Genomic DNA, 72,089 nt, shown 5'->3' with positions numbered 1-72,089 from the left:
ATACCAAGAAAAAATTGCTTGATTGGTGGTTGCACCAAATCGAAGCGACCCCGCTCTGATACCAATTGTTGGATCGAAAGCGCTAGGTGGGGGAGGGGGGGTGAATAGCGCTCGTGGCTTTCACTTATTTTACTTTTTTTTTTACTTAGTTTGGAGCCTAGGGTGACTCCTACTCCAAGGTCCGCGATCGTTGATCGCTTACTGTGGGCAACAACTATATCGCGCAAAATGTTTACAAATATGTATTACAATAAGTGCAATAATAAAACTTTATACCAACAACAATAATCGGAATCTCGGAGCTTCGGGTCGTCGGGGACTTGCAATAGCACTTCTGGGCGTATTTTGGAGCAGCACGTTGATGAAAGATCGTGTTTTTTTCTGATTGTTCAAGGAGCTGCTCGAAGTCCTCTTTTATACAGTGTTGGAGGCGCCTCCAATACCATCCAAGGCACCTCCAGGCCTCCGAGTCAACCGCGTGGATCACTGCTGAACTCGTCTCACCTTATCAGCTTGAAGGCGCCTCCATGGCTGTCCAAGGTGCCTCCAATCCCTGGTCCAAGGCGCCTTCAGTCCCCATGAAGGCGCCTCTAGCTCCTCTGGACAGCTGGCTTCAGCTTGCACCCGAGGCGCCTCCAAGCTCCATGGAGGCGCCTCGGACACTGTTCATCCGAGGTATAAGTTGCTTTTTTGTTCCTGCAAAATGTGTTAGTCCCAAACACATACCCTGCAAAACAAAGTTAGCACAAAATAGATATACTAAATGAAATATCGACAGTCAACGGGTTGTCTGGGTTTGACTTCGGATTTCCAACCGGAAACCCTAGGTCGACCCGACGCCTACTGTTCCCTCTATGGGGAACGCATCCTCACCTACTCCCCTAAGGAGAGATTACCTGGTGCCAGTCTGGTCCTCCAGACCGACTGGACTTTCTGTCTAGGGTTACCACCCCCTAGGACCTAGGGTTACCGCCCCCTAGGACCTAAGGTTACCGCCCCTTAGGATTTTCCTACCACCTAGGGTTACCACCCCTTAGGACCTAGGGTTACCATCCCCTAGGGGTTTTCACCTGTCTAACCGTAGTTAGGACTTTTCTACAATCTCATATAAGAATATTAGATAACAAGGAATCTTTACTTTGGATATCTTTGTCATTATCAAAACTTAGGTTCGATCGTCGGATGCTTCCCGCACCAACAATATCTGCATGAAAAAGAAAGGAAAAAATACATTACAAATACAACTTTAGATTAAAAAATTTATAACTCTGGAAAATTTATCGTTTTCTCCAAAGAGCCAATCTCTGTTGGGGTTGCAAGGTTGCAAACATAGTCCCATATTGGAAACACATGGGAAAGATCATGAGTTTATAAGAGAAAAGATATCTCCATTGGCATGAGGCCTTTTGGGGAGAGCCCAAGAGCAAAACCATGAGGGCTTAGGCCCAAAGTGGACAATATCATGCAATTGTGGAGATATCTAAATTCTTTTCGGTCCTAACAATTGGTATCAGAGCCCGGACTGCCAGAATGTTTAACCGCCGACTGTGCACAAGAGCTATGGTCTGATTGAGCCATGTGGGTACAATATTGACCTCGAACAAAGAAAATGGGGGCTCCTATGTCTGGATCAAGAGGACTAGACACCAGGCAGGAAGTCCTAGTTGCGACTAGGCAAGGAAGTCCTAGTAGGTCGGGTGGACCGAGGGGCAGGAAGACCTGGTGGGTCGAGGATTGGACATGGAAAGCCTATGGTCCTTTGTTTGAGGGGGGGATTGTTGGGGTTGCAAGGTTGCAAACATAGTCCCATATTGGAAACACATGGGAAAGATCATGGGTTTATAAAAGAAAAGATATCTCTATTGGCATGAGGCCTTTTGGGGAGAGCCCAAGAGCAAAACCATGAGGGCTTAGGCCCAAAGTGGACAATATCATGCAATTATGGAGATATCTAAATTCTTTTCGATTCTAGGGCTTTGAGCTCCTAGAATCATGTCTAAGTATTTTGAGCTTGAAGTAAATTTTACTAGAGCACATCTAAGATCATCAACTTGTGATTTCAATGATACATTTTCTTTTTCAAGATCATCAACATCATTTTTGTCATTTTCATGAAGCATGCAACTTTCACATGGCACAATTTCATTTTTGAGTGATTTCAATTCATTTTGCAATCTTTTGACCTTCCCTTTTGATTTAGCTAGTGCATTGGTTAAGCATGCAATGGTGGCATACATCTTATCAAGCTTGGGAGAAATTACCTCATCATCACTAGAAGATGACTCACTTGAAGACTCCACATCTTCTTCATGACTATCTTCATCTTCACTATCTTCTACATGACTTAAGGCCATGAGAGCCATGTGCTTTGAGCTCTTCCTTTCATCTTCTTCCGATGAGCTTGATGATGAGTCATCCCATGTGGCTTTCAACGCCTTCTTCTTTTTCTTGATCTTTTCCTCTTGCTTCTTCAACTTTGGACACTCCGTTTTGTAGTGCCCCTTTTTCTTACATTCATAGCAAATTACATCAGTTTTATTCTTAGAATCCACAAAAGATTTACCTTTTCTTTTCATCATTGAAAATATTCTTAACATCCTTTTTGTCAAACTTCCTTGAATTTCTCATCATTCTTCGAACAAAGTTCACCATTTCACTAGAAGATAGCTCTTCATCACTATCACTATCACTATCTTGCAAAGATTCTGAAGATGACTCCTTCTTCTCTTTTTCTTTTCCTTGTGCTTCTTTTTGCTCTTTTCACCTGCAATCAAGACTATACCTTTCTCTTTGTGGCTTGTGTTAGCTTGCTCATGCAATTCAAGTTCACAAAATAATTCATCCAACTTTACTATTGACAAATCCCTTGATACCTTATAGGCATCCACCATGGATGACCATAATGAGTTTCTTGGGAAAGATTTCAGGGCATACCTTATGAGATCTCGGTTCTCTACACTCTCTCCAATTGAATGAAGACCATTTAGGAGTTCCTTGAATCTCCCATGTAGTGAGCTTACCGTTTCTCCATCCTTCATGGTGAAGTTTTGAAGTTGATTTATCAACAAATCCCTCTTTGCAATTCTTGAATCCTTGGTGCCTTCATTTAGTTCAATAAGCTTATCCCACAAATCCTTGGCACTCTTAAAGGGTCCAACTTTGTTGAGTTGTTCCGAGCTTAATCCACATTGAAGAGTCACAATCGCCTTTGCATTTGCTTGAGCCTTCATTTTTTGTTCAACAGTCCACTTGGATGACTCAAACATTTTTCCATTTTCAGTTGGCGCCATGAATCCCTCCGTGATTGAGAACCACATATCAATTTCGGTCATGAGATAGTGTTCCATGCGGCTCTTCCAATAAGCAAAATTGCTGCCTTCATAGAATGGTGGTCGTGAAGTACTATGCCCCTCCTTCATTGACATCTTGTAGCTCTTTAACTTGTGCTTTCTTGACGATGAATCCTCAAAAGCAAACCAATGCTACTCATAAAGGTAAAAATGTTGTAAGTACTTCAAATGCTTTAGAGCTCATTCACATGGATTTATTTGATAGTAGCAAATATATTTCTTTAAACGGTAGTAGATATTGCTTTGTAATTGTGGATGATTACACTAGATATACATGGGTGTTTTTCTTGAAACATAAGGATCAAACTCTAGATACCTTGATTGCTTTTTGTAATAGAGTAGAAAATGAAAAGTCTCATAAGATAAACAAAATAAGAAGTGATTATGGAGGTGAGTTTGAAAATGATAGATTCACAAGTTTTTGTATGGAAAAAGGCTACAAACATGAGTTTTCAACCCCTAGAACACCTCAACAAAATGGAGTTGTTGAGAGGAAAAATAGGGTGTTACAAGAGGTCGCTAGGAGCATGCTAAATGAATATTCACTACATAGTTTCCTATGGGCCGAAGCAATCAATACGGCTTGTTATGTCCAAAATCGAACTTTAATACATAGGTTTCTAGGAAAAACACCTCATGAATTGTGGTTTGGTAAACAACCTACAATTAAGCATCTTAGAGTATTTGGGTGTAAGGTCTATATTCTAAACACCAAGGATCACTTGGGAAAGTTTTCCGCTAAGGCGGATGAGGGGATTCTTGTAGGATACTCAAGTCATAGCAAGGCATACCGAATTTACAACAAAAGATCAAAACTAGTTGAAGAATCACTAAATGTTGTATTTGAAGAAAATCCCTCTTTAAACGCTATAAGAACAAACAATGAAGAATTACAATTTGAGTTAGAGAAACTAACACTAAATGAGGTAAATCATCAAGGAGAAGAAAATCAAGAAAGTGATGGTGAGAAAAATGAACCTTTGCCACTTGAACCCGAAATTATAACAAATCAAGACTCAAGACCTATTAGGACTCATGTAAATCATCCCTTAGATCAAGTAGTAGGAGACATTACTCAAGGAGTGAGAACTCGATCTTACTTTAGAAATGAAGGAAGTCAAGTTGCCTTAATATCTCAAATAGAACCAAAAACCATTGATGATGCCTTGTTTGATCCGGATTGGATTTTAGCAATGCAAGATGAATTATCTCAATTTGAGAGAAGTCAAGTTTGGGATTTAGTTCCTAGGCCTAACAACAAATCAATTATTGATACAAAATGGGTTTTTAGGAACAAACTTGATGATAAAGGGATAGTGGTGAGAAACAAAGCTAGATTGGTCGCTAGGGGTTTCAATCAAGTAGAAGGGTTGGACTATGATGAAACTTATGCACCCGTAGCAAGATTGGAGTCAATTAGAATGATGTTGGCCTTTGCCGCCCACAAGGGCTTCAAATTGTACCAAATGGATGTAAAATCAGCATTTTTAAATGGTGTAATAAAAGAAGAAGTATATGTTGAGCAACCACCGGGATTTGAAAATTTGGAGTGTCCAACCCATGTATATAAACTTAAAAAGGCCTTATATGGACTAAAACAAGCTCCTCGGGCTTGGTATGAACGATTGTCAACATTTCTAGTATCAAAAGGGTTTCATAGAGGAAAAATTGATCCTACTTTATTCTTGAAAAATAATGGTAATGATTTGTTTGTGGCCCAAGTATATGTAGATGACATTATTTGTGGTTCCACAAATAAAGACTTTTTAAATGAATTCATTAATCACATGGAGAGTGAATTCGAAATGAGTTTGGTTGGTGAGTTGACATTTTTCCTAGGATTACAAATTAAGCAAACAAAAGAGGGCATTTACATTCATCAATCCAAATATGTCAAAGAGCTATTTAAGAAATTTGGAATGGAAAATGCAAAGGAAATATCTACCCCCATGGCCACAAATACTAAGTTGGATAAAGACATTGAGGGGAAAGAAGTTGACTCCAAAGTGTATCGTAGTGCTATAGGAAGTCTTCTCTATCTCACGGCTAGTAGACCGGATATACTTTTCGCCGTAGGTATATGTGCTAGGTATCAATCTTGTGCCAAGGAGTCACATTTGAGTGCCGTTAAGCGAATTCTTCGTTATCTCAAGGGGACTCAAAATGTTGGTCTTTGGTATCCTAGAACCGAAACTTTTGACCTAGTGGGCTATACCGATTCCGATTATGCCGGATGCAAGTTGGATCGCAAAAGCACTAGTGGCAGTTGTCAATTTCTAGGGTCCTCTTTAGTAAGTTGGTCAAGTAGAAAACAACATTGTGTAGCTCTCTCCACAACCGAAGCGGAATATATTGCCATGGGAGAGTGTGTATCGCAATTATTGTGGATGACTCATACTCTAGAAGACTATAAACTTACCTATAACAATGTTCAAGTACTTTGTGATAATGTGAGTACAATCAACTTAACAAAAAATCCCGTTCATCATTCAAGAACGAAACACATAGAGGTTAAACATCATTTTATCCGTGATCATGTAACTCGAGGTGATATCATTTTAAATTATGTTGGATCAAAATCTAACTTAGCCGATATCTTCACCAAACCTCTTCCCGAAGTTGAATTTAGCTTTCTTAGAAGAGAATTGGGAATGTGTTGTATTGATTAAATCAAATCCTCCATGATCACTTTATAGGTAGAGCCTTTGGGTTCTTCACCTTAATTTTTGCCTCTCACAAACACATAGGGTTATCTTCTTTGCGTGATTTAGATGGGAGTGAGAGGTTAGGAACATTTATCTTGGTCATAATGCTTGTTATGATGCATTAAGTTGGCCAAGAAAAATGATTTTCACATGAAACATTCATTTGTCCAATCATAGGGAAAGCAAGTGTACAACTCATGTGCCCGTTGCCCTACGATTATGATTGGAAATTTCCAATTGATCATGTCACAACTTACTTCTGAAACATTGGTTGAAGTGTGTTATTGGATGGGGATTATTATGAAAAAGATAGATACAAACTTCCTCATATCTTTGAAGTTTTCAATAATTTGTGGTTTTGTGTAAGTTTTCATTAAGACGAGTTTATTTTTATTAAACTTTATTTTTTCCTTGATAATATGGGACATATATAGTGTCTATGCAAAATTTCATGATTTTTGGAGTAGTGTACAATTAGTTGTGTTTTTCCAAATCTTGGTTCTGGAAGTTTTTCAGACATGCAGAACTATCAGGCTTCCCAATCGATTGGTCAATCGATTGGGAGGCTCGCACTTGGCCACAGAAGGCGCCTGAATCGATCAATGGATCGATTCAGCGTACCTCGATCGATCAATGGATCGATTGAGATGCTCGTCGGTTTTCCACAAAAGGCATCTGAATCGATCAATGGTTCGATTCAGAGAACCTCAATCGATCAATGGATCGATTGAGACACCCTTTCGTTTTTCCACAGAAGGCGTCTGAATCGATCCATGGATCGATTCGGCCTTTTGTTCGACTTTCACAGAAGCATTGTGAATCGATCGACCGATCGATTAAATTACTCTCAATCGATCGGTCGATCGATCGAAGCCCTAAAACCCGTCTTAAACCCGTGGATCTGAATCGATCCCTTAATTTTTTTCTTTTCTCTTTCTCTCTCTCGACGCGGCTTTTGCCCTAGGCGACTTCCCAGGCGACGGTTCTGCCTGTCTCAATCGTCACTCCGGCGTTCTTCTCCGGCGAAGAGGAGCTATTCCACTTCTCTTCCAGTTCTCTCTCGACACACTGGGCAGCTCCTTTCCTCTTCTCCGCGTCCTCACACAAAATGCGGACTCAAAACCCTAAACCTAGGTAAAACTCGTTGCTCTACTCCTTGTCTGCTCTTTTTGCTCCTATTTTTGCCCTAATCTGTATTTTTTTTTGTGTCTTTATGCATTGCATTATCCCTCATGCATTGCATTACTTGCATTACCCTTGAATCTTTGCATTACTTGCATTCCTTCCCGTTCACTGTCAACCCTGGGCATGTCGTGCATTTGTTTTCTATCCCACAGAAAGAAACAAAAGGTCCGTGAATCGGGCGAAGGGTCGTCTGTCCCTTCCTCACATCCTCAACCTCCCACTGATCCTAGGTTTCCAAATGCTGCAATGCAACAAGCTTTCACCAAAAATGCTTTCAAACTTATTCCCCCTAGATCAGTGAACTTGCAATATTATAGATCCTCTTGTTTTGATACCTATAATAGGTTCAAACATTATAAACTTGACTCCTTGTTGACTTGTGAGAGGGATATCAATATAGGTCTAGTCTCCAAATTTTATAATAATTTACACACTACAGATGATGTACATTATCGTACTCGTGTAGCAAAACGGAGCCTAGACTTCTCCTATGAGATTCTTCAATCTTATCTTAAATGTCTACCTTCAGATAATGATTTTGTCTTTTATCCCACTCTTCCCGATGAGCTCCCTCCACCTTTTGAGCGTATTAGCATCGCATCCATGCATCAATTTCTCTTTGGTCGTCCGCGTCCGGATGGGCCAGATGCTCATGTCACCAAATTCTCTTCTCTTGAGTTATCGGCTGAAAATGCCGCTTTGTTTAAAGTGATCATCAACTGTCTTTTCCCCATTGCCTCTCGTGCCCTAGCTACTCTACGACCGCCTCATATGTTTGCTCTCTACGCCATTCGTCATTCCCTTGACATCAACATCACTCTGAATATCTTTCATTGCATCATCCATTTCACCCAGCCCGTACAGCAGACGATACATATGCCTTTCGGGCATCTTATCACAGATTGGCTGGCATCCCAGAAGGTTGATGTCTCCAGGGGACGTTTGGAGCACATGACCGTGGCTTATTCTCGGATTTCTTCACGCTCTTTCAAGAAGTCGGGTCTGATTGGTGGTCCAGCTGGAGTTAGATGGATCGATGGCCGTGCTTTTGGGGAGGGACCCCGAGCTCGCCACAGGGGGGAGGCACAGGCCTTGGCTCCTGCGGAGGATGAGGCTGAGGAGGAGTTTCATGGGCCAGCTTCTCCGAGTTTTGAGGAGACGGTTTCCACTCGCCTTGAGGAGCTGACCCTGGAGGTAGCCAGCCTGCGTACCACGATGGATACCGTGGTCCAGCAGCAGACTTCGATGCAGCGGACTCTGGATACACTAGTGGACTTAGTGGGCTCGTGGGTGACGGTTCACCCGTCTCAGTCTGGTCCATCCACCGCCCCTGTTCCTCCTGCTGAGGATGCCCCTGATCCTGACTCTGCGGTGGTTCCTGCTCCGGCTACTACGTCCGCTCCAGCTGCTGATCCTGATCCCACCCCTCCTGGAGACGAGCTTATCGAGTTTTACGTTCCTATATGATGTATTTTTATCTTGTTGTATGGATGGTTGTTCTGGGGTCCTTTTTGTGAACTCTCTTTTATTTTGAATGTATGATATACTTTTATGCTACGCTCTCCTTTTGATTCTACATTTCAGTGTTGTTCTGTTCTGTTGATATATGTGTGTTTTAGGGGGAGCATTCCTTGGATTTATCGTATTTGCTTTGTGCACTTATTGAGGGGGAGTTATTTGCTTTTGATTTTTGACAAAGGGGGAGATCTATGTTGAAGTTTATGCTTATTGCTTATGACTATCTTAGTAAATTAAAATCAAGCTTACTACAATTATGCAATTATTATTTCAGCAAGATACAATCATTATTTATCATTGTATTGGAAATTAGCCTAAACTTAAATAGATTGTCAAACATCAAAAAGGGGGAGATTGTTGGTGCAATCATGCCCTGGAAGTTTCAATGTGTTGACAATTATTTAAGTTTAGGATAATACGGTGGAACTAACATACATTGTGAGTTTGCAGGAGGAGTTTCTTGCAGGTCAGAAGACCAGATGCAAGAGAAGACCAAGAAGGTCGAGGACTGGATTCTTGGCAAAAAGAGTTCTTGTAGATCAGAAGACCAGATGCAAGGCAAGAGAAGTCCAAGAAGGTCGGGGACCGGATTCTTGGCAAGAGAAGCTCCTGCAAGTCACAAGATTATGTGTGTGATAGGCTCACTGTCAGAGATCGAATGGAAAATCGATTCAGACATGGCTGTGACGCAAATTGCCTCTGAATCGATCAGCCGATCGATTGAAGGTAAGGCAATCGATTTGCTGATCGATTGGTAAAGTTCTGCGCAACACAGAATGCGTCTGGATCGATCAGCCGATCGATTCAAGGTACTGAATCGATCGGCCGATCGATCCGTGAACATTCTGTGCGAAGCACAGAATCATTCTGAATCGATCAGTCGATCGATTCAAGGGTCGATCGATCCGTGAACATTCGTGCGAAGCACAGAATCACTCTGAATCGATCGGCCGATCGATTCAAGCAGCTGCGATTTCATAAGCAAGCGGCTGAATCGATTCAAACGCTGCCTCCAATCGATCCAAGTCAAATAAAAGAATCTGCACCGTCGATCTTGACACGATGGCTTCCAACGGATAGTTGTGAATCGATTGGAATATAACCTCAATCGATCCACGGCGACGGCGGCGTGAGAAACGGCTAGTTTTCTCAACGTATAAAACACGGGAAAAAACTGGAAAACAAATACAACGAAACATATACTGTTCCATTGCTCTCCAAGCCTTTTGAAAGCTCTCAAGTGATAAAGATTCAAAGCAAAGGGTTCAAGCTCCTCTCTACTACGTACTGAAATCTCACCTGCAAAGAAGAAGCTGGTTAAATCTTGTAATCCTTCTCTACTTCTTCTTTGTAGCGTTTGTGATATTTATTTTGAAGAAAAGGGAGAGGTGTATTTCTGTTAAGGTTTCTCCACCTTCGGTGTGATTCCGAGAAGGAGGGTTTTCGATAGTGAAAGAGTGTGAGTGGTGTGGATCCTTAGATTAGTCACCTCCTTGAGGAGGTGGATACCAAGTAAATACCAGTGTTAGCATTGCCTTCAGATTTTCGCTGTGCAAAACAAAGTTGGTCAGCAAAAGAAGTGAGCCATTCACCCCCCCTCTAGCTCAACCGATCCTAACAATCTCTACTGCATATTAAGGCTTCAACAACTTGTGGAGACATTGAACTACGATATTGGTCAAGAATTCTACCACCAAGATTAAAAGTCGATTCAGATGCAACCGTTGAAACTGGAACAACAAGAACATCCCTAGCTAATTTAGCTAACTCTGGATATATGAATTGTTGAGATCTCCAAAACTCAAGTACATTAATTGAAGATGTTCTTTTACTTCTTGGTTCATCTAAATACATCTCCAATTGACTTTTTTGAGCACCGACAGCAAACTCAAAATCCTCAAATTCCTAGCATATCAAGATAAAAAAATATTATATTTGATAAAAATAATTCAAAATGATCAAAATGTTCATCATTCTAAAATTACTATTAACATTAACAACTTAATATCATACCTTGAAAACATTTGAAGATTCTTTACTAATATCATCCTGAAATGTGAGAGCATTGACCTCTTTGCTTCCTTGAGAATGCGAAGATGATGCTGGACTAGTATTTGAATCTTTCATATACTCACCAAAAATACCAAAAAGTGTTTCTCTAACTTTCATTAATTCCCGAGATCCAGAACCATAAAGCTTTCCATAACTAAATTCAACAAACTAAAACTTGTACAGAGGATCAAATTTCACAGCAATGACAAATAAAACATTGAATTCACACTAATATTTGTTGAATTTAACAAACATTTGATCAACTATCTTCTTCATATACAAATCCTGACTAGATGACTCTTCATGTAACTTCAACTAAATTACAAAGACATGAGGAAAGTACAAGTTTGATGTTGGATAACGAGATCCAGAAAAGCCCACAGTTGCATTATGAAAAACTTCAAGAAATTCACATATTTTTTTTTAACTCTATCCCACTCTTTTGCAGTTGGACAACTTTGAAAATTAGAATCACTCAATTGAAGATGGCAAAAAACAAGATGATAGTAAAGAGCACTAGAAAGCATCCTATATGTAGAATTCCATCTAGTCGGAACATCTTGCATTAATGGTCATTTAGAATCTAGAGAAGTTTGGGAAACATAATTCTTGAACTTTTCCTTTCTTCCTTGAGAACCCTTAACATATTTCATAGATTCTCTAATCTTATCCGCGACAATGTCAATCTCTTTCAAACCATCTTGTACAATCAAATTGAGAATATGTGCACAACATCGAACATGAAACAAAGTGTCATCGAAGATCAAAGCATTCTTTAACCGAAGCTGAGTTTTAAGTATTTCAACACAAACATCATTCGCACTAACATTATCCAAAGTGATAGAAAACAACTTCTTTTCAATACCCCAATCACAAGCCAAACTATAAATCTTTTCAACCAAAGCAACCCCTATATATAGAGGAGGAATATAGGAAAAATTCAAAATTCTTTTTTTGCAACACCCAATTCTTGTTTACATAATGTGCAGTCAAACTCAAGTACTCATCAGTCACAATAGAAGTCCATGCATCAGAGGTTAAATATATTCTACCAGGGCATGCAAGTAATTCAGTACGCAGTCTACCAAATTCAACACCATAAATCTTCTTAATGCCAGACTTTACCGTGTTTCTGGAGAAATGACAAACTCTTGATTCCAAGTACTTAAAGATATTCCACATTCCTTCATATTCAACAAAAGAAAACGGCAAATCATATCTCAAAATTGCATGCACCACTAACTCCCTAAATTTATCTTGATTAAAGATTGTTCTTATGGTTAAGCACAAACCTTCATCCGTAGCAATTATGTACTGCCCAATTTCTTTTGTAGTCATTCTCACACATTTTTTAATATGACGGTGTAAATTACCTGTACCACTTTTGCTATCAACTACATACTTAGCCCCACACTTGTTGCATTTGCATTCGAGTTTCCCATCTGAATTTCGAGGAAGCATACTAAAGTGCGACCAAACTCCAGATGAAAGTCTTCTCTTTTTTTGTTGACGGTTGAACTTTTTTCGCTTTATCTTTATGGCAAGAAGATTGCGAGCCTTGTGGTATTTCTTGAATTGAATCCTCACTGCTATCTTTAATATCCATTAAAATTTCATCTTCTTCGTTCCTTTCTATATTTTACCTACAAAATAATTTTCAATAAAAAAAAATATTAGTAATAAAAACAAACTATCTAGTATCTAACAGAGAATACACAGAAGACATTTAAGTCAAAAGAGAAATGGGGGTGAATCGTGATGATACCTTTCTCGTTCGGTGGTCGCGACGATATCTAGGGCTTATCTTGGACGTCGTCACGTCGTGGCTTCGACATCGATGGTCAACGTGTTGGATCGTTAACGTCGAGGGTGTCGAGGCATCTGGGGGTCAACGTTTAGAACTCTAGGGTTGTCGTGTTGGGGACTCGGGGATAGGTCATTGCGGCGTTGGAGCATCGGGCATCGGTGTGCAGTTCTCTGAGGAAGGGTGAAGAACTGAAGAAGAATCAAAGATTAGAAGATGAAAACTGAAAAGATTAAAGGAGTTCGGCTGTTGCGTCGCAGCGTCGCCCGCTGAAGAAGAATAGAAGATGTGTCAGAACGGGTAGGGTTTTTACTTCTTAACTTTTTTAGTTTTTTTATTTGTAATTTTAGTTTAAATTTATAATTATTTATAAACGGGTTCACAAGTTGTAATGGGCCATTTTAGATTGACCCGAACCCGACCTATTTATTAATTGGGTCAATTGGATCGACCCGAACCTGAAACTACCCGACCCTAACTTGATTTTTTCGTGTTTGGTTCGGGTCATGTTTTCATGTCGGGTCAAAAATTGCCACCCCTAGCTTCAACTACTGTAAGAGGCTTCTCCGCCTGAAGGAGATTTTTAGTGAGTTTTATTTGCCTTGAATTAACAACCACCTAGATTGTAACCAAGTAAATGATCTACCGCTTTCTTTCTTTAATTAAGTTTCTTTTTATTCCAGTGTTTCTTAATTAAGCTTGAAAAGACGAGAAAGATTTTGTTTTTATTTCAAACTATTCACCCCCCCCTCTAGTCGGTCGTCAAGGGACCAATAGTTATCGGCCATGACCATCGATCGCTGCCCTCTTGATGCAATTGTTCGGGTCTCCGGCAACGGAAGGCAATCGCCAACCATCTGACGTGGTAGCCGACCCCCTAGGTGCGTGGAATTGTGAGATGTGGCTGCGACCATCTCTACCATGACGAATGTGATATTTGGCTTGTGGATCGGCCGTTGGCCTATGACAGTCCCGATGACGGAGATGAAAGGGCGCTGCCGCTGCTCAACTCTGCAAGACGCTTTATCTTCCAGTGTTTGTGAGTTCCTGGCAGCCACGTAAAAATCACGATACCATCGTGATTTCCCAGCTACTATTGAAATCACGACTTCACTATGCCGTCAGCTTAGGGAAAAACTATTGTGACGCAGTCACCGACACTTATCGACTTTGATACCATTGTTGACAATAAGAAGTTCATACAAAATAATAAACTTATAGTGTTTTACTCTTGGAGAAGAAATCAGAGAAGAACTTTCCGAGCGATTACCACCAAATCGAAAATCTCAAAAATCTTTTCAAGGTTCCACGAACCAAATCCCTCACATTGCTCTTGATGCTCTTTTTTGATCACAAACACACACCTTTTGTATCATTTATACAAAAGGCAAGCGACGGTAACATCACTAATTAAAGAGGACGTTGAAGGGGAAGAGACACCCTTTCACCTTCTTAACTCCAACAAAAGCTACTCCAACATGGAGCATCAAAACTACTACAACGATGAGGAGCTCAAGGATAAATTTTGAAATGAGGCAAAACTACAATTGGATCTTACATCTCCCTATAATCCAATGAACATAATGAAATGTTTCAACTTCACTATAAATCAGTCTATAACGAGGAATAGTTTTGCATAAGATGCTACATTTTATAAAACAATAAAGGTCACAAACATTTAAGATGAATGAAGGTTTAGGTTGTTAATGTATTGATTTCACATATTCTTCTAAATCCTAGATCAATAAACAAATATTTGAATAACTTTTCATTTGAAATCTTGGAAGGCGGAAGAGATTGTAAGAATTCGATGAAGCAAGAGAGATGATGACCAGTGAAAATGACTTAAGATGGAAAACAAGAGTTTAAGCACTTTCAAAGTAGCTCAGTACAAATGACCTAAATTGAATTGTGATTTTTTTAATATTTTGAAAAAAAAAACAATTGCAGTTAGGTGATGACCGGTTGAGTTATTAAGTTGATAATTCATAGACATATAGTCGAATAGACTGAGAGTAAAAGTAAAATAATAATAATTAAAAAATAGATTGAGAATAATAGGTTTTTTTTTAAAAAATCATTATTTACACCAAAGACAGAGTCCGTATCCAATTTCACACGTGAGCCGCTTCCTTTCCTTTTTCTCTCCATTCCTTTCCTGTTCCAATTACACCAAATGACCCCACCCAACATCCTCACGCGTCTCCTCTTTCTTTTTAACGCGGTGTTCATACGCTCGACGACTCCACGTTTTCTCTGTTCTCTGTTCTCTGTTCTTTCTTCTGTCGTCCTTCCACCATCCTCCTCGCTCTTCCTTCCGCGATCTTCCTCGCTCCCTCCCATATCCCCACGCTCCGGAGAAATTAAATCGTAATCCTACCTCTTGCTGCGAGGTATCCGATACCAGGTACGGTTTCTTTTATCCTTCGTCAGATACGTCGATGTAATTCTCAATTGATCGGAAGCATCAAATCTCCACGTTTAAAGCATTTTTTTTGAGTATTTTGTTTTTTTTTTTCTGATGCGAGCTTTTAACGATATTTCGTGTCTCGACTCCCTATCAATTTTAGTATCTTTTTCTTTGCCCTTTTCGAGGTTTCTTAGCTCTCAGCGAGGAACGTTTTAGTTTTTTCATTTCCTCTTTGGTCTGATCTTGTTTTGTTCAATTGGTTGGTTTTGTTGCCTTTGGCTGGAGAATGCGGTAGAGCTTTTTCTGTTGGTTGCTGGAATTCGCTAGAAGGCGTCATGGTGTATAAGTACCTTGGAAGTCATTGTTAGCGAAAATACTATTTCGATTTTTGTGTTTCATCAGCAGTTGAAGACTTCTGCATGATGGAGGTACATGTCGAGATTCACAAAGAAAACGACGAGGCTTTGTTACCATATAAATTCTTGTTAGTGTTAGCACTATTAGGCAACGACCAACCGTGCTTGGGGGATCTGGCAGGATGGCTTGTTTCAATTATCTCCACAATAAACTATGATGGCCTTTTTAAAAACTATCTTAATTGCCTAAAGGCCTTACCTTTCCTCTAATTAACCTAAGATCACTTAGATTTTTCTTCATCAAATGGCGATGCATTTCTTAATTTTTTAGTTTTCCCCCATCAGATTGAGATGCATTTCCCAGCATTTTATTAACTTCTCACTGTGAGAAGATTGTTGTGTTCTTCATCCTGTTTCAAATAAAGCATTCTGTTTGTTAGAAGGGAAAATATGTGATTTCTTCTATAATATGTGGTACTGTACTATTATCTTTACCTGATGATCTGTTTGTTGCATCAGGGTACGCGTGTAACATAAAAGAGATAGCAGAAAATGAGTAAAGTTCGGCATTGGTTTTGTTGTTCTTTTCAGGTGAATGTGTCTCATGATGCCCATGAGGATGAATACAAGAAGAACCCGACAAATAATGCAAGTGGTAGGTTGTTTGTGGTGACTTTCACCTTTATAATTGATTTTTAAAATTCTGTATCTTTTAAATGTAATTGTATATCTAAATGTCTGGATGTTTTGATTATGTCTAAAATAGCAATTTGGAATAATTTCTTCTTGTGTGCTTAGCTCCATTCCTTAGTTTTAAATAAATTGTTTTTTTAGATGAAAAAATAAAAGTTATTGAGCATAAATGTGCTTCAGATATTTGCTTCACACCTCTGAGATAGATAAAGTGGGATATAAATAATCCAACAAACATACCATTTTCTTAAATTTTGATAGTTTCTTATTGAGTTCTACAATAGGAAATTCTGAATAGATAGTAAGAGCAGCCTGCGTGATCTTTCTGTACCTACCTTATTATTGTTTTTCCCCCAAGGCTTGATTTTCTTTTTGTTTCTATTTGTCTTATTTTTTTTTAAAAACTGTGTTTTCTTTGTTCCCTCTTTGTTGTTATGGTTACTTTTTCTCTCTTCAAGTTAGCAACATCATAGTCACTTGTCTAATAGTGCAGATTTAATGTCAAGGATAAGTCATTCTCTTGATTTAATACCCATTTATATCTTAATGGAATAGAATCATTCTCTTGCTATTTTCAGCTTCATATTCCACTAAATTTACCATTAGCAACAAAGGAGTAGGTGGTTTACATATGTAATTGATAGTTCTGCTGGAACATGTTAGATTATTGGCATTTGTTAGCTAAATGTTTCTTGTGACATTGAGAAGTCTTATAATACTTTTTGGCTAATGACCATCCATCCTATCATTACATACTAGAAATTACTTGGATGATTTGGGTCAATAACTCAATTCTTATGATAGATAGCAAGAAGCAACTGAAAAAGAGTAGTTTGACCTGGAGTTAATGTCCGTTACTATCCTTTTTTAAATATCAGACAAGAGAGCCACTGGAGATAGTTGATATCTTGATCCACTGGACACAGATATCTAGAACATAAAGAAGCAATAGAAGATGGAGACAATCAAACCCTTTCTTTCTTTTCAATCTCAGAGTATAATTTTTTTTTCATTATACTTCAGTAATTCATCAAGTCGATATTCCAAACTGTTTTGTCTTCTGAATAACTTAGCAGAAGGTTTGATTTCATAAAATATTGCAACGAGATTACATCATTGCGAATTGTATTGACAGAGAGTGTCAAAGATATAATGCGCCAACTTTTACAATGCTAGTAACCTGTCCCAAAACCTCCAAAATATCATGGTCTTTTGCATATGTCATCACCACGTTTGAGTGGAGATAATATTGTTATGAAGCTATCAACAAATCTATGAAAAAACACGTGCTTTAGAGGGGCTAGTGGAGATATAATGAACATGGAGGGATAGATGAAGGAAAGTAAGATGTTGGCTCGAAGGGGAAATTGACAACAGGTCTAGGTGTAGAACTAGCAGAAAGCACAAAGGAGGCTAGGCAACAAGCTTGGAAGAGGAGGTGAGCTATGCATATGATGCTAGTAGGAGGAAGAAGACAGTGAAATTATGACAAATGAAGTAGATTGTGTCTGGAGAGGTGGAAGAGTTGTTACCTTAGTTCTTGGGAAGGGTCATTGAAGGGGCCCACAGAGTGCATAAGGGAAGGGTTGTTGCAATTAATGGGAAGAAAGAAGAAAAGAAAGAAGGATCAATAGAACCAATTTAAGGTTTTAGATGCCCTACTACAACTGTGCTCGATGACTCCACAATGGCTGTTACATAAGCCTTAAAGCTATTGTGACAACATAAGGCTGTCGAAATGGTTGTTATAGAAGACCACAATTTGCTACATTTGTAAACTTATATAATAATCAGTCACTGTTCATGAAGCCTGGCTTATGTAACAGTAATATCATAATTAGCCGACAAGATCTCTTCTTCATTTCCCCCCTTCCAACTACATTTGTATTTTATCTCAAACAACATTGATCAGTTGCTGAATTTTACAACTTGCCTTGGATTTGCAATTAGTATTTTTTTCACATGGTGTTAATTATAACTGCATTAATACAAAAAAGAATTTGTGAATTATGATAGAAAGTAGCCATTTGGGTTTTGCATCAGAGTTGTGCCTCTTTTCTAAAAGTTTGATAAAATAATCTGCAGTTCTAACAGATTCAGCAGAAAAAGAGCAGTGGCTGCAAACAAATGATAAATAAAGAAAAGACAGAATGATGAAGACATAGGATTCTATCGCATAGAAACAATAGTCCTATTCAGTTTTACCTCTTTTATTTATTGTTTTCCGTTATGTGCAATATCACAATGAAATTGCATTTGGGATGAATTCCTAACCTGTACTTTTCTGAACTTGAGTGATTAGTTACTGATTCTTTTCTTGCTTGTACCTCAAATAGATTTATACTGGATGTTTATTATGGCATGGGATAGAATATGAGGATACGAGTTACTACAAATTCAAAAAAATATCATCTTTGCATGATCCTGATGCGGGTTCAAGAAAATATTATTAACTAACCAAACTATTTATTCATGTATTTGCATTAGATTAATAGCTCTAGTGTTCACTCTCATTTACAAAAGAAACAACCTAACCTGTGGACAACCAAACTAATCAAATTAGATAATTGCTTGTTGCCAATGTTGGCAGAACCATTAGATCATCTTTGCAACTAGTACTAACATTTTTGTTTTCATATTTCAACTATATGCAGATCACATTTAATCCATGGGAAAAACTCAGATGATATTAATAATACTATTATAATTTTCTTAGCATATGTGTTGTTCTACTGCAAGTGGACGGTTAAGTCGTCAAGCAATAATAATATCGATCCACAAGGAATGTTGATTAAGCACTAGTCGAGTTCGCAAAGCAAGTTATTTAGATGATCAAAAATTGTGAGAACGCTTGAAAACCAGAGATTGAGAGAGAGAGTTGAGAAGGAGAGAAAGTGAGCACAAGTGAGTGAAGAAAGAAGTTGGATTTAGGGATGATTCTAGGAATTCAGTTTCACTATGACGTTAATTAATGTCCCTATGCATTGTTTATCTCCTTATCTCAATGCTTACATGGATTCTAACCAAATTACCTGTACGACCTAGTGAAGATCGCATTGAAGAGTTTACACCAATTTCCAACGCCATTAATTAAGAAGTAACTCTAAAAAGTTCGGTTAAAGGGATACCTTTTGTTATTAAGGCCCCCGATCATACAATATTTAGAGTTTTCTCATTTATTTCCTAACGTTAGATTAATGCTATTAAACGAAGAGGTAACATAGAAAGTCCGGTTAAAAGAATACCCTCTGTCACTAAGAGCCCCTGGTTATACAATCTCTAGATTACACAAGTCACTTCCTAACATTAAATTGGGGAAAACTCATTAAACTCTAATTAGCTAATCTCTTGTAGAAAGTTGACCCCCATTTCAAGTTGATACTCTAGAAAAGTCCTGTTAAAGAAATACCCGTTGTCACTGAGAGTCTCCCGGTTATACAATCCAAAGCATCTTCTCTACATGGTAATCAATTCTTTACATCTAAATGCATTTATCACACACACATTTCGTCAAACATGAACAAGACATAACACAAAATAACAAGTCATACACATATCATTGAACATGGAAATGAGAAATTACATAGTTCATATATCAACATCATATCATAATTACTCCCTACATCTTAGAACTGGAGAATCTACTATATAGCGTAGGAAATACAACTGAGAGATAAGAAAAATAACATTCTATAATCCAAAACACGAAATTGAGAAGAGGGATGCTTGTCAATGTGTCGTTAGTTTTCTTGGATGAAGTCCTAGCTCGGATGGTGGATGGATCATCGTGGCAGCTCTTGGATGAGGTTCTAGAGTTTTCCTAAGGGGAGAACCCTTTCCCAAGGAAAGGGGCAGAGCCCCAAACTCAAGATACTCTCGAAAGGGGAGAAAATCTTTTTTTATAGTTGGGGACACTATGCTTGAGGGGCACAACCGTGGCATGTAAGCCATGGGTAAGTTGACACGGCTGTGTCTGAGGGGTACGACCAAGGCGTGTAAGCCACGGGTAAGTTAACACAGCCGTGCCTCTTGGCACGACCTACACGTGGAGTCTGTTGGGATCACCCCTTAGACACGACCTCGGCGTTGGGCTTGTCAGCCGTGCCTTTGGGCACGATTATGCCGTCGGTTCTGCTGGACACGATTCTAGGAACTTCGGGTAGACATGACTATGTTTGATGAGGCATGACCATGTCAGTGATAAACACGACCGTGCTTAAAGAGGCAAGGCCTTGCCTTGCTGCTTTTCTCTAAAGTTGCTCCAATGTTTGTTTTTTTGCTTCATTTTCGCTCCAAAATACATTTTGTTGAAGAAAATATACAAAGAGCAGATCTTCGAACAAAAAGATACTAATATAATGATAAAATAGGGTGCGATAGCGTAAATCATGTTCATGAAATACAAATAAATGTGTGTTACACAATGTATGAAAATATATATAATCTATGCACATCACACCCTAGACTTAAACTTAGGGATGACAATTTCACCCGAATCCGATGGAGGATCCAATATTCAACCCGAATGGAGGAGGGTATGGAGGGACTATCAATACCCAATATCCGACCCGAATACCCGATTAAATAATATATATACATACATATATTAAAGAAAATTTTCTTTTTCCAAAATCCACTAACTATTTTTGTTGATATGAGGAGGAGGCTATATAGATGTTTAATCTATTTTTTTAATTATGTATATATATTTTTAATAGAATCTTAATTTTAATATGTTTTTATTGAATGATAATAGTTGGATAGAAAGAAGAAAAATTATAAGTATAAAAGATATCCGATTCTTTAATGGGTATGGATATATCTATCGGATATCCTATACCCGATGAGTATGAGGACGGAGGATATAGAATCCGACTCAAACTCGACCCATTGCCATCCTTACTTAAACCTTTGCTTGCCCTCGAGCAAAAACCTGCAATCTAGATTTGTGTAGATGGTGCGCCATAATCTCTAGTAAATCAGTATAATCCTATCATGTAGTTTCATTGATGTGCATAATACAAAATTATTTATGTGGCCTAAGTAAAAGTTCTCCGTGCTCAGTGCGATGAGAGACCTAATCTTTTCAAGTTTAATCTCCAAGCAAGTCGCCATCTAACTGTCTTCCTCATGCTTCTGATGATAGACACTTACCTGCTACTCGCAAAGTTCTTCCCTCTTAAACTACATAAGGTCTCAAAGGAGTAATCAGTATCAAGAGAAATATAATAATAGTCCTAGTAACCTAACTTGTTCTCAAAAGGGTAACTGGTTAGTTTCTACCAAGGTTTAAAATTTTGACCCATATCGAGGTTTCGGTCTCAGACCGGAACGATACGATTTCGGTATCGTATCGTGCCGTGCCGATAAAGTTTCGGTATTTTTTATTTATCTATAGTAATTATAAGATAAATATGTTTATTGTGTATATAAAAATAAATTATATATTGATTTATTATAAGTTCTCAATTATTGAATAATTTAATATTGTTAGAAAAAATAATTAAAAATAATTTTATTTAAATAGAATTGATATATCAATAATTCAAATAAAAATGAAAGTATCTATAATAATAATAATATAAATTAATACAAGATATTACTTTATATTAATAATAATTATATAAAATAACTATTTATTCATTTAATTAATTATTAATTAAATAATATATATTTTAAATAGTAAAAACATATCAAGTTAAAAAATAAAAAAATATCAGAATATAAATATAATTTATTAGAATCTTTTAAAAAAATTTTAGAATTTTTTTTAGATTTTTTAAAAAAAATTAAATGAAATTTAAAATAATAAACATATATTAGAATATAAATAAGAATTATTATATATTTTTTTAAAATTTTTAAATAAAATTTAAAATATTATTTTTTTCAGAATATTAATTAATAAAATTTATTTAATTTATTTTAATTTTAAATATATTTTTTATATATTTTATTAGGATAATTTAATTAGGGTTTATAAAAGCCTCTTTGAAATATTACACATCCTCTTTAGGAATTGTTTAAATTAATTAAATAAAATAAATAATTATTAAAAAAGAAAAAAACCTGCGTACGCGAGATCGCCTGTCGCGGGCGATCCCGGGGGGGCGTCAGACGGTGCTGGAAGCGTTGTTGGACGCCTCCAGAGGCGCCGGAAGTGTCTGGCGACCCTGCCAGACGCTTTCGGTGTCGCAGAAGGCGTCGCGCATGACGCCTTTAGTGCCGAAGGCGTTGCGGGATGTCGCCGGAGCCGTCCCGCGTCTCCTCCGGCACCGATGGAGGCGTCCCGCGTCTTCTTCGGCGCCGCCGAGACGGGGATGCCCCCCGTGCCGGTTTCGGCCGCCCGGCGGAACGATAAAAATCGTCCATGTTGGGCAGCACGGAATGACATTCATACTCTGGTTTCTACTCACGATAACTATTTTTATATCCCCTATTCCAATAATAATAATACTTACCATTTAACGCAAGTCCGGAGAAAGCCTCAATCTCTGATTCGGACGACGTTTCGTCCCGCATTGCCTTCAGGTTTTTGTGCTTGTTCGTTTGGACGGGCTTCTTGTTCTTACCCTTGTCCTTGTTCTTCAATTTATGACAGTTATTTTTAACGTGCTCTTCTTCATTGCAATGGTAGCATCTGATTGCTCTTTTCTTTCTACTCTGCAGATGGTTAGTTTTTCTAGATTTAAATAATTTTTTTAATTGTCTTACCATCATTACTGTTTCGTCATCGTTGAGAGAAGATTCTGAATCCTGTTCATCCATCTTTGCCTTAAGGGCAATGTTGTTCTTCGGTTCCTTCTTCGTATTTGCATATCTCGTTTCATGGACTTCAAATGTTGAAAACATTTCTTCTAAGGTAACAAATTCTAAATCTTTAGATATATATCGTAAGCATCTACTAATGATGCCCACTCGGTAGTTCTAGGAAATGCATTAAGTGCGTACCTTAGCGAATCCCGGTTGCTTACCTTTTCTCCGAGATTCGTGAGTTCGGTGATTAGTTCCTTTATTCTCGAGTGAAGATGTGCAACGGTTTCTTCTGCTTCCAATTTTATGTTGCTTAATTGATTCTTAGTAGATCTCGTCTCGCGAGCTTGGCTTCGGATGTCTCTTCATGTAGCTCAAGGAACATCTCTCAAAGCTCCGTTGCTGAGTCGTAGGTGCTGATCCGATTGACTTCTTGTGGTGGTAGGACACTCAGCAGATGGAACTCTGCTTTGCCGTTTGTCACGAAGTCGGTTTGCTCCTTCGTCCACTGGTATTCTTCCTTACCTTCGGATGCTACAAAATCGAATTTCATTATTAAAAGCAATTCAAAATCGGTTTAAAGAATACCTCCATTTACTTTTTTCAGCTCACGAATTCTCCCTTGAACTTTGGTGGATAGATGTTCGGTCCGACCATCTCGTGTGCTTCGTTCGGCGGTTAGTCCTCCTAAAGCGTCCTCGTTCTGATTCCACTTGTTAGGACCCTTGGAGGTTGACTAGAGGGGGGAGGGTGAATAGCACCTACACAAATTAAACAAAACAAATACCTTTCTTGGACTTATAACTTAGATTAAAACACTTGCATAGACAAAATAAAAAATAAACTGAAAAGACAGAGACATAGAGAATTTTACTTGGTTACAATTGGGGAGGTTGTTAATCCAAGAAATAAAGTCGCGCTAATTTCTCCTTCAGGCGAGGAAGCCTCTTTACAGCAATGATACACAGAAAGATGAAGCTAAAACAGACAAAGAAGCGTGTACTAAGTGTTGCTTGAATAATTCTTGTTGTTACTAGCTTCTAGGAGCAGGGCTGCTTATATAGCCCTGCTCGGGGCACTTGGAAGGGTTCTAGGCGCTTGGAGTGGGATAGAACTCTATCCCCGACGCAACGGTCAAAGGCCACATCGAAACTGTTAAAACTTGGGTTCCAGTCGCCTGGAAGGGTTCCGGGCGCCCCTGCTTCGGTCTGGGTCGTCCGCTCTGGCTCCGCTCGCTTGGGTGATTTCGGCCATCCGGAATATGGCTCACTCGAACCCAACTTTCGGCCTTCTCGAGCAAGCTTCCGCTCCGGCTTCTAGTCCCTTGGAAACGCCGCGCGCCTCCTTCTCGTCCGTCCGCGTACTTTTTCGCAGCACCTCGTCTCTCAGATGCACTGAGCTCGTCTGCTCTCTCCCGTGCTTTCCTTCTCGCTAGTTGCGTCTTTTGCTCGACATTTTGTGCTCCTAAGTTTCTGCACACTTAGACATAAGGTTAATCACAACAGGACCTAACCTAATTTGTTTGATCACATCAAAACAACCTTGGGGTACCAATAGTAATGACTAGAGTAAAGACTTCAAGCAGAGTAACTGAAGCATTTCCAATAAAAATAGGATTATATCAAGGATCAACTCTAAGCACCTATCTTTTTACATTAATTATGGATGAACTCACTGCGCATATTCAAGACACAGTACCGTGGTGCATGTTATTTGCAGATGATATTATTTTGGTAGATGAAATATGTGAAGGAGTAAATGTTAAACTAGAATCTTGGCGGGAAATAATAGAAGGAAAATGTTTGAAGCTTAGTAGATTAAAGATATAATATATGAAATTTAAGTTTAGCAATATTAGAAGTAATGAGACAATTGTTAAGATAGGAGAGGACGAGTTGCTCGAAACCGAGAGATTTAAATATTTAAGATCATTTTTACAAAACGACGGAGGGATTGAGAGAGATGTCTTATATAGAATACAGGCAGGATGGTTGAAATGGAGGGGAGCGTTGAGTGTTTTATGTGACCGTAAAGTACCTCTTAAACTTAAAGGTAAGTTCTATAAAATCACAGTTAGACCTGCTATATTATATGGAGCTGAATGTTGGGATATGACTCGAGCACATAAGCAGAATATGAGAGTTGTAGAGATGAGGATGTTAAGATGGATGTGTGGACATACGAGGATGGACAAAATAAGAAATGAGAGCATTAGAGAGAAAGTCGGAGTTACATCTATTGAGGAAAAACTCCGAGAGACACGTTTAAGATGGTACGGACATGTACTTAGACGACCAATAAATGCTCCAGTTAGGTGATGTGAAACTATAATAAACATGCATATTAAATGAGGAAGAGGAAGACCAAAAAAGACTTGGTTAGCAACAATAAAACAAGATAAAATTTATTTAAATATAGATGATGATATAGTAGGAGATAGAGCTCAATGTCGGATTCATACAGCCGACTTCACCTAGTAGGAAAATGCATGGTTGTTGTTGTTGTTGTTGGAATCTTCACCAACCCACCTGTGATTCTAAGGGGGAGTGTTATGAATATAAAATATAAATTGGTCTCTTCCCTAGTAGATGAAGCTATTAAACTAAGTGGTTAATCAATCTTAACAAATGTTAGGAATATAGCCTTACAAGAATGCAATGCAAGTGTTAGATCCTGGTAGCAGACCCTAAACAGTTGTTGTTTTATTTGCAGTTCTTGTGCTGAGGGGGATAAGAATTTCCTCTTTGATAATTAATTCTTGTCATTGTATTTTTTGATAGCCAACTTCAATAACCCTTAATATTTTATTTTTTAATTTGTCTTCTCATTTTCTTTTATTCTTCCATTTGTTATTGAAATACAAAACCATAATGTTCCTTTAACGCTAAACATGTACTCTTTAATTTTTTATCTAGTGGAGTGGATTTTGCATCTATTGTTGTATAATGAAAGACTGTTTCCTATTATTCCAGGACCACCGACAGGCTCGAAGTATTCTTCTCCTGTTAAAAATGTCATAGCAAAGGGTCCACCAGTTATTCAGTTGTCTGCATTATCATTAGAGGAACTGAAACAGAAGACTGATAATTTTGATTCAAAGTGTTTGGTAGGGGAAGGGTCATATGGAAGGGTGTACTTTGCAATTCTAGACAATGGGAAGCATGTTGCTGTGAAGAAGCTTGATGCTTCTGAAGATGACTCAAATGAATTTTTGTCTCAGGTTATCTTTTACACATGATGAAGAATGAAAATTTGGTTGAGATTTGGTTGACAGGATTTCTGCATCATTATCTAATCCAATATTTTTCTGTATTTTTTTGTGCTTTCAGGTTGCTACTGTATCCAGATTGAAGCATGAAAATTTTGTTGAGATGCTGGGATACTGTGTGGAAGGAAATATGCGTCTGTTGGCCTATGAATTTGCAACTATGGGCTCTTTACATGACGTTTTGCATGGTATGGCTATGGCATTTGTCACGCTACTTTGTCAACTTTGATGTTCTTTTTCAGTTACTTCTTAAGATGGATTCAGATAGCAGTCTCCTCAAAGAACCATAACAGTAGATAACTAGATATTGTTTTTGATTCAAAATTTGCTGAAGACTAGGTGCTTCAGACATATAGTCCAACATGGACAAGTGTAGTGGCCACTAAGTGCTTGCTAAGTATTAATATTCTGCTAATTCTCTAGTCATATTGAGATAGAATGAGCTCTATTGCACTTTTACGAAATGGTAATGATTTGTACGGCTTGCATTTACCTGACTGTAGTAGCCTGACCATGCGCCTAAGCCAATATAAGACTGGTCAGGCAGATATTATACATTAAAAATTTCATCTACGCAGTATTATACATAAAAATGATAAAAATTTCATGTATGCACTAAAACTCAGGCAGAAAGGGAGTTCAAGGCGCACAACCTGGTCCAGTGCTAGATTGGATGCAACGAGTTAGAATAGCTGTTGATGCTGCGAAGGGACTTGAGTATCTACATGAGAGGTTTCAACCTTCTGTAATACATCGTGATATCAGATCAAGTAATGTTCTTCTATTCGAGGACTTCAGAGCCAAAATCGCAGATTTTAACCTTTCAAATCAGGCTCCTGACATGGCTGCTCGTCTTCACTCTACTCGAGTGTTAGGAACCTTCGGTTACCATGCACCAGAGTAATTACTTGACCTGAATATTTATTTATTGCATGGTTGTATTTAACTATTTATGCTAGTCCAGAATGATGCTTGGTGTTCTTAACTGCATGCCTAAGAAAATGTGGTGCACGTATAGAATTACCCGGTGGCTACGAACATAGCCCACTAAAGTTTTTCTTTCATCTAACATTGCCCTGCTTCAAGGCAGCCTCGATCAGCATGATCCTTTGACTAGATTCTTAGGATAATGCTTGTCCTCTCAAGTACAATGAATCTTTTTATAGATGGTTAATCTTTAAGTTGCACTTTCAAGACATGTGCTGATGTGCTATTCGAGAAGCATTTACTTTTGCTACTCTTATTGTATTTTTTTAAAGCTATAATTTTTAATAACCAGTTATTTGAGAAGTATTTACCTTATCTGCCATATTTAATTACCCCCTAATGAGAATGAATAATCATCAAAAAACAAAGAATGTTTTTATGTGAACGTGCTTGGATGATACTTTCTTAATTGTGTAAATTATAAAGTTCTCTATTTATAAATTACAAAACTGTATTGGTCTTTGGAAAATGGTCTTAAGATTTATTCTCTGGATGATTACTGATTTTTCAGTATGATCATTGGGTGATCAGATTGTGAAAATATTTCTTAAAAAAATGTAAATCATCTATTGCGAAATTAACAGTCATGGACAGCCAACATAGGGCAGTTGAATTGTGTACGTGAACTGGAATAGTCTAGTATTTTTAGGTTTCTTACCTTTTTTCTACATTGAAAAAATTAGATAGCTCAGAATATTTATTGTGGCATAAAGCCACTAAAATTTGTGTGCTGTTAATGCTTAATGAAATAATGTGATGCGGTGATAAAGGAGGCCCACTAAGTGTGGGTTAAAGGAGGAAGATAGCAATTCACGTGGAGGTTAAAGTCAAGGAGGTCAACGTCATAGGACCTACGAGCCCCCCACCAAAGGGTGGTCGAACGGAGCCTTACATCAGGGGCTGACTGGCATATGTTGCACGATCGGCAACGAGGTGGGCCAAGCGAAGCGCCTATGCAGCCAAGATCACCAGAAGTTCGTCACAGAGCAAAGGAGTTTGGAGATGATCGAAATGTTATTCCGGTCGGCTAAGAACGTACTATCGAAACTCGTTGCTGTATGGAAGAGCAGCCGAGTCCTTTCGAGCGAAGAAGTACTTGGCCGATCAGAGGAGTACTTAGTCGAGCGGCTATCCCGTTCGGCCAATCAGCGGGAACGCTGACATGTCTTTGGATATACTTTTAAGAGATGATGTCGCCGACACGAGGCATGGTCAACAGGCGGATTGTACGATGAACAAATCGAAGGACGTGCCCACGACTAATTGGAGAACGTGTCCAGTTCCAATTGGGGAATATGTCCGTAATCAATGGGAGAACGTGCCCACGCCTCGAAAAGCGTGCACGTCATCCACTGGGGCATTATATAAAGGGGGGTTGTACACCAGCGTAGGTACGAATTATTCACTATTTTAGGCTTGTGCTACTGTTGTTCCTCGTTTTTCGTACCGGTGACTGACTTGAGCGTTGGAGGGCCAACGCTGGACACCTCTTCCCTGGCTTAACACTGACGTTTCTTGTGTTTGTAGATCGGAATGTGGTCTACGTCCAGTCAACGCAGTAGCCACATCCCTAGCTTTCCGTCTCTACGATTTTCGGATAGGATCATATTGACGTCGTCTGTGGGATCGTAGCCTGAATCCGAAACGCGAAAATGGAGGACGCTGGACGACTTGCCACGGTTACTCTAACAAAAGAGGAGCTGGATATGCTGATACAAGCCCGAGCGGCAAAAATAGTGGAGTAACAACAGCAACAGGCGCTGGCCGATCGTAGTTATAGGAGCCCGCGGCCTTAGCAGGGGGTCATCCAGTCGGATATAGAGATCGAGCGGATCATGTATTTGTTCGGGGACAGAGTAAGAAGCCGACCGATACATACGGAGACACGCCCCACGCGTCGATCCCACTTCCATTGAGCACTGTTCCACACTCCAGCAGAGGAGTAAGGCCGAGCGAATAAGGAACGAGGATCCTCCTCGGATGACGCGCCCGTTCGGGACGCACGTAAAGGGAAAGCACTAAGGAATGATGATTCGCCCGAGCGGATCAATCAACAGTTTTCTCAGGGAATCTTGGGCGACCCTCTGCCAAAGCACTACACCCCGTTGATGATCATTGAGCATAACGGAATGACCAATCCAGACGACCACCTGGTCCAGTTTGATAACGACGGGGTGAAGTGTCGGATCTTCTTCATCACACTTTCTGGGTTAGCGCAGCGCTAGTTCAGACAAATGCCGATTGGCTCGATTCATAGCTTCAAAGACTTTTGAGTAGCATTCTTACACCACTTCGCCAGCAGCAGCTGCTACCAAAAGACGAGCGTCAACCTATTTTTTTTGAAACAAGGGCCCAAGGAGGCACTGAGGGCCTACATCAAGTGTTTCAACTAAGTGGCCATGGATATTCCATCGGTCTCGAAAATATTGGTGAATGTCTTCGCCCAAGGGCTCACCGAAGGAGAGTTCTTCCGCTCACTCATCTGGAGGCCGCCGAAGGACCTCGACCACTTGCTCAAGAGGGCCATGGAGTACATAATGTGGAAGAGGCCTAAGCTGCAAGAAGCAGCCATCAGCCACCTAAGGGGCCCTGAGCGGGAGGTGCACAACAACACTAGGAGCCTAGAATGCAAGCTGTATAGCATGTGGCAGCCAGTCGCCTAAAGGCGGCGAAGGGAAAGGTATGGACGCCAATGTTTTGCTCGTTCCATCTTTCAACAACACACAACACGCGCGATTATTACGATTTGACGCCAATTGCGAGCCGATCGGCTCCTCGGGGATATCGTCGTCGGTCACCATCACTCGATCGACATAAGAGTCGTCGATCAACGAAGCGGCGATATGGCGATCGAGTGGCATTTGAGTGACGTCATCATCAATCTCAAAGGAAAAACAACACATGTCCCGCCTGAGCTTCTGCTGAGCGGACTAGAACCTCGGCTCGGGAGGAGGAGAACTGAAACAACATCGCTCGAGGAGAGATTAGAATGATCGCAGGTGGGTCGACCGGTGGTGACTCAAACCGAGAGAGGAAGTCGCATGCCTGGTGCCTAGAGATACATGCTGTCGGATGTAGCAAGGAAAAAGCCGAGGGGCTTGAGATCAATTTCGGCTCCCGAGACCTAGAGGGAGTGGAGATCTCTCACGACGACGCCCTGATCATCCGAGTGGTAATAACTAATTATAATATTCACTAGACCTTTGTTGATATATTCAAGAGGGCGTTCGACCAGCTGCAAATTGACCGAAGTGGGTCATAGCCAATGACGACCCCACTCTACGGGTTCACAGACAATGAAGTATTGCTGATCGACCAAATTTGGCTGGCCATATCGCTCGGAGAGGAGCCGCTCAAGAGGACAAGGATCACAAACTTCATTGTGGTAGACGCGCCGTCCGCCTACAATGTTATATTGGGTCGATTGGCCCTTAACGAGTTCCGAGCGGTGGTGTCTACTTTTTGTCAGAAGATCAAGTTTCCTGTAGACAACAAGGTGGGCGAAGTATAAGACAATCAGTTGGCCGCTCGGTGATGCTACGTCGAGATTGTCAAGTCCGAAGCAAGAGTCACAGGAAGACCCCTCGCTTGGAAGTGAATGACATCAGGGAAGAACCTCTCACGCTGGTCTATGAGGAAATGGAGGAAGTCCAGATTCATCCCAACCGATCGGAGGCCACCACCTTCATCGCTGCCGACCTAACATAGAAAAAGAAGGCAGAGTTGGTCACGTACCTTAGGCGTCACGACGTGTTCGCTTGGTCGACCCACGAGCTCTCGGGCATCTTGCCAAGTGTAGCTCAGCACGAGCTTCACGTCCGACTGGACGCTCGGCCTATGAAATAGAAGAAGAGGGACTTCAGTGTAGAGCAGAACCAGATTATCCGGGCGGAGATAGAAAAATTGCTTGAAGTTGGTCACATCCGCAAGGTTTAGTTTCCCAGCCGGCTCGCCAACGTCGTGCTGGTCTCTAAGTCGGGCAACAAATGACGAGTTTGCATCGACTTTCGTGATCTGAACAAAGCTTTCTCGAAGGACTTTTATCCCCTACCCAGGATAGACTAGATGGTGGACTCCACTGCATGCCCGACGCATATCAAGGTTACCCCCAAGTGCCGCTCGCTCGAGAGGATCAAGAAAATGTCAGCTTCATCATTGTCGACGAAACTTATTGTTACAATGTCATGCCGTTCGGATTGAAGAATGCCGGCGCCACCTACCAGAGACTGATGAACAAGGTGTTCCGACGCCAGATCGATCGTAACATGGAGGTATATGTCGATAACCTTAATATAATCCCTTCATCGCTGCTGGCTTTTGTGCAAACATTAAAGAAACTTGCCATACTTTGAGGGCGTATGGAATAAAGCTGAACCCGAACAAGTGTCTGTTCGGAGTAGGGGTGTAAATGAATTAAGCCGCTCGTGAGCTATTCGAAGCTCGATTCGATAAAAGTTCGTTTGAGCTTGTTTAATGAGGCTCGTTAAGATAAACAAACCAAGCTCAAACTTCACAATATTCGGCTCGTTAGCTCGTGAACATGTTCGTTAAGCTCATGAATCAACTTTTAAATAAAAAAATAATAGTTTTGATATTGAATTTATAGATTTTACACTCTACTTATTAAACATATAGACAAATATACTAAATTTATTTATTAGAATAAAATTATAAATTTTAATAAGAATATTATAATTTTCTTTAAATATATAATTTAGTTTTTAATGAATATTTAAATTTATAATTTATATTTCTTAAACTCGTTTAGGCTCGATAAAAGCTCGAATAAGTTCGTGAGCTATGAATATATTCGTTAAATAAAGCTTGAGCTCGACTCGATTATAAACGAGCCAAACTCAAATATTTAAAAGTTCGGCTTGGCTCGGCTCGATTACACCCCTAGTTCGGAGCAAGGAGTGAGTGCTTCTTCGGATACATTATCACCGAATGGGGGATCGAGGTGAATCCGAGCAAAATGAAGGCGCTACAGGACATACCCCCATCCCGTAACTTGAAAGAGGTCCAATGGCTGACCGGACGGATTACCATGCTATCAAGGTTCATCTCCAAGTTATCCGACCGGAGTCACCTATTCTTCAAGATACTGCGTTGAGCGATTAAGTTCTAGTGGGACGCGGAATGCGATAAGGCACTAGAAGAGCTCAAGGAGTACTTTACCTCCTTGCTTGTATTGGTCAAGCCCATTGTCGACAAGCCGCTAATGATTTACTTGTTATCCACTGAGTATGTGGTTGGCTCGGCGTTGGTGCGCCAAAACGGCTCTGAGCAACAGCCTGTATATTTTCCAAGTCATATATTAAAAGATGCAGAGCCCCGCTACACCTATCTCGAAAAATTGGCCTACGCGCTAGTACTCGCCGCTCGGAGACTCCGTCCATACTTTCTATCACATCCGATCGTCGTGATGACCAAAAGTGCCTTGGGAAGAGTCCTTTTCAACCCAGAGGTATCCGGACGGTTGATCAAATGGATAACCGAGCTGCGTGAGTTCGACATACAATATCAACGCAGGACGACGATCAAGGCCCAGGCCTTAGTAAATTTTGTCACCGAGGTCGAGAACGCCGAGCCAGATGCGACTTGGAAAATATACGTAGACGGATAATCCACTCGATAAGGTAGCGGGATTGACATTCTCTTGATTTCGCCTCGAGAGGACAGGATGCAACTGCCCGTGCGGCTAGACTATCTGGCTACAAACAATGAAGCTGAGTACAAGGCTTTAAAATCCGACTTGCAGGTAGCTCGACATGTCGGAGCTGCAAAAGTCATCATCCACTCGGATTCTCAGCTGGCCGTTCAGCAGCTATTGGGGACGTTCGAAATAAGCAACTCTCGACTCAGACTATATGCAGAAGCTTTCAAGAAGTTGAAGGCAAACTTCCAAGAAGTTGTTATACAGAAGATCGCCCGCTCGGATAACTAGATCGCGGATGAGTTGGCTAAGTTAGCCAGTTCATTGTCACCGATCATGATAGAGCAGCGGATCAAGCAAGTCTCACTAGTGGTGCACATTGACAAGATGAATGGAATAAACTTCCCGAGCGACTGGAGAAGCCCGTTGATAAGTTCCTCCGATCGGGTAGCATTCCAGCCGGTCAGGAAGAAGCTCGCCTATTGAAAAAGAGGGTCGGACCGTAAACTCTGATTAGAGACCAGTTGTATAAAAGAGCTTTCTCAAGGTCGTTGCTCAAGTGTGTCGGATCGGAGGACGTCAAGTACGTCCTTCAAGAAGTGCATCAGGGTTCTTACGGAAGTCACCCGGGCGACAGATTGCTGGCCCGAAAGATCCTGTTGGCGAGATATCTTTGACCCACACTGCAAGAGGATGCCGCTCGGACAATGACCACCTATCTATTGTGTAAAAAATATTACAACATTCAATACTGACTGATTGAGGAGATGAAGACATCCACTGTGTCTTGTTCGTTCGACCAATGGGACATGGATATCATTGGACCATTTCCAATGGCGACCAGTCAGTAAGAATTCTTGCTCATCGTAGTAGACTACTTTTCAAAGTGGGTGGAGGCCGAGCCGATAGCCAAGATAACTGAACACATGATTATCAAATTCATATGACAAAATATCCTATGTCAGTTCGACATCCCTCGCAGGCTCATCTCAGATGACGGAAGGCAGTTTGCCGGAGGGAGACTCAAGGAGTGGTGCGAGGGTTACGACATTATGCAGACTTTCACCTCAGTGGCCTACCCTTAGAGCAACGACCAGGCGGAAGTCACCAACCGGGAGATCCTTAGAGGGTTACGGGCTCAGCTCGACCACACTGGAAGAAGCTAAGTCGATGAACTCCCGAGCGTCTTGTGGGCTCATCGTACCACACTAAGAGAGGCGACCAGCGTCTCACCATTTCACCTGGTGTACGACGGTGAGGCGGTGGTTCCAGTGGAAGTCAGAGTAGAGTATGATTGGGTGCAGCTCTACGACAATGGAAACACCAAGCGGAGGCCAAGGAACTCGACTTAGTGGATGAAACGTAGGACAAGGCCGCTGCCCGGTTGATGGCGTACAGACAACGCATAAAGCAGAACTACAACCAAAGAGTGATCCCACAGTTATTTCAAGTCGGCGACCTGGTTTGGAAAAGAGTAAAGTCGGTCGGTGACATCACCAAATTGGAGGTTCCATGGGGAGGACCTTTTAAAGTCATTCAGAAGCTCTGCTCGGGAGCCTACTACCTATAGGACGAGGATGGGCGAAAGCTCGAGCGGCCTTGGAGCGCGAATCATCTCCAACCATATAGGGCCGGGTGAGAGGTGCGTGGTTATATCTGAATGTACTTGTGTAAGTCTAGGTCTTGTGGATGTAGGAAGACAATGAATGAAAATCCTAAGTGTTCCAGACTCTTGTGCCGTTCGGCCAACTTAAAAGTCGAGCGGTGACTATAAACCCTAGTCTTTATCAACAGTCGAGTGACGACTATAAACCCTTGTCTACGCCTTCAACAGTCGAGTGACGACTATAAACCCCTATCTGCGCCTTCAATAGTCGAGCGGCGACTATAAATTCTTGTCTACGTTTTCAACAGTCGAGCGACGACTATAAACCCTCGTCTACTCCTTCAATAGTTGAGCGACGACTATAAATCTCCTCTATGCTTTCAACAGTCGAGCGACGATTATAAACCCCAGTCTTCGTCATCAGCCGAGCGATAACTATAAATCCGAGTCTATGACGAATATCGGTCGAGCGATAGCTTTAAAACCAAGTCCATGACAAATCAAGCCGATCAATGAATATATAAGCCGAGAATAAGGCTGGTAAGGAAACATGTTACTCCTAGAAGCGGTAATTTTCCGCTAAAATAACGTCGTTCGGCTGGGCTGAAATAATTACTCCGACAACATATCAGCCAGTTACATTGACGATCGGGAGTACAAGGAGCCATGCTTAGAGATTTTTTGCAAAGTGATTTTTTTGCAAAGTGATAAGTGGTTCATAGTCCTACTTAAACCGAGCGGCAATACATTTATTAACAAGTGCAAAACCGAACAAAGGGAAGAAACGTATGATGGAATGTTGTTAAAACCAACTAAACAAAGATTCGCCGAATGGACGATCATGCATTAACATTTGAAAAATTTTTACAAAATAACCAGAAGCAGTACAAAAGGAGGCGAGCTTTCTAGTGGGCGGGGGCCATTCAAGATAATCGAGCACATCATCAGGCTGTGACTCAGTCAACTTGTCCCGACTAATGGCCTTATTGGTCAATGCAGTTGGGATATAGCCACCACCCTTCAGTTGGTCGAGCGTTCCATTAATGGCGAGGTTGAAGAGGCGGAGCGCTTGGTCGGTGAGTCGATCATTGAAGGGGTCCGATCGGAGGTAATCCTACTTCAGAATCTTGAACCGGCTAGACTCTGCACCTTGATAACTTCCAAAGCCATTCGGGAGCCCTCCAACTCGGCCTTCATAGAAGCCAACTCGGCATCCTTATCAGCAAGCTGCTCTTGCGTTGCTGCTTGCTCAGCCAATCGGGTATCCCGCTCCGCATTCAGAGCTGCCTCCGCCTCCTTTAAGTTTTAGGCCAGGACTTGAGCCTCTTTGTTCTTGATTTCCAAGTCCTCAATGGCTCGGAGCTTCATAGCGTTGGCCGAATTGACCTTCGCTTCAAAGGAACTGGCCTGCTTATTGAGCCTCACCAGCTACGAAGCCTGCTCGGCGCACTTGCTCCTCTCTGCCGTGCAGGCGGAAGATGACTACTACCCCGTACAATAATTGAAAGGAGTTCGACACTAATTGATGAAGGGAGATGTCGAAATATTTACAGACGGCAGAAAAGAAGGGATGAATGGGAAACCGAAGACTTGCACTAAACTGATCCTTAAAGAAAGACAGAAAACCGACGGGTGGTTCGTGTGACTGGTCGTAAGCGGAGGGAATAACGACTTGATAATCGGATGGAAAGTGGTAGGTGGATTTCATCTTCTCTATATCGTCCCCATCAAATCTGGACTCGGTAGAAGTATACCAGAGCCTAGGGATGGACATAGGGGATTGCGAGGAACTGAGCATTGAAAACGAAGGAATCGAGAAGAAACAACACGCGGATTCAATAAAGGAAAAGAGAAAAGCCTTACTGAAAAGGGTCGCCGGAGAAGAAGGGGAGAAGAAACGTCGCAGAGGTTTCTCGAAGAAGAGGATGCAAGACACGGTGAAGACGACGGCGAGCAACGGGATGTTTATAAACCTTGTGGTCGATCGCCCATAGCCGTCCGATCAAGGGTTGCGCAAAACTAGGAGAAGATCCGGCTGTAGAATTTAAAAAGGCACCTGCCACATCACCAACGGATATCCACCTGTCACATTGAGCATGCGGTAGAAAGTGAGACACGTGTTAGCAGGTTATAGCGGAGTATTAATGAGGTTTAATTAAAAGGCATGGGCGGTGTGCTCAAGTACAATGATCAGATATTTGCACGGTCTTCCAGAAATTTGGACGACGTCAGCCACTATCACAGGGCGCTCATCCGAGAGAGAATAGGGAAAAGAGAAAATTCGTTAAGTGTAGTCGTCAACGTTCCCGAGCGACACAGATATCTGAATATCACACCGCCGAAAGGCCGATCCACCACCAAGCTTATGAGGTATGATCTGAGAATTAGTCACACACCAAGTTCAACAAATGTAGCAGAACGGCGAAGTTTATGTAAGCCGATTGGGAACTGGAGAACATAGAAATGAAATGCCGGTCGACGAGTTAGCTCTCCGAATCAACGACTAAACTTTATCGCTCATTATGCTCGAACGACGATTATTAGATTTGATCCGACCAGCATTCAGAGCACATAGAGTGTTCGATCGGCGGAGGTCACTCGAGGCACTTCTTGTCAAGTCAATCGGACTTGCAGCCTCCTTCGAATAGACATAAGGAGAAGGCTTGTGATGCGGTGATAAAGGAGGCCACCAAGTGTGGGTCAAAGGAGGAAGATATCAATCCACGTGGAGGTCAAAGTCAAGGAGGTCAATGTTAGAAGACCGACGGGCCCACTAAAGGGTGGTCGAACGGAGCCCTACATCAGGGGCCGACCGGCATATGTTGCCCGACCGACAAAGAGGTGGGCCAAGCGAAGCGCCCGTGCAGCCAAGATCACCAAAAGTTCGTCACGAAGCAAAGGAGCTTGGAGATGACCGAAATGTTATTCCGGTCGGGTAAGAACGTACTATCGAAACTCGTCGCTGTATGGAAGAGTAGCCGAGTCCTTCCCAGCGGAGGAGTACTTGGCCGATCAAAGGAGTATTTAGTCGAGCGGCTATCCTGCTCGGCCGATCAGCGGGAACGTTGACGTGTCTTTGGATATACTTTTGGGAGATGATGCCGTCGACACGAGGCATGGTTATTAGGCGGATTGTACGAAGGATAAATCAGAGGACGTTCCCATGACCAATTGGAGAACGTGTCCAGTTCCAATTGGGGAATGTGCCCACTCCTCGAAAAGTGGGCACGTCGCCCACCAGGACATTATATAAAGGGGGTCCCGTACAACAGCGGCGTAGGTATGTATTATTCACTATTTTACGCTTGTGCTACTATGTTCCACCTTTTTTTTCGTGCCGCTGACTGATTTGAGTGTCGGAGGGTCAACGCCAGGAACTTCTTCCCTGGCTCGGCACTGACGTTTCTTGTGCTTGTAGATCGAAGCGTGGTCTACATCTAGTTAACACAGTAACCACATTCCTAACTTTCTGTTTTTATGTTTTTCAGACAATGATCATAATGGATGAGGAATCATTGTTGTAGCTGTTTATTCTTAACCATGCCATATATAATAGTTGGCTAATCATGGATTCTATATGGTGTAACTGAAAATGTAGTTGAAAGGGTAACATTAGTAGAATTTAACTTGCTTATGAACGTTCCAATGAGCTCTATCTTTATGAGACAGATCAAAATGATAACACATTGAATTTTATGCCTTTTAATTATAACTGTCTTTCCAATTATATGCAGGTATGCTATGACAGGCCAATTGACACAAAAGAGTGATGTGTACAGTTTTGGTGTTGTTCTTTTGGAATTGTTGACTGGTAGGAAACCTGTGGATCATACAATGCCTAAAGGGCAGCAAAGTCTGGTCACTTGGGTAAAATTTCACTCTTACTATTTTATATCACTTGATTATATCTATTTGTTTCAATATACATAGTCTTAGGATCAATAATGAATTTAATATTTGTAATGAAAATGAACATGAACATATTGATAACAAAAAAAAAAAAAAAGATAAAAAATGATGGTTGTTTTAAGCCTGTTTTTGCAACTTGAAAAACGTAACGATGCCTTTTCCTTTAACTAAAATTATTAATTATCTGTATGCGGCATGAAATAATAGAGAATCTATGGATTGGATACAATCCCAAAAGGAAGTTATTCAAGTTACTTTTTCAACTTATAATTATTAACCTTATTATCTTTACAGTAATTTAATTAGAACAAGTCAATTTTGTTTTGAATATGAGATAGTTATTATAATGTCTTTTTATTATCAACAAGGCATTTCTTGGATGCCTATAAATAAACATGGAGCTTTTGACTAATAATCAAGAAATTAATTATTGAATTAATTCTTTATGAATTAAGAGTCTGTTTTGGCAATTGGAGGTTAATCTTGTGGAAGTGAATATTTGCTTATTCTTTTCTCTGATTTCCTATGAATTAGGATGCAACTTCTTATTACCATGGTATTAGAGCGAGATTCCTCGCTGCCATCAATTACCCCTATATTATAAGCCCTCCACAACCATCACTAATATAAACTCTTTGTAATCATTATCATATATAACATTGTCTATATCCATTGTTAGCATTAGTCATCATTGACTTGAGCCTACATCTCTTTAACATGATTATTGATCTTGTCCGAAAGTCGATGAGATGGAAAGATGGGGATGTCCCATTGACCACCCGTAGACTCCGTTCCACGCTGCAAAACAAATGACGTCAGTGTCGAGCCAGGGAAGGGGTCCCCGGCGTTGGCCTTTCGACGCTCAAGTCAGTCACCGACGATGATGTAGAAGGCAGAGCAATAAGAATGAACACTGTAGCGCAAATAGTGTATATCGTGTACCTCCGCCGATGCTTGGACCCCGCTTTATATAGAGTTCCTATAGCGTGCTTGCATACTTCCCCAGGCGAGGACGCTTCTCAAAGTTTCCCTTGAAAAGACTTGCCAGTAAAGCGTCTGACATAATACCTTAACAAGCCGAGCATATCTTTGATGTGACAGTAGAAACTTTCGTCGTACGATCTTCTTGTCGACCATGCTTGGTGTCAGCGACACTAACTCCTAAAAGGATGTCGAGAGATAACATAGTGGATCCGTTGCTAGGCCGAGCGGGTTAACCGCTCTGCTAGAACTTCGCTGTGCCTGTGCTGCGTCTGCTCGGTTGAAACTCCGTTGCGCCTGTGTCGAATCCTGTTGTCGGGCCGAGCGGGGTAGCTACTTGGCCATAACTTTGCTGCGCCTATGCCGAGTCCTGTTGCCTGGCCGAGCGGGGTAGCTACTCGGCTAGGATTCTGCATATTGTCCCCTTCTCCTTTCGGCGTCCAACACCACTCCATTGAGCGTCGGCTGTTTGACACCTCCCCGAGTCAAAGGTGGGGTCAGACCGAAACCTTATCCTCCCGGTCGGGGGCCTGATCGCCTAACCGACCAATACGATTATCATCCGTTTGGCCGTAACGATTATTATCCGTTTGACCATATGATACCTGAACGTTGACCGCCCTAACTTTGACCTCCATCGTGGCAACTAACCCCTGTAGGGTGGGCCTTTCCTTATCGCCGCATCACATGCCTCCCCTTCAAGTCTAGTCGAAGGAGCCTATAAGTCCGACTGGCTGGACAACTTGTCAATGACGCTTTTCACCCGATCGGCTTATAACACTCCTTAGCTTCTGATCGGACCGACGTAGCCTGACGGTCGGTTATGTGACTGCTCCCTTGTAACTGAGTGAATGTGTTAGCAAGTTTCTTTGCCGATTGACTTGTTGAAGACTGTCGTTTGGCGATATGTCTGCTTCCTTACGTCGATCAACACAAGCTGGGGATGCGGGCACGATCTAGGTTTACGTCATCCATTTTCTGGGAGATCGTGCAAATCCCTGTTCATTATAGCCAAGTGTGCCTCCATGCCCTTAATTACCTTCATTAAATGCCATCCCGTGGCGCAGTGCGCCACGTGTCCCTCCTGCTGCTATCGCACGCTTGACATGATAGGCGGATATCCTCTGGTGATGTGACCTTTGGCGCTTTGAATTCAACGGCCAGATTTCTTCCTAGATCTCCTCGATCGTAGATCGGACGACCCTGGGGTTTATAAACCCTTGCTTGCTGCCTTCTCCTTTTGTATATTTCCATCTTTGAGCTCTTCGGCGATACTTCACCTTTGTCTCTCGGCAATATCCTTCTTCTCCTGCTCCTTCGGCGACATCCCAGCAAGCTTTCCTTCCCTCCAATCGCATCTTTTTGTTGTCTTCTTTGCTTTTTGCGATGGCGAGTTCTTCACAGCCTCTCCTCGCCGTCCCTGGGCCTTGGTACACCTCTACTGAGTCCAGGATTGACGCCGGCGACGATGAGAGCCTGACAGTCGCCTATGAGTTTCCTTTCGATTACCAAGTTCTTCTTTCTCCTTCCGATCGACCAAATGCTCCGCCGTCTGACTGTCTTTATTTCTTTCGGGATCAATTTACCGCCGGTCTGCGGTTTCCAATCCACCCTTTCTTACCTGCCATATGTAAATATTTTCGCATCTCTCTTTATCAACTAATGCCGAACTCCTTTCGGCTGTTGTGCAGGGTGGTGGTTCTGTTCTGCCTGCACGACATTCCTCTCACTCCTCGGCTTTTTCATTATTTTTATTTTCCCAAATTGTCCGAGCCGGGGACTTTCCTTTTCCATGCCCGAGTGGGCTTAGTTTTCTTCGATAAAATGCCGACCACCAACCAACATTGGAGGGAGTATTTTTTTTATGCGCCTTCCTGAGCGGCCAGACTTCCTGACAGACTGGCAGCTCGAAGTGGCGAGTCAGCCTCCACTAAAAAAGTACAAGAGCCGATCGGACTACCTCAACACAACTTTAATGCTGGCCGACCAAAACTATGACATCCATAAGTTGCTGCTGGAGGGTGTCCTCTACGTTTTCGGCTAGAGTCCGATCCGCACATTGCTTCCATCCAGCCTAGGTATATAGCTAATTTCTCTTCATCCTTTGATTATAACTGATTTCTCTTCTTCTTTTGCAGCTGACATTATGTTGCGTGCGCATCTGGCTAAAAAGGCCAAGCGGACGTTGAGATCAATGCGGCGGCCATGGCCGAGATGGAGAGCAGCAGTCTTCGGCCGATCGTCTCAGAAGAAGACCCGCATGGCGAGAGCGAGGGGGCTCCAGCTTTAGTGAGTGAAGGGATAGCCAACCGGACGCCCAGCGGTGGAGGGGTTGGTGCATCGAACCCTCCCTCCGAGTGGCTGCCAGTGATTCCAGTTGAGAGGACGTCATATTTGACCTCATCTGGGGAACCACTGATAAGGCCCAAGAGGCGTCGGGCGGAGATTTCATTGCGATCCGCTTCCTCGGTGGTGCGGACCCCCACCAGAACTGGCCCGCGCCCTTCTGCCGAGCGGGTTGAAACCTCGACCCCAGTTCCAACTCTGACGACTGTTCCCCCTACGTCGTTTGATCGGACACAGGGAACCATTTGCACGCAGTCAGTTGTCTTCATGCCGCCACCATCGAAAATTCAAAATCTAGCATCCGTCTAGCATCCTCATCTCGGCCTTCCAGCAGAGCGACCTTGGCCCAATCAGCCCTGAGCGGCCAGCGCCATATAACGGCGATTCTCCATCTTTCGACCGAGGAATGGCGTGAGTCGGATGACGTTAAAGCCCGAGCTCCTGAGCACCAGATAATCATTCAGGGGCTGCTTGCACAGATATAGGTTGACGCTCGAGCCCGTGTAGTGGTCATGCCTCCGGGGGCGCTCGCGGACAGCTACACCCAGATGTCCACTGGGATAGGTCTTGTATTTTCTTAATTTATTTTTGATCGACGCTTATATTTTCCTGGTTATTTGTAGTATTGGGTAGAGAGCCTGACTATGTGCTAAAAGCTTGCTTTTTTGGAGCAGGAGGTTAAGCAACTGAAGGCGCCGGGCGATCAATCATCTGCTTCTTAGGAGCGGCTGGAGCAGATGAATACTGATATGGCTCAACTACGAGCCGATCTGGCTAAGAGTGCCGAGCTGCTAGAGGCGGAGAAAGGAAAAAGCGCCGAGCAGGCCACCCAAATAGCTCGGCTTAATAAACAGGCCAACACCTTTGAAGCCAAAATCCATTCGGCCAATACCAGGAAACTTCGGGCTATTGAAGATCTGGAGATCAAGAATAAAGAGTTTCGGGTGTTGGCTTAAAACTTGAAGGATACTTAGGTCGCGCTGAAGGCCGAAAGGGATGGACGGTTGGCCGAGCAAACTTCAACGAAGACCCAGCTCGACGCCGAGACGAAGAGTTGACCTGGTTGAAGGAAGAACTTAAGGCCTCCCGAGTGGCCCTAGAGACATATCAGAGAGCCGAGTCCGGTAAGTTTGAACTCATGAAGCAAGCCTACATCTGCTTGGATGTTTCTAATGTCAAGGTCGCCGACCGGGCACTTCGTCTGTTTGACCTGGCGATCAAAGGGACGTTCGACCAACTCAGGGAAGGCGACTACCTCCCTGCTGCTCTATCGAATAAGGTCATTAGTCGGGACAAGCTGACTGAATCGCTGCCTGATGATGTCTTGGATTATCTAAAGTGATCTTTGCTCGAGTGATTTTGTATTCACCCTTCTGTTTGTAATCCTCATGCAAGCTGTTTGTAATCCTCATTTCAAGTATTAATGAATGATCACCCGTCTGGTGATCTTTTTTTATTCGTTCATCCCCTTGCCGCCATTCGACATCTTTCAATTTGACTCGCATTTTAGTTGTTCATGTGTTGCCGCATAAAATCCTGAGCGAGATTGCGAGTTGCTTATTGTGGCTTTGTGACCTTCCGATCGGTGACGAGAAGTCATAGTAGAATAATCCCGAACGATCATCGTATTTTGATGACTTGCAGCTTTTGAGTAGCGCGTATTCACGGTTGGCCGTTTATCGTTCTTGAATTATAAGATCGACGCTTGACCGCTTATCGAGATAAGAGTTTAAGGTCGCTGCTCGACCACTAATGACAACAGGGGTTTAAGGTTGCCGCTCAATCGTTGGTGAAGACTATGGTTTAAGGTCGCCGCTCAACCGCTGATGAAGACTAGGGTTTAAGGTCGCCGCTTGATCGTTGGTGAAGACAAGGGTTTAAGATCACCGCTCGATCGTTGGTAAAGACTCGGGTTTAAGGTCACCATTGGTGACGATCGGGGTTTAAGGTCGTCACTCGACCGCTGATGACGACGGGGGTTTAAGGTCGCCGCTCGATCGTTGGTGAAGACGGGGGTTTAAGGTCGCCGCTCGACTGCTGATGAAGACTAGGGTTTAAGGTCGCTGCTCGTTTGTTGGTGAAGACGAGGGTTTAAGGTCGTCTTGATCGTTGGTGAAGACGAGGGTTTAAGGTCGCCGCTCGACCGTTGGTGAAGACGTTGACTTAGCTCAAAAGCGGTATACTCCACTTTTATTCAAATTTGTCCTGCATCCATGAAGCAATATACAAATACATCCGTGTTCACTTGCGCACCTCTCACCCGGCCGTGTAGGGTTGGAGATGATTCACGCTCCACAGCCGCTCGACCAGTCTTCCGCTCTCATCCTCCAAATAGTAGGTGCCTGAGCGGAGCCTCTGCACAACCTTAAAAGGTCCCACCCATAGGGCTTCGAGCTTAGCGACGTCACCGACCGACTTTACTTTCTTCCACACGAGATCGCCGACCTGGAAAGACCTTGGGATCACCCTTCGGTTGTAGTTCTGTTTCATCCGCTGTTGGTACGCTATTAGCCGAATGACTGCTTTAGCCCGCATATCGTCCACCAAGTCGAGCTCCATGAATCTTCGTCTGACATTTCCTTTATCATAGAACCGCACCCGATCGGATTCCACTCCAACCTTTATAGGGACGACTGCTTCGTCGTCGTATACTAAGTGGAAAGGAGTTATGCCGGTCCCCTCCTTTGGTTGTACGAAGGGCCTACAACACACTGGGGAGCTCGTCAATCCAGCTGCTTGTGGTCGAGCCGAGCCCGTAGTCCTCTGAGGATTTCCCTATTGGCGACTTCCGCTTATTCGTTGCTCTGGGTAGGCCACAGAGGTGAAGGCCTGCTGGATGCTAGAGCCCTCGCACCACTTTCTAAGCTTTTAACCGGTGAATTGTCTCCCATTATTTGATACAAGCCGGCGTGGGATGTCGAACCGGCATATGATGTTATGCCAAACGAACTTAATGACCATATGCTCGGTTATTCTTGCAAGTGGCTCTGCTTCCACCCACTTCGAGAAGTAGTCCACGACGACGATCAGGAATCTCCGCTGACCTGTCGTCATGGGAAATGGCCTAACGATGTCTATGCCCTATTGGTCGAACGGACAAGACGCCTTGGATGTCTTTATCTCCTCGGTCAGACGGTGCGGAATATTTTGATATTTTTAGCAGGACAGGCAAGTGTCTACTGTCCGAGCGGAGTCCTCTTGAAGAGTGGGCCAAAAATATCCGGTCAGGAGTATCTTTCGGGCCAGCGAGCGACTGCCCGGGTGACCTCAACAAAAGCCCTGATGTACTTCCTTCAAGATGTACTCGGCATCTTCTGGCCTGACGCATTTGAACAAGGGTTTGGAGAAGACTCTTTTATGCAACTGATCTCCGACAAGGGTGAACCGTCCGACTCTCTTCTTTAGTAGACGAGCTTCCTCCTAATTGGCCGGTGTGACCCTCGATCGGAGGAACTCTATCAGTGTCATTCTCCAGTCACTCGGGAGGGTTATCCCTTCTGTCCTATCAATATGCGCCACTAATGAGACTTGCTCGATCGGATGCTCTATGGCGATCAACGTCAAGGAGCTGGCTAATCTTGCCAACTCATCTGCTGCTTGGTTCTCCGATGGGGAGATCTTCTGTATGACGACCTCCTTAATGTTGGCTTTCAGCTTCTCGAAGGCTTCCGCGTAGAGCTTGAACCAGGTATTGTTTATCTCGAAGGTTCTTGATAGCTGCTGACCAGCCAATTGAGAGTTCGAGTGGATGAGGACTTTAATAGCTCCCATATGCCGGGCCGCCTGTAAGCCGGCTATCAATGCTTCATACTCAACTTCATTATTGGTGGCTTTGTAGTCCAGCCGTACTGACAGGTGCATTCAGTCTTTCTGCGGTGAGCTTAACATTAAGCCAATCCTGCTACCTTGCCGAGTGGACAAACCATCCACATATATCTTCCAGGTTGCCTCCGGCTCGACATTCTGGACCTTTGTGATGAAATCAGCCAAGGTTTGGGCCTTGATTGCCGTTCGGGGTTCGAATTCTCTTAGCTCGATCGTCCATTTGATTAGTCTCCCAAATGCCTCGGTTGAGAAGGATCTGCCCTAAGACGCTGTTAGTTAGCACGATGATTAAGTGTGATAGAAAGTATGGATGAAGCCTCTGAGCGGCGAGTATCAATGCATAAGCTAATTTTTCAGACCGGTGTAGCGAGACTCAGCATCCTTCAATATATGGCTTAAAAAGTATACAGGCTGTTGTTCCTGGCCGTTCTGCCTTATTGAAGCCGATCCAACCGCATGTTCGTTGGATGATTAGATAGATCCAGAGCGGTTCACCAACAATCGACTTGGCTAATATAGGTAAGGAATTAAGATACTTCTTGAGCTCTTCTAACGCCCGATCACACTCGGCGTCCCATTGAAATTTTGTAACTCGACGAAGCACCTTAAAGAATAGCAAACTCCGGTCGGATGATCTAGATAGTGCTGTGATCCGATCGGTCAGCCGTTGGGCTTCCTTCAAGCTCCGGGGTGGTGGCATGTCTTATAGCGCCTTAACCTTGCTTGGATTGACTTCGATGCCCCGCTCGGTGACAATGCAACCCAGGAAACGACCACTCTTCATGCTGAATAGATATTTATTCGGGTTCAGTTTTATCCCGTAAGCCCTCAGAGTTTGACAGATCTCATCAATATCTGCGCATAGGTCAATAGCACGGAGAGATTTTATCAATATATCGTCCACATATACCTCCATGTTACGGACGATCTCCCTCCAGAACACCTTGTTCATGAGTCGCTGGTAAGTAGCGTCTGCGTTCTTGAGTTCGAACGGTATGACGTTGTAGCAGAATGTTCCGTTGGCAGTGATAAAGCTGACCTTCTCCTGGTCTTCTCGGGCGAGCAACACTTGATGATAGTCCTGATAAGCATCAAGCATGCAGATCAGTTCGCAACCCGCAGTAGAGTCCACCATTTGGTCTATCCGAAGTAGCGGATAGAAATCCTTCGTGCATGCCTTATTCAGGTCATGAAAGTCAATGCAGACCAGCCATTTATTTCCCGGCTTGGAGATTAGCATGACGTTAGCGAGCCAGTTCGGGAATTGGACTTCTCTTATATGGCCGACCTTCAGCAGTTTTTCTATTTCTGCCTAGATGATCAAGTTTTGCTCCGTGCTGAAATCTCTTTTCCTTTGCTTTACCGGCTGAGCGTCCGGTCGGACGTGAAGCTCATGCTGGGCGATGCTCGGTAAGATTCCAGGAAGCTCATGTGTCGACCATGCGAACACATTATAATTTTGTCTGAGGCAGACGACCAACTCTGCCTTCTTCTCCTCCTCCAGGTCGGCGGCGATAAAGGTGGTTGCTTCCGTTCGGCTTGGGTGGATCTGAACCTCCTCCTTTTCTTCGTATACCAATGTAGGAGGTTTTTCAGTGATTGGGTTTACCTCCAAGCATGGATTTTTCCGAGCGTTCTTGGCTTTCGACTTGTCCATTTCGACGTAGCATCGTCGAGCAGCAAGCTGGTCGCCTTTGACTTCTCTCACCCGGTCATCCACCGGGAATTTGATTTTTTGGTAGTATGTAGATATCACTCTCCGGAATTCGTTGAGGGTCGGTCGGCCTAGGATGACATTGTAGGCCGACGGTGCATCCACCACGATGAAATTTGAGGTCCTGATTCTCCTCAGCGGCTCTTCTCCGAGTGAGATGGCCAGCTTGGCTTGTCCGAGTGGCAATACCTCATTGCGTATGAAACCGTAGAGCGGGGTTGTTATAGGCAGCAACTCGCTTCAAACGATTTGTAATTGATCGAAAGCCTTCTTGAAGATGATGTTCACCGAGCTCCTTGTGTCAACAAAGGTTCGATGAATAGTATAATTGACAATTACTGCTCGAATGATCAGTGCGTCGTCGTGAGGGATCTCCACTCCCTCCAAATCTCTAGGACCGAAGCTGATCTCGGACCCTTCGGCCCTCTCCCTGCTACATCCCACGGTGTGGATTTCCAGTCGGCGAGCGTGCGACTTCCTGGATCTGTTGGAGTTGCCGCCGGTTAGTCCCTCGGCGATTATGCCTATTTCTCCCTGGGCGACATTGCTTCCGTTTTCTTCTTCCCGACCTGAGGGTCTATTCTGCTCAGCAGGGAGTCGGGAGGGATCCGTGTTATCCCTCCTCTGGTGTTGTTGATCACATCGCTCGAGCGCCCTTCTTTCGTCCTCACGCCACCCCGTGGATCTATGCCTATGGCGTTGATTGGGCGACGGAGATCAGTGGCGGTATCCTCTTGGTGCTGATCGGCTAACGATCGGTGTCAGATCGTAGCAGTCGTGCGTGTTGTGCGTCGTCGACTGATGAAAATAGCAGAACATTCCATACCTTGCCTTTTGCGCGATCGTAGATTCTTGACCCTTGGGCGGCTGGTGGCTCTTCGACGGTCGACGCGCGGACGTCGTCGAGGGTTTGGTCGGCGTTTCCTTTTTCCTTGTCGCTTAAGCTTCTTCCAAATTTATGTATTCAGTGGCCTTCTTGAGCTAGTGGTCGAAGTCTTTGGGCGGCTTCCTGATGAGTGACTGGAAGAACTCTCCTTCGACGAGTCCCTGGGTGAAGGCGTTCATTAGCATCTCAGAAGAGACCGATGGAATGTCCATGGCTACTTGGTTAAAGTGCTTGATGTACACTCTGAGCGCTTCCTTGAGGCCTTGCTTTAGGGCAAAGAGGCTGACGCTCGTCTTTTGATAGCGTCGTCTTTTGATCCGTCCGGCAATCTTCTGAACCAGCGTTGTGCCGATCCGGAAAGCGTAGTGAGAAAGACTCGGCACTTCATCTCATCTGTGTACTGGTGCAGCGTGGCTGCGTTATCAAACTTATCTAGATGATCATCTGGATCGGTCGCTCCGTTGTATTCTCTGATCACCAGCGGGGTATAGTGTCTGGGCAGAGGGTTACGCAAGATCTCCTTAGAGAATTGCAGCTTGATTCGTTCGGGCGAATCGTGGCTTTCGGGCGCCTTGCCTTTTCGGGCATCCCGAACGGGAGTGTCATTCGAAGATGATCCCTGTTCTTGGTTCGCCTGGGCTATTTCTGAGGGGGTTTAGAACAAGGCACGATGGAAGGGGATTGGCGCGTGCGGCGCTTCTCCCTGCGTGCCGGTCGGCCTCCTATTCTGCCTCCATATGGAAACTTGTTTCGCTTGGTCTTCTAGTCCCGCTTGTCTTTCGGCCGTCGACGTCGCATGCTGCGGTGCTTGTCGATCGACTAACGCCTGTTGTTGCTGCTGCTCGACCATCTTCGCCGCTCAAGCTTGCACGAGCACGTTGAGCTCCTCCTTGGTGAGCGTCACGATAGTGAGTCGTATAGCGCCCTCCATCTTCTCAACTCGGATGCAAGTTAAGTTTCCACAAACGGCGTCAATATAATCCTGTCCGAAAGTCGATGAGATGCAAAGCTAGGGATGTGGAGGTCCCCCTGACCGCCCGTAGACTCCACTCCGCCCTGCAAAACAGATGACGTTAGGGTCGAGCCAGGGAAGGGGTCCCGGCATTCACCCTCCGACGCTCAAGTCAGTCACTGGCGATGATGTAGAAGGCGGAGCAACAAGAATGAACACTGTTGCGTAAATAGTGTATATCGCGTATCTTCGCCGATGCTTGGACCCCCCTTTATGTAGAGTTCCTGTAGCGCGTGTGCACGCTTTCCTAAGCGAGCACGCTTCTCGAAGTTTTCCCTAAAAGGATTTGTCAGTAAAGTGTCTCTAACACAATACTTTAACAAGTCGAGCATATCTCTGATGTGATAGTGGAAGCTTCTGTCGTACGATCTTCTAGTCAACCATGTCTGGTGTTAGCGACACTAACTCCCAAAAGGATGTCAAGAGATAACATAGTGGGTCCGTTGCTAGGCCGAGCTAGTTAGCCGCTCGACCAGAATTCCGCATCCGCTCGGTTGAAAGTACGCTGCGCCTGTGCTGAATCCTATTGCCGGGCTGAGCGGGGTAGCTACTCGGCCATAACTTTGTTGCGCCCGGCCGAGTCTTGTTGCCTGGCCGAGCGGGGTAGCTGCTCGGCCAGGATTCTGCATATCGTCCCCTCCTCCTCCTTTTGGCGTCCAACACCACTCCATTGAGCGTCGGTTGTTTGACACACCTCCCCGAGTCAAAGGTGGGGTCAAACCGGAATCTTATCCTCCCGGTCGGGGGCTTGATCGCCCGACCGGCCAATACGATTATCATCCGTTTGGTCGTAACGATTATCATTCGTTTGGCCGTATGATACCTGAACGTTGACCGCCCTAATTTTGACCTCCATCGTGGCAACAAACCCCTGCAGGATGGGTCTTATCGCCGTATCAATTACAATTTTATTTAAAGAAGCTTCCTTTATAATTTTCTTATTTGTTTATTTCCATTATAAGAACAAAAATATATTATTGAAAAAAATATGTTTGAACAATTCTAATATGATTGCAAGTAGATACCATATGGCAACAAACTAAAGAATGTACGAGATGAGACAAAAGATAAATTCTCTTATTAGAGAAGTGGAGATCCTATTGGATTGATTTTGAGAGCTAAAGGTTTTTTACTCTTACACTTTGCCAAATGACTTCAAGGTGGAGATGACTTCTTTTGCATCGTGAAGAGGAAGCTCTCTAATAATATCAATTATTTGAGTCATGTTATGGATTTGCATCACAAATGGAGTTTGTTGAGGGTTACCATTTTATTCCTTAAGAGTATGACAATGCAAATGAGGAGTTATCTAAAATTTGATTAGTTACAATACTACCTGAGTACCATAATCATTTTCTTTAACACTTTAACCAAATTAAACTAGTGGTTGGTCAGGGCAAAATTTGTTACATACTTTTATGGATTTTATTTTGACGTCCAAAAGGAGAGTTAAAATATATCATCCTTGGACCCTAAAAGTTGCATTATCCTTTTCAAAACTACAAGAAGAAAAGATCTTTGAAGAAGAAGAAATAATGAAGTTATGAGTTATTCATTACCCGAGATAATGTGTGATAATATAAGTTTGGAGTACAATCGGAAAAAAAATACTAGTTGAAGCGAGGTTTAAAATTTCTAGCCGTATCAAAGTTTCGATCTTTGACTGGAATAATACTATTTTGATATTGTAATGATTTTGAAGCATGATGCTGATAATGGATTGGAATTAAAGAAAGAAGCAGATGAAATATATGAAGGAAATATTATCTGAGCTGAACATAGTATTAAATCTTGTACCATGTTGAGTAGAATGGTCAAAACATATCAATCTAGTAAATTATCAAAACTCGACAATATCTCCTTCCTCAATCTTTCCAACCTCAATATATCAATTATGTGGCATGATATTGAAGTGATATCTCCGATCAAAAACTAAAATTATGATGCGATTCAATATTTTGAACTTTGGCATTGAGTGGTATCAAATCTTGGTGATTTACGAAAATGATATGTTTCGACAATTTCACCCATCACGATATGAGATTTCAAACCATGAGTGAAAGAGAGAGCAAAAGAAAAAACAAGAACAAGATAGCTATAAAGGTGATTCATATGAGGATCTTAACATTGATAACGATAAAAATAATAATCTAGCACTACAATCACAATACTTATATTTTAAGTCACCTTTTTTGAGTCTGTCATTTACAACAATATCTACTTTCATCATTTAAGAGAATAAAGAAAAAATATTTTGCCATCGTTGATAACATCAAGTAATCCCCTTGGAGCGACACTACCGAACTCACTTTTACTAAAAAAAATGTCACGATCGGTGCACTTACTACTGCCAAATGAAGACATGGGGGACACTATTCTTTTTTTATAACTCAATGAGGACAAACAAAATGGAGGCTCAATGCAAAAGTCGCTCTTACAAAAGAAAAGGAAATATCGGCATGCTTATAAACATTTTAATGAAGATGCAACACAATACATTTCATCATCAAGGGAATTTTAGTCACAGCACAAGGAAGAATCTTAGAATGGTTGTTGTCTATCAAAAATTTATCAAAAAGAGGTTTCTATTATGACAATGTAAATAAGAACTTGCAAATTGCAAAAAGAGGAAGATGGAAGAGGATAGTTCTTGTTTCAAAGGATGGCTGAAAGATACAATCCCAAAAGAGAATTATTTAAATTTCTCATCCAAACTATTATCATTACTTTTTATTTTCTTTAGAATAAGCCATTTAATTAGAATAAGTATATTTTTTTTAGAATTAGTCTTTTTATATATAATTGTGTAATCTTTTGGCAATGGGGTAACCAATCAATTAAGAAATTTTGGGCAACTAGAGGTCGAACCTCTTGAAGTCCTCAATGTGGATTAAAGTTACATGATTATTGCAAGCCCATCCTCTTTTTTCAGTGGTCTTAGAGTGTTCAATCTAGATAATTTTTTGATAGCAGTTTGATCTTGATACATGTCTAACATCAATAATTTTCATTCATTCTTGGTAACTGGAGATTTTTGTATTTTTTTAGAGGCTTTTGAATAATTAACCTGTTTTATTTAAAGTAACTAGACTGAAGTTGCATTATTTTATACCATGTTATATATTCAATTTAGCATCCTAATCAGTCAACAACTAGTTCCATCCTTAATAGTGTTCCCTTCCTGCTTTACAGGCCACTCCAAGATTGAGTGAAGACAAAGTAAAGCAATGTATAGATCCAAGACTGAAGGGAGAGTATCCACTAAAAGGAGTTGCAAAGGTTTCTTTCTTCTGCATGTTTACGTTCTACTTGTTCTTGAACAATTTGGATAGCTTTCATCACATAGCAATGTTTTTTACTTTGTTCATACAGTTGGCTGCAGTGGCAGCACTATGTGTTCAATACGAATCTGAATTTCGACCCAATATGAGCATTGTGGTTAAGGCTCTCTCTCCTCTTCTTGTAAATAAGGCAGCTGTTGCTGCACCACCTGCTGCTACTGCTCCCCCATCTTCAGATTAAGGATGAAAGGATCATTTTGCATTAATCCAGCTTGTGATGATGGTATGCCTTGTACAAGGACAATTGACAGTTAGGTAGTTATCAGGCCTGCTTGTGAGATACAATTCTTTCCTGTATTTTCTAGTATCATATGGACCATTGATTACGAGATTCTTGTGGGCGGTGAATATGTGTTGTTAAATCCTCTCATGCTTCAGTTCTTTTGGAGACGGCTGTGAGACAACACAAACGGTTGTGTTGTTGAAGGTTGTAATATGCGTTACGCTCTCTATTACTCAGTCAAAACTTTAATAACCAGGAGTGCTTATTATTTTCAGACTTCCTTCTGAGGAATTGTTGATTGAAATTTTCAGTAAACTTCTTAGTGATGTCCTCTAGCTAGTCGATGTGGTGTCTGAATATGATATTTTATGCTTGCATCAGTTGTCCACCCACTTTCTCCCATTTTGTATTTATCAAGGTTGATTTATTCGTTCCAGCAGCATTGGATGTGACAACACACATTGACCCTTTTTTTAGTCTTCAAGCGGAGTAGCAAGTGTTCAGCTTGGACTTGTTGCCAAAAGGATCTAATCAGGCTGTGCAAACCTGTCAAGTTAGTCAAGTCAGATAAGCCGAGCGGATCTAGTGGAACTGGCTAGGCAGGATGATTGCACTGGAGGACAAATTAGATCAGGCAGGTTGAGTGGGGTTGATCAAGGCAGGCAGATTCGTTGAGAGTGGGGTTGATCAAAGCAGACGGATTGGTTAAGCCGGTCTGTCCAGTCCAATTGAGTGGATTAAATAGGTTAAGCGAACCAAGCAGATCATGCAAGTGTAGTGAACGGTCGAGCTGATCTGTGGGTTGGGCTTAGTTGTTAGAATGAACCATGTTATCCAGGTAAGAGCTGGGTTGACAGAGTCATCACATGCCTACTCCAACCTAGTGCCTATATATATATATATATATATATATTTATTTTTGCTATCCTCACGCGCGGTCCATACATGGCAGTGTTCCAAAGTAAAAAAATTAAATAATTTATCTCTCTTTATATTACTTAACTTGGGACGGACTATGAGAAACATCTAAAATGAATATGATCATCTTTATTATAATGAGTAAATAAACTACATTGATGTGGGCTAAAATCAGGTATCCACTGTCCTTATTCACATATAAAGTATGCAAGGGCACCTACTACTGTTCCGGGTTATAGTGGACCGCTTTTATATGTAATCAAAGATTAATTCTTATCTATGATACATTGTGAAATTAATTTCTTCCAGCGGGAAGACAACTCTGCAACACTAGTTACAGGGCAATGAGCCGTTCGTACTATTAGATTTATGTTGATAGGAAAGTTTTTTGAGACTGGATCAATCATCTCCAGGATTAATTAATTTGAAGAGTTGAATATTTAAATTAAAAAAAAAATACAAGCATCTCCTACTGCCTTTATATGATTATTGTTAATTGCACTGCATAATATTTTTTACAAGTTTTCGAGATTTACATTGCATCTATTCAACTTTCTTAGGCATATAGAGGATCTAATTATCATCATCTACTTGTTAGGATGTATACTAAAAGCCTAATTTTTGGTATAAACATTTATCTAGAAATAAGAATCACATTGGTCAAATGTCTACATTTATGATAAATGTAGTTGTTCAATTAATTTATATTGTAGATAACATGGTGTGTGGTGTCACACACAAAGGATCATGTTATTAGTATCTTATAAATTATAAACAGTAGCTCACGGCCAAGATGGAAAGGAACAAACCATAGGAAGGTCGTAGTGTAATTAGGTATTAGTTTATCTTAACTATATAATTACACTAGTACACTTAGAGTGTATTGAGTAGGACCATTTGAGGTCGTTTCTTTTATACTGACTTTATAAAGGAACAAAGACCTCAGTTATTATGGAAGTGTGTGCTCTTAATCCTAATATAATAACAAGCACATATATTTGATATTTATTTCTTTAATTTATCAATGGGTGAGATTTAGTTCGATAAATCAATAAGCCCGATAAGTTGGGAAATGATATCACTTATAGTGTGTGTTGTTGATTATAGAAGGAAACTGTGTCCTAGTAATCTAGGTTGAGAATGTCCCCAAGAGGAGCTCATAAGGATTGTCATGTTAAACCCTGCAGGTGGACTTAGTCCGACATGACGATGAAGTTGAGTGGTACTACTCTTGGAGCTAGATATTAATTATGTGAGTTGTCAGTAACTTACTTAATTAGTGGACATTTGTTATCTTAAACACAGGGAGACTAACACACTCATAATAAGAAGGAGCCCAAAATGTAATTTGTGATTGGTGCGGTAGTTCAATAATAGTTCTTTAGTGGAATGAATTATTATTGATGAAATTAAGTTGTGTGTTTGGGGTGAACACGGGATGCTTAATTTCATCGGGAGACCAAAACCAATTCCTCCTCTCGGTCCCTATCGTAGCCTCTTGTATATAGAGATTTATACCCACCACATACCCACCTTCTTACCCATCCAATGGGGCCGGCCAAGCTAGCTTGGAACCCAAGCTAGGGCCGGCCAAGACCAAATGGTTGAGTCAAGTTGGTGGCCGGCCAAAGCTTGGGTCCCAAGCTTAGGTGGCCGACCACTTGAATATTAAAAGGATTTTTTTATTAAAATTATTTCTTATGTGGATATCATGATTTAAAAGAGAGTTTTAAAATTAAAATTTCCTTTTATAGCTTTCTACAAAAGATTAAGAGAAGAAATTAATCTCTTTCCTTATTTGTAGATTAAAAGGATAGTTTTAATTTTTAGTAAAAACTTTCCTTATTTGTAAATCATCCACATGTTTAAAAGAGAGTTTAAAAATTTGAAATCTTTCCTTATTTGTTGATTAAAACGTGGATTTTTAATTTTAAGAAAACTTTCCTTTTTAAACATGTTCATGATTTAAAAGAGAGTTTAAAAATTAAATATTCTCTTTTATAAGTTTCTACAAAAGATTAAGAAAAGATTTGATACCTTTCCTTATTTGTAGATTGAAAGAGATTTTAATTTTTAGAGATAACTTTCTTTTTATCCATATGTTTAAAAGAAAGATTTTAATTTATAAAATTCCTTTTTATTAATCACCATGAGGGAAAAATTATTTGAGAAATTTTTATAAATTTTCGGAAGCAAATTAAGAAGTTTTAATTCTTGTGTGAATTAAAATTTCCTTGATTAAGGGATTAAAGGTGGCCGGCCATTATCATGATGAAAAGAAAATTATTTTTAATTAAATAAATTTTATTTTCAATGGCAAAAGAATTAAGGAAGTTTTTATTAAATTTTCCTTATTTGCCAAGACCAAGGATTATAAAAGAGGGGGTAGAGGAGGCTTCATGGTGAACAACTCTATTATTTTTCTCCCTCTTTTCTTCCTTGGTGTGGCCGACCCTTCCCTTTCTCTTCTCTCCATCTTTGTGGCCTAAACCTTCTTTTCTCTTGGAGATCAAGTGGTGGCCGGATCTTAGCTTGGAGAAGAAGGAGAGAAAGCTTGCATCCCTTGGAGCTTGGTTGGTGGAAAAGGATCTTCTTCCTTTGAAAGTCTTGCTTGGCCGAAACTTGAAGGAAAGAAGAAGAAGGTGGTTTGGTGGTTCTCGTCTCAGAAGATCGTTGTCCACACGACGTCCGGGATTAGAAGAGGAATACGGTAGAAGATCAAGAGGTCTTTCTAAAAGGTATAACTAGTATTTTTCCTTTCCGCATCATACTAGTTATTTTTGGAAATAATACCAAATACAAGAGGCATGTGATTCTAGTATTTCAAATTTATTTTCGATGTTGTGTTCTTTGTTTTTTTTTTCTTTTCCTTGTGATTTGATTGTTCTTTTTGGTTAACCTAAAGTTATTTTAGGAAATTAAATATTAGCTTTCCTTAAAAGGTTTTGTCTAGCCGGTGGTGGTTGCTCCCATATCCAAGAAGGCCATGTGCCTCGCCACGTCAGTACTGGGAACCAATTATGGAAATTAATATTTAATGGAATTAATAACTTAGGTGATTTGGATCGAACGTGTTAAGTTCCGCAGGAGATCCAAGTCAAAACCTAAAAGAACAAATAGATTAAACTTTGGATCAAATGTGTTAAGTTCCGCAGGCGATTCAAGTTTAATTTAAAAGAACACATGGTAGCTAGGAAAAGGTTCAGACCTTTGTACAAAATTTTTATACAGTGGAACCATTAGGTTTTCCGAGTAGCAACCAACAATTGGTATCAGAGCTAGGGTTTTGCCTCTGTGTATTTGGTATTAGTTTAATTATGCACATGCCATACATAATTTAGGCATGATAATAGAAGGATGTGCTAACTTTGTGGATGCAGGATCTAACTATTATGGCTTATAGATATTGTGTGTATGATTGGACCCTTGGACATGTCAAGGGCATTTTATTGTGTGTTCATGATTGTATTATAAAATACAGCAGGAGCTGTATTTAGTTTTATTAGGATTTTATTTTTTTGATCTAGTTACATGTACATTCCTTTTATGGAATATATGATCGATGGATGTAAATTTTATTTTATGTTCGATCTAGTTTACATGTACATTCCTTCGAGGAATATAAGATCGAAAAATGTAAAATTCTATTTATGTCGGGTTCAAATCTTGCAAGGCGTGGAACCTTTTGAGGACCAGAGGCATAGCGGAACAAGGAGCAAGATGGATGCGACAACTAGACCCGGTGGCGGTGGCCAAAGATGGCAGCAGCTAGGGTTGGCGACACACGGAGGACAGCAATAGATAAAAAGCCATAATAGTTGAAAATTAGTTTGTCTATTTATTGCTTTTTTATGTTGTGTTGTGTGTGCTTGTTAGTATGCATGCTAAGTAGACTAGCATAGTCAAAATTCCTCACTTTAAATAACTAAGTGGGAGAGGGATTTATTTTTAAATAAATTCCACGGTCTCTATTACTGGTTTATAAGTGATGCAACAAGCTTGCGTGTTGGCTCTGAGTGCCTTCCTCATATCGGATGAGCTTGTTTGCGGATCACTAGCTTAAACTTCCATTTTGGATGACTATAGGAAGTTAATTAAGAGCGTGTGATCTTCCCCATCGGAAGGGTCACAATCTTATTAATGGACTTAGTGTCAAGTAATGGTAAACACTTAGGCACGTCTAATAGTATCCTCTCCATCGGAGTCACTGCTATTATTTGTGTGACCGAAGAAAACCAACTATTAATTTGTCAAATAAATAGGTTGACAAGAGAATAAAATTAAAAACTCCTCTTACAAATGTTTGATTTTGTATACGTCCACACTATCATGGCATACAAAATTCACGGTGTTTGAGGTAATTTTATTTGTCATAAAGATTTATTGACAAGATAATTAATGGGTAAACCCCTCCTCTTACAAATGTTTAATTTTGTATACGTCCACACTATCGTGGCATGCAAAATTCACGGTGTTTGAGGTGTTGGTGAATTTAAATAATATTGTTTGAGGAATCAATGTTATTTTAAATTCAAAAGTTTTGACCAAATATTTGATCAAAGACAGATCAACTATTAATTTTATTCATCATAAAGAAAAGTTGATGAGATAATAAAATTAATGGATAAAATCTCCTCTTTGATTTTGTATACGTCCACACTATCGTGGCATACAAAATTCATGGGAATTTTAAGGAGTTGATCTTGACCAAATATTTTTGTGACTCTTAGGATTTAAAATGTTTGTCAATTCCCTAGTTGTTATACTATAGAAAAGATTTAGTAGTCCCAATTGTAATGATTGGAAATAGGACTTGGACATTAAGGTAGACTGTCTTCTTAGAACTAAGAACAATATAGGTGTATTTAATTCATTAGTTGAAACATGTCTAGTGATGTTATCTACCAGAACCTGGAGTGTAGATACAGATGCCATTAATCATGTTTACAATTCATTGCAGGGTTCCAGGAAACCCGACAACTAAATGAAAATAAAAACACCGTCCACATGGGCACTACTGCAAAAGTAGCAGCTGTTGCAGTGGGAGAGGTTTATTCTCTAATAGGAATAAAATATGGATTATTAGAAATTGTCTTTACATACTAAGTTTAGAAAGAACCTGATTTCAGTTTCTAAACTATTATAGAATAGATATTGTGTGTATTTTGATAACAAAGTTGTTATCAAGAAAAATAGGGAAGTTATCTATTCTAGTATGTTGGTTGACAAATTATAATCTAATAACTCCCACGATGCAACAAATGGAAATTAGTAACACATCTTCTAACTTTAAGAGAAAGCAACCTTCGGAAATGAACCAATTATATCTTTGGCATCTAAGGCTAGGTTATATTAACTTGAGTAGGATTCATTGGTAGCTGATGAACTTTTGGGTTCATTAGTAGTGGAAATCTTTCCAACCTGCGAGTCTTACTTGGAAGGAAAAATAACCAAGAAACTTTTAAGTCTAAGGGGTATGGAGCCAAAGATATATTGAATTGGTTCATTCTGATTTGTGTGATCCTATGACTATCCAGTCAAGAGATAATATCGAATATTTTGTCTATTTTATAGACAACTATTCAAGATACAAATACATTTACTTAATGTGCCGCAAGACTAAGTGCTTTGATTAGTTCAAAGAGTACAAGGTTGATGCGGAGAAACGTTAAAGTAAAAGTATCAAGTCACTATGGTAAGATCGTAGTGGCAAGTACCTCTTAGGATAATTTAAGAGTTACTTATCAGAAGTAGGGATTCACTCCCAACTAACTGCACCTGGTACACCTCAATAGAATGGTGTAGTAGTAAGAAGGTATAGGACTCTTATGGAAATAATTAGATTGATGAGTTATTTAGAAAATTACCAAGTTCATTTTAAGGATATACTCTAGAAAAGAAAGTGAACATAGTACCTTCCAAAGTCAGAACTCTCTACTCATATAGAATTGCTGAATAGGCGTAAGCCTATTTTGAAGCATATTCGGATTCGGGTAGTCCAGCACATATGCTGAAGAGAGACAATGATAAGCTGGATAGGAATTCACTTATTTATGGGTTATCCTAGAGAAACGAAAGTAGGTTTATAGTCTTAAAAATCAGAAGGTCATTGTTAGCATCAATGACTGATTTTTAGAGGACTATATAATGAATCATAAGCCCATAAGTAATTTGTTCTTAATAAAAGACAAGTCTAATCTAGTACCAACTGTACAAGATGAAATATCACAAGAAACTGCAACACGTATCACAATTGATACACAATTATAGACAGTGCATCATTGTAGTGGGAGGGTTGTCAAACAACCTAAAAGATTCATGTTTTGGGAGAGTCTTTTGGACTTGATCCCAAATGAACATGAGGCTGATCCCGAACATATGATGAAGCACTCCAAGATAAAGATGCAGCATCTTGGCAAAGAGCAATGAATACAGAATTAGAATATAATAAAATCTGGAAGCTTGTAGAATCACTAGATGGTGTAAAAGCCATTCGGTGAAAATAAGTCTACAATAGGAAAAGATGGATAGACAGAAAGGTAGAAACTTTCAAAGCAAGGCTTGATGAAAAAGGAAACTTTTTCACTGGTAGCCATGCTTAAGTCTATCCGGATTCTTTTATCTATTTGGTAAGTGGATGTCAAGACAGCATTCCTTAAATGGAAGTCTTGAAGAAAGCATCCATATAAAGCAACCAGAAGGGTTCATTGCAAAGGGCAAAGAGCATCTTGTATGCAAGCTCAATCAGTTTATGGACCGAGGCAAAGCTTCAAGATCTTGGAACATCCGGTTTATCAAAGTAATCCAGACCTATGGATTTATTAAGTAACCGGATAAGTCTTGTGTATTCAAAAAGTGTGATGGAAACGTGGTGGTATTTCTTGTACTACACGTAGATAATATTTTTTGGTAGTTGGAAATAATATCAAAGTGTTGTCAGAAGTAAGGGTATGGTTGTCCAAACAATTCGATATGAAGGACTAGGGAGAATGTATATATTCTTGGGATCAAAGTAATAAAGGATCACAAGAAAAGAATATTTTACTTATCCCAAGCTTCATATATCGAAAAAAAATCCTTGCTCGTTTTAAGCATGCAGAACTCCAAGAAAGGTTTCTTACCTTTTGGGCTTGGAGTAGCTTTATCTAAAGAGATGTCTTCGAAGACATCAAAGGAGATAGAGGAAATGAAGGCAGATCTTTATGCTTCGGCTATCGGAAGCCTAATGTATGCTATGCACGAGATCAGAAATCTATTTTGCCAAGGGCATAGTAGCAGATATCAAAGTAACCCTTGACAAGGACATTGGACTGTAGTAAAGCATATATTGAAGTACCTTAGAGGCACTAGAAATTATATGCTAGCTTACAAGGCAGTTGATTTGGTCCCTGTGGGTTGTACGGATTTTGACTTCCAATCGGATAGGGACAATAGTAAGTCAACCTCGGGGTTTTGTGTTTACTTTAGGAGGTAAAATCATAACAATGGAAGAGTGATAAGCATAGGTGTTTTTCTGGACTCCACTATAGAAGCTGAGTATATGACAAGCCTCTGAGGTAGTCATAAAAGCTGAATGACTTAATAACCTCAAGATAGACTTAGATATGATTTCTGGTTTGCCCAAAGATTATTACAATTTATTGTAATAATAGTGGTGCAGTAGCAAACTCGAAGAAACCATGAGTCTATAAGGCAAGTAAACACAATAGAGCGCAAGTACCACCCAATACGAGAAATCGTATAAACGAGGAGAAGTTGTTACTGCCTAGATTGCATCAGATGATGACCTATAGATCTTTTCACTAAGGCCCTTAAGGCAAGAGCTTTTGATGGGCATGTTGAAGGGTTGGGAATCAGATGTATGGCAGCAGATATAACAGCTTAGTCTTTTAGTATAAGTGGGAGATTGTTAGGATGTATACTAAAAGCCTAGCTTTTGGTATAAATATTTATCTAGAAATAAGAATCACATTGGTCAAATGTCTACATTTATGATAAATGTAGTTGTTCAATTAATTTATATTGTAGATAACATGGTGTGTGGTGTCACACATAGAGAATCAGGTTATCAGTACCTTATAAATTATAAACAGTAGCTCACGGCCAAGATGGAAAGGAACAAACCATAGGAAGGTCGTAGTGTAATTAGGTATTAGTTTATCTTAACTATATAATTACACTAGTACACTTAGAGTGTATTGAGTAGGACCATTTGAGGTCGTTTCTTTTATACTGACTTTATAAATGAACAAAGACCTCAGTTATTATGGAAGTGTGTGCTCTTACTCCTAATATAATAACAAGCACATATATTTGATATTTATTTCTTTAATTTATCAATGGGTGAGATTTAGTTCGATAAATCAATAAGCCCGATAAGTTGGGAAATGATATCACTTATAGTGTGTGTTGTTAATTATAGAAGGAAACTGTGTCCTAATAATCTAGGTTGAGAATGTCCCCAAGAGGAGCTCATAAGGATTGTCATGTTAAACCCTGCAGGTGGACTTAGTCTGACATGACGATGAAGTTGAGTGGTACTACTCTTGGAGCTAGATATTAATTAAGTGAGTTGTCAGTAACTTACTTAATTAGTGGACATTTGTTATCTTAAACACAGGGAGACTAACACACTCATAATAAGAAGGAGCCCAAAATGTAATTTGGGATTGGTACGGTAGTTCAATAATAGTTCTTTAGTGGAATGAATTATTATTGATGAAATTAAGTTGTGTGTTCGGGGCGAACACGGGATGCTTAATTTCATAGGGAGACCAAAACCAATTCCTCCTCTCGGTCCCTATCGTAGCCTCTTGTATATAGAGATTTATACCCACCACATACCCACCTTCTTACCCATCCAATGGGGCCGGCCAAGCTAGCTTGGAACCCAAGCTAGGGCCGGCCAAGACCAAATGGTTGAGTCAAGTTGGTGGCCGGCCAAAACTTGGGTCCCAAGCTTAGGTGGCCGGCCACTAGAATATTAAAAGGGTTTTTTTATTAAAATTATTTTTATGTGGATATCATGATTTAAAAGAGAGTTTTAAAATTAAAATTTCCTTTTATAGCTTTCTACAAAAGATTAAGAGAAGAGATTAATCTCTTTCCTTATTTGTAGATTAAAAGGATAGTTTTAATTTTTAGTAAAAACTTTCCTTATTTGTAAATCATCCACATGTTTAAAAGAGAGTTTAAAAATTTGACATCTTTCCTTATTTGTTGATTAAAAGGTGGATTTTAAATTTTAAGAAAACTTTCCTTTTTAAACATGTTCATGATTTAAAAGAGAGTTTAAAAATTAAATATTCTCTTTTATAAGTTTCTACAAAAGATTAAGAAAAGATTTGATATCTTTCCTTATTTGTAGATTGAAAGAGATTTTAATTTTTAGAAATAACCTTCTTTTTATCCACATGTTTAAAAGAAAGATTTTAATTTATAAAATTTCCTTTTTATTAATCACCATGAAGGGAAAAATTATTTGAGAAATTTTTATAAATTTCCGGAAGCAAATTATGAAGTTTTAATTCTTGTGTGAATTAAAATTTCCTTGATTAAGGGATTAAAGTTGTCCGGCCATTATCATGATGAAAAGAAAATTATTTTTAATTAAATAAATTTTCCTTTTCAATGGCAAAAGAATTAAGGAAGTTTTTATTAAATTTTCCTTATTTGCCAAGACCAAGGATTATAAAAGAGGAGGGTAGAGGAGGCTTCATGGTGAACAACTCTATTATTTTTCTCCCTCTTTTCTTCCTTGGTGTGGCCGGCCCTTCCCTTTCTCTTCTCTCCATCTTTGTGGCCGAAACTTTCTTTTCTCTTGGAGATCAAGTGGTGGCCGGATCTTAGCTTGGAGAAGAAGGAGAGAAAGCTTGCATCCCTTGGAGCTTGGTTGGTGGAAAAGGATCTTCTTCCTTTGAAAGTCTTGCTTGGCCGAAACTTGAAGGAAAGAAGAAGAAGGTGGTTTGGTGGTTCTCGTCTCGGAAGATCGTTGTCCACACAACGTCCGGGATTAGAAGAGGAATACGGTAGAAGATCAAGAGGTCTTTCTAAAAGGTATAACTAGTATTTTTCCTTTCCGCATCATACTAGTTATTTTTGGAAATAATACCAAATACAAGAAGCATGCGATTCTAGTATTTCGAATTTATTTTCAATGTTGTGTTCTTTGTTTTTTTTTCTTTTCCTTGTGATTTGATTGTTCCTTTCGGTTAACCTAAAGTTATTTTAGGAAATTAAATATTAGTTTTCCTTAAAAGGTTTTGTCTAGCCGGTGGTGGTTGCTCCCATATCCAAGAAGGCCATGTGCCTCGCCACGTCAGTACTGGGAACCAATTATGGAAATTAATATTTAATGGAATTAATAACTTAGGTGATTTGGATCGAACGTGTTAAGTTCCGCAGGAGATCCAAGTCAAAACCTAAAAGAACAAATAGATTAAACTTTGGATCAAATGTGTTAAGTTCCGCAGGCGATCCAAGTTTAATTTAAAAGAACACATGGTAGCTAGAAAAAGGTTCAGACCTTTGTACAAAATTTTTGTACAGTGGAACCATTAGGTTTTCTGAGTAGCAACCAACACTACTATATTGCAAATCAAAACAATGGCAAACAAAGGGCTGACCTGAATTGAGAGCCAATGCCATTGAATCTTTGTCGTTGAACGAAGTTCTTGCAAGTAGCAAAAGGTCTTTTGCATGAAGTAAGCAACAACTAGAGTCTCATCTCAATCGGGAAGAGAAGAGGTAGAAAAAGAAGCTCAATTTCAGTGTGCCCAACTTGAAACCAAATGTCTTCCTCTTATACCAAACCCATCTTACAAGGACTATTCATCAATATTAACAAATCAGGTTATTGGATCTATATTGCAATCCACATCTAAAACTTAAACCCTGTTAGTAATTAGCCCTAAGAGCCAATCATGAGATGATTAGGCCTTTTGGGTTACTCATTGAGTTAGACTCAAATGAACCCACTCATTAGATTGAGTCCAATCCTAATTAGACACATTGGATTAATGGGTTAGACTCAATGAGTTAGACTTATTAGATTATTGGATTAATGGTTAATCCAATATAATAAATCCAAACCATTAAGAAGAATACAAAGAGACAAAAACCCTTAGTATTCATGGGATGAATATAAATAGGTTTTTTGGATTTATTTTTCATAAGATGATTAAGAGTTGAGAAAGAGATGAAGATGGTGACTCTTGATCTCCCCTCTCTTTCCTCCTTCTTCCTTGGCCGAATCCTCAAAGTTTGGCCGAACCATGTTTCTTGTTAGCACAAGAAGATGGTTCTTCTCCGAAGGCTTCGTTCGTGCGACGAACAAAGAATATGTTCGTGTGGATACCGTAGAGGCGTGGACGCTTGAACACACTGAGATCTGGATCCAAAGAAAAGATTGCTGTCGGGATTACGAAAGGCACGCAACAAAGGTATACCTCTCATATAAAACTTAGTATATGATTGTTTTCTCCTTCGCATGGATCTTTTGGAGAGGATCTAGTTAATTTTTTGCTGTGCTTAAGCGTGTTTAGTGCGCTAGATCCCTACAGTAGTATCAGAGCCACTTGTGAAGACATATACTAAGTTATTAGAATTTTTATATATGATATAGAAATTACATGATAGGTTTACTGTGATTTGCAAAATTATGAGTCTCGGCCAGACTATGAGTCTCAGCCAGATTGTGAATCTCGGCCAGACTATGAGTCTTGGCCAGATTTTGTGTCTCGGCCAAATCCTAAGCCTTGACCAAAAGGGGTGTTTTGTTGGGAATAAAACATAGTTGGTGTGTGACCAACAAGATCTCGGCCAGAGGTGTTTTGTTTAGAACAAAACATAGTTGGTATTGTGGGTAGTAGGGTCTCGGGTATAGCAGTAACTCATAAAATGAGTATGCAAAATAAATTTTACTTTGGGGGTGTTGCCCCCTGAAAACCTCGCAAGGGGCGATGCCCCCTTGACTCCCGTCTGCTAACCGGCTAGTGGGACCACCGTGACGTTGCAGCTCATGATTTGTTGTTAAAATCATAGTAAATTTTATGTCATAAAATATTGTGAATGTTATATGACATGGTGCATGGTTATGACCTTTAACCCTCAATGTGATTGGATGTGTGTGTATATTGTAATTCATAATACGGCCTGCGTGTCGTGCCTTCATCCTTTTATTCTTGTTGTAATTTAGACTACACTCGAATGTAACTCGAGTTTCTTTAGATTTTGTAATGTACAAATCAGAAAGGAGTTAGTCAACTAGACGACGGGTGAAAAGGGAGAATGACAATAACACATGATGACCAAGGAAGCACTTGGAGAAGCTACTTTGATCTAGTTAACTTATCGCTCTTCTCATTGGCTTGAGAAGATCGTAGTGATGGGGCCATAACCATGTTACATTTAAATTAGCATATATGTTGATGTATGCCATGATATGCCATGAATGTATGTGATGCATGTGTAGCTATCGTAATTAGGTCCTTTTCATATGCTTGCCAAAGTTTGGTACTCACTACTACCTCGATCATTTGTAGTCAGGTTTGCCAAAGCAAAGTGACTCGTTTTATATTAGTAGAGTGCGACAGGACAATTGTGATGTCCGACTATTGGACTTTGGGTGTGATTTAACTAAGTTGAGAACTTAGAGGCATATCCCATATGATGAAATTCAAATTATAGTAGTCTTTGGCGATTAGCCAAAGCTAACTCAAGATGAGTTATAGTATAGATTTCAGAAGATGGGAAAAATGAACAAATAGTCTTATTCACCTAAAGATACAAGAGGTACATAGGATGTAATTGGTAAACGTTGTCTAGCTAAGTTGTACTAAGTCTTGGGTGATTAGCCAAAGCTAACTCAAGATAAGGTATAATATGGATATTGTCCAATTGGTACACGTTGCCTACCTAATTTATACAAGTCTCGGGTGATTAGCCAAAGCTAACTCAAGATAAGATATAATGTGGATCTTGTCTCACTTGAATGTCTTTACTTTTGGGTTTAGAGCTAGTAGTGACTTGCTCCTATCAAGCTTTAGAATTTAGTGGGAGAATCATTTAATTAAAGGCCTAATTAAATGATCCGAGTATGATACTGTTAGGATGTATACTAAAAGCCTAGCTTTTTGTATGAACATTTATTTTGAAATGAGAATCACATTGGTCAAATGTCTGCATTTAGTAAAATAGAGTTGTCCATTTAATTTATATTATAGATAACATGGTGTGTGGTGTCACACAGAAGATCATGTTATCAGATCCTTATAAATTATAAATAGTAGCTTACAACTAAGATGGATTGGGACAAACCATTGGAATGGTTGTAGTGTAATTTGGTACTAGTTTATCTTGACTATAAAATTACACTAGTACACTATGTGTGTATTGAGCAGGACCATTTGAGGTTGTTCCTTTTATATTGACTGCATAAAAGAACATAACCTCTGTTATTATGGATGTGCGTACTCTTAATTCCGATATAATAACAAGCATATATACTTAGCATTTATTTCTTTAATTTATCAATGGGTGAGATTTATTCGTTAAATCAATAAGCCCGATAAGTTGAGAAATAATATTATTTATATGATGTGTTGTTGATTATAGTAGGAAACTGTGTCCTAGTTATCTAGGTTGATGATGTCCCCTTGAGGAGCTCATAAGAATTGTCATGTAAACCTTGTAGGTGGACTTAGTCTGACACGATAATAAAGTTGAGTGGTACTACTCTTGGAGCTAGATGTTAATTAAGTAAGTTGTCAGTAACTCATTTAATTAATGGACATTCGATATCTTAAACGCATGGAGATTAACGTACTCATGATAAGAAGGAGCTTATAATGTAATATGGGATTGGTGCGGTAGTTCAATAATGTCTCTTTAGTGGTATGAGTTATTATTGATGAACTTGAGTTGGGTGTTCGGGTCGAACACAGGAAGCTCAAGTCCATCAAGAGATCAAAACAAATTCCTCCTCTAGGTCCCTATTGCAGCCTCTTATTAAAAGCCTTTTTATCCACCCAAAGCCCAGCTTCTTACCCAAGCTAGGGGTCGGCCACATCCTTGCTTGGTGCCCAAGCAAGGGGCCGACCAAGCCCATCTTGGTGTCCAAGATGTGGTCGGCCAAGCCTTGCTTGGTGACCAAGCAAGGGGCCGACCACTAATGAAATAAAAAGAGAGATTTTAATTTTTGTTAAAATATTTCCTTTTATAGCAATCTACAAAGGATTAAAAGAGAGATTTTAATTTTAAAATCTTTCCTTTTTTGAAGCCATTCACATGGTTTTAAAAGAGAGTTTTAAATTTTAAAATCTTTCCTTTTTTGTTGCCATCTATATTGGTTTTAAAAAGAGAGATTTTAATTTTGATAAAATTTCCCTTATTTGTAACCATGATTTAGAAGAGAAGTTTAATTTTAAACTTTCCTTTTGTAGCCATCACAATAGGAAATTTAAAAGAAAGATATTTTAATTATTATTATTATTTTTTTTGCCATAACCAAGGATTATAAAAGAGAGGTAGAGGGTGCCTTATGGGAATAACGAATAACACATAACACATCTCCATATTTCTCTTGTTCCCTTAGGACCGAAACCTAAGCTTTCCCTCTTCTCTTTTCCTTGGTGGCCGGCCCTTCTCTCTTTCTCTTCTCTCTTTGTTTTCTTCTCTTAAGGCCGGCGGCACATCAAGCTCCATCTTCTTGTGGGCGGTTTGCTTGGAGGGGAAGGAGAAGAGAAGGAAGTTTCCTATTTTGGCATTCCTTGGGTGGCCGAAACTTGTAGGCAAAGAATAAGGTTCGGGTGAATTTCATTTGGGTAGATCGTCGCCCACACGACGTCCAAGAGGAGGAGAGAAATACAACAGAAGATCAAGAGGTCTTTAGCTACAAAGAAAGGTATAACTAATTATTTGTTTTCGCTGCATAATTAGTTTGTGTTCTTTGTATGAATCCTGAAATACCAACACAAGAGTCTATCGATTTTATGTTTCGATTATGTGTTTCGATTTTGTGTTTCTATTGTGGTCTCTATAGTTAAACCTAAGGTTACTGTAAGAAGTTTAAATATTCAATTTCTTTGAAAGGCTTTGTCTAGGAAGTGGTGGATAATCCCATACCCAAGAAGGCCGAGTGCCTCGCTATGTTTAACCTGGAAGCCAATCTTTGAAATAGATATTTAATCAACTTCTGTAATATGATTTAACTTCTGAAGAACACATGGGTTGAACTTGGAGTAAAAATGTTAAGTTCCGTTTCCAATCCAAGTTTAACTTCTAAAGAACAACTTGGATTAAAAATGTTAAGTTTCGTTTGCAATCCAAGTTTAACTTCTGTAGAGCACATGGGCTGCTAGGAAAAGTTCTGTTCTTGTACAAATTTTTGAACAAGGGAAACAGAACCGAATTCCAAGTAGCACCCAACGGATACTTCTCTGCATTTTATTGTTGTAGACCACCATGTCATCTAGTACGTAGAAGACACTATCTCTATGATCTGTCCTTGATAAGGAAAAGCTCAATGGAGCTAATTTTCTAGACTGGTATAGAAACATGAGAATAGTTCTCAAGAGAGAAAGAAAACTGTACATCCTAGAGCAGCCTATTCCTGAAGTACCTCCTGCTACTACCACTAGAGCTGATAGGGATGCTTACAAGAAGCATCAAGACGATGCATTAGATGTATCATGCCTTATGCTCGCCACCATGAACTCTGAGCTTCAGAAGCAACATGAGAACATGGATGCTTATGATATTGTTGAATATCTTGGACAACTATATCAAGGACAAGCAAGGCATGAGAGATTTGAGATATCTAAAGCATTGTTTCAATGCAGAATGCAAGAAGGAAGTCACGTAGGATCATATGTACTCAAAATTATTGGGTATGAAGAAAACCTACAGCGATTGGGAATTCCACTAGGCCAAGAATTGGCTACTGATCTTGCAGTCATTGCCCGATAGCTATAGTTAATTTGTCATGAACTACAACATGAATGAAATTGACAAACCGCTGCCTGAGATGCTGAGCATGTTGAGAACTGCTGAACTCAACCTTAAAAAGGCAAAGCCTAGTACCATTTTGATGGTGTCTAAGGGCAAAGGCAATTGGAAGCCCAAAGGTAAGGGTAAGACCCAAACCAAAAGAAAGGGAAAGACTCATGCATTGAAACCTAAAGGTGGGGTTGTTAAGGAAGGAACATGCTTCCATTGTGGTGAGACCAGACACTGGAAGAGGAATTGCAAGTTATACCTAGAGGAACTGAAAATGGAAGTGAAGTGAGACTTCTGCCTCATGTATATATGTTATAGAAGTTAATCTATCTATTTCTTCTTCACGGGTATTAGATACTGAGTGTGCATCACACATTTATACTAATGTGTAGTGGAAGAGAAATAGTATAACATTGACAAAGAGCGAAGTGGACCTACGAGTAGGAAATGGTACAAGAGTTGCTGTTGTCGCTGTAGGAACATATTCCTTATCTTTGCCTACTGAGCTTGTTTTAGAACTAGAAGAGTGCTGTTATGCGCCCGCTTTGACAAAGAACATTATCTTTGTTTCTTGTTTGGACAAGAAATATTTTTCATTTGTAATAAAGATTAAATGTTGTTCTATTTATTTCAATGAAATGTTCTACTGTAGTGCACATCCTGTGAATATACTCTATGTTCTAGACTTTGGCAACCCAATCTATAACATAAATACCAAATGGTTCAAATCTAATGATTTCAACCAAACATATCTCTGGCATTGTCGCTTGAGTTACATAAATGAGTCGCATATCCCAACTCCATAAGGATGGACTTTTGGAATCATTTGATTTTGAATTATATAAGGTATGCGAATCTTGCCTTCAAGGTAAGATGACTAAGACTCCATTTAGTGGACACAGAGAAATGACTAATGATGTGTTAGGACTCATATATACTGATGTATGTAACCCTTTCAGAATAGAAGCTAGAGGAGGCTAACATTACTTCACTACATTCATTGATGATTTCAGTAGATACGACTATGTGTATTTGATGAGACACAAGTTAGAATCCTTTGAAAAGTTCAAAGAATTCAAGAATGAAGTACAAAACCAACTTGGTAAGAGTATTAAGATGCATTAATCAGATCGAGGTGGGGAATACCTTAGCCAAGAGTTTCATGACCATCTTGTTGAGTGTGGGATCATATCTCAACTCACTCCACCTGGAACACCACAATGGAATAGTGTATCAGAAAGGAGGAACTGTACTTTATTAGATATGGTACGATTAATGATGAGTCATACAGATCTTCCTACATCCTTCTAGGGACATGCTCTAGAGACAGCCTCTTTCACACTTAAATGAGTTCCATCCAAGGTTGTCATTGTAACGACCACCCTTCTTACTACTACTACTCTCTAAGGATGACCGTTACTTATCTACTAACTCTACTTAACCGGTATAATTAAAAACCTCAAAGAAACCCTACCGAAAAATTCCGGCAGAGTCTCCCCTGTACCGGTGACCATAATCATTAATACATGACATAATATACACAGCCACAGGTGGCTGGAACACATATCAAACACACAAAAGGAATAACATCACCACGCAGTTTAATGAAATCAAATCATGCAAGTAATAAATAGCAAAAACAGAATAAAAATATACAATTAACTAATAGCAGAAGACTAAATGACTCATCTAATACATTCTTAATAAATGACAATCTTAATAAATTCTTAAACTATGTCCCAAGGCTTCCATAGTCCTGGCATCACACACCATCTGCGCCACCTTATCGCCTTCCTTGCTATAACTTTTCTTTTCCTTTATCTGCAGTAAGAGGAAGTGCAGTCTATAAGTAAAATTTGCTTAGTAAGCGCTATCTAACTCACAAAATCACGAATGTGCATGTATACGAAAAGAACTAGAAACTATATGCTCTATAAAGAAATAAAGCATGATTCTGAAACAAAGTGAAACTTATTTCATTTGTTCTAACTTAATCTTTAATACTTTATGTTTATGTAAAACTCGTTTTACTTGTTCAAAAACTTATACTTATAATACTTCAAAATAATAATCAACTTCTCTTGGGCCCGGCAACTGCGCTTTTACTTTTGTAACGACCCGACCCATTCAGCGGCCCATTTGGCGGCCCATTTGGCGACCCTATGGTCGTCGACCGTCGACCGTCGTCCGAGCCGTTACTACTAGGTTATCTAAACCTAAGGACGACTATGGGAGCCCAACCCAAGGATAGAGAGTCCAACACAGTGCCACTGATAAAAGTAAAATACTTGTTATCTTTTAATACTTCTATATAATGCCTCGGCATTTTCTTTAGCACCTTGTGTGCCAAAATCCCTAAAGTCTTGACTTTGGGATCTACTTAAGGCCTTGGCCTTTTTCTTTCTTTTCTTTATCTTTCTGATATTTTTCTTAAACTCTTAAAAAGAATATAGGCATGCTACAACAGAATTAAATCAAAGGAAAGAAAATCTGACTTCTATAAGCATGCTATATCAGAGACAAATCAAAAGAAAGCATATCTAACTTCTTCAAACATGCTACAACAGATTTAAAACAAAGGAAAATAATTCTGAA

The 72,089-nt window shown here is 40.5% G+C and overlaps 1 protein-coding gene across 2 annotated transcripts; it reads left to right on the top strand.

The window, feature by feature from the left end:
• Nucleotides 1–14,842: 14,842 nt before the first annotated feature.
• LOC121967275 (PTI1-like tyrosine-protein kinase 3) lies at nucleotides 14,843–52,854 on the top strand. 2 transcript variants are annotated; one of them, XM_042517388.1, is made up of 8 exons: nucleotides 14,843–15,021; nucleotides 15,900–16,035; nucleotides 25,799–26,046; nucleotides 26,156–26,282; nucleotides 26,721–26,994; nucleotides 38,078–38,210; nucleotides 52,209–52,295; nucleotides 52,389–52,854. In XM_042517388.1, the coding sequence occupies exons 2-8, from the start codon at nucleotides 15,933–15,935 to the stop codon at nucleotides 52,536–52,538; spliced, it is 1,122 nt and encodes a 373-aa protein (XP_042373322.1). In that variant the 5' UTR covers nucleotides 14,843–15,021; nucleotides 15,900–15,932; the 3' UTR covers nucleotides 52,539–52,854. The 2 variants fall into 2 exon arrangements, with proteins under 2 accessions (XP_042373322.1, XP_042373331.1); XM_042517397.1 differs by lacking the exon at nucleotides 14,843–15,021 and adding an exon at nucleotides 15,432–15,452 and having other exon boundaries at nucleotides 15,972–16,035.
• The last annotated feature ends 19,235 nt before the right edge of the window (nucleotides 52,855–72,089 follow it).

The sequence above is a fragment of the Zingiber officinale genome, chromosome 1B (genome assembly GCF_018446385.1).
Source record: "Zingiber officinale cultivar Zhangliang chromosome 1B, Zo_v1.1, whole genome shotgun sequence".
Classification (NCBI taxonomy): Eukaryota; Viridiplantae; Streptophyta; class Magnoliopsida; order Zingiberales; family Zingiberaceae; genus Zingiber; species Zingiber officinale.
This window is presented reverse-complemented; position numbering and strand designations above follow the sequence as displayed.

Excerpts from the sequence above, each read along its gene's own strand:
- LOC121967275 (XM_042517388.1), top strand. The coding sequence starts at position 15,933 with ATGAGTAAAGTTCGGCATTGGTTTTGTTGTTCTTTTCAGGTGAATGTG. Across the intron at positions 16,036-25,798 it reads CCCGACAAATAATGCAAGTG|GACCACCGACAGGCTCGAAG; the intron begins GTAGGTTGTTTG and ends CTATTATTCCAG. Across the intron at positions 38,211-52,208 it reads AGCAAAGTCTGGTCACTTGG|GCCACTCCAAGATTGAGTGA; the intron begins GTAAAATTTCAC and ends CCTGCTTTACAG.